The sequence below is a fragment of the Argiope bruennichi genome, chromosome 3 (assembly GCF_947563725.1).
Source record: "Argiope bruennichi chromosome 3, qqArgBrue1.1, whole genome shotgun sequence".
Lineage (NCBI taxonomy): Eukaryota > Metazoa > Arthropoda > Arachnida > Araneae > Araneidae > Argiope > Argiope bruennichi.
The window spans coordinates 27,564,098-27,636,186 of NC_079153.1; the positions used below are offsets into that span (position 1 = coordinate 27,564,098).

At 29.6% G+C, this 72,089-nt stretch overlaps 1 protein-coding gene across 1 annotated transcript; it reads left to right on the plus strand.

Annotated features, from left to right (window-relative positions):
- Positions 1–9,993: 9,993 nt before the first annotated feature.
- Positions 9,994–42,523, plus strand: LOC129962685 (glucose dehydrogenase [FAD, quinone]-like). The gene is made up of 12 exons (XM_056076598.1): positions 9,994–10,153; positions 10,239–10,385; positions 13,859–14,061; positions 16,910–17,099; positions 18,824–18,955; positions 24,589–24,710; positions 26,832–26,999; positions 31,008–31,158; positions 34,072–34,217; positions 36,611–36,788; positions 39,508–39,730; positions 42,241–42,523. The coding sequence occupies exons 1-12, from the start codon at positions 10,114–10,116 to the stop codon at positions 42,395–42,397; spliced, it is 1,857 nt and encodes a 618-aa protein (XP_055932573.1). The 5' UTR covers positions 9,994–10,113; the 3' UTR covers positions 42,398–42,523.
- The last annotated feature ends 29,566 nt before the right edge of the window (positions 42,524–72,089 follow it).

The following is a 72,089-nucleotide window of genomic DNA, read 5'->3' on the forward strand; positions in this document are numbered from 1 at the left end:
TGCCTACCTCAAAAGGTTCAATCTGTCTGAGAGTGACCAGTGCAGTTGTGGTGGGATAGGCACCGCACTTCATTATGCTACAGATTGCATCCTTACAAACTCTTGGCATATGAAAAAACCATCACCAAGCAATGAACAGGAATAGCTGAAAAGAGTCGCCAGCAACTTCCTTTCCAGACAAAAAATCCACAGTATAATCAAATTTATAAGTGAAAATAGAGATCTATTCTTGCCTCCATAGCTCTCAACATCAAGTCTCATACCAAAAAAGACTAAGGGAAAAAACAAGCGCCACAGTCTCCTGTCACACATTTCAATCAAACAAAGATTCTCTTCATTTCTCAAATTATTTTCCGTCTGATTTTTTTAACTGCATCCTGATCTACTATATCACAAAAAATAAGTGAACCCAGATTATATGTATATTTCTACACATTTTATCTCTCAGCATTATATTTCTAAGTTTATTACTACAAATTATATTTCTAAGTTGGAAAAAAAAAATTATGTAAACGGGCTCCTCTTAAAACATCGACATCAGGTTAACGATAACGACATGAGGTTAAGAACTAGTATAAAAATCAACCTATAAATTCTGCATATATATATATATATATATATATATATATATATATATATATATATATATATATATATATATATATATATATATATATATATATATATATATATATATATATATATATATACCTCTTGGTATATTAATATATTTTATAAATTTTTCAAATTGCATTATCACTAGAAAAATTAATTATGTTGAGCATACGTATCAGAATTAGTTGAATGCGATCTTTCATCGAAAACTTCTTCTGTACAATTATCCTTATCACTAAAAATCACTTTCTGCTTCATTTAAAAGTGTCTGGAGCACTGCTTCATAATAGGATCAGTAAATTGGATATTTCGGGGTCCAAGTTTTAGCGCTATCTGCTAAGCCTTGTTTATCAGTGGGATACTAACAGGGAGGGACGGTCTTAGAGACCGCTCTCAAAGAAATAACTGAATTATTTTAAAAAGCATCCGCTGAAATCGGTTGAAAAAGTGCATGTGATGAAGGTCACAAAACAGGAAGCTACAGGGTCAATCCATTCAATTGAGCTAAAAATTGAATAGGGGGTGACCGAAAATCCATCGCTAGCTGTCTCACAGACCGTATGTCCCTAGTTAAGGGTTAACTCTTTACATTTTTTTAATTGTTGAGTTTATCTCTTTTCGAATAGAAAGACAGACATAATTTTTCTGAATCTGAATAGATATCGCTCAAAATTTGACAGAAAAGTGCAATTTTGGTATTAATCAATGTGCAAATTTCAACAGTGGAGTTCAAGACATTTTTTCAATTGTCGTGTTCACATATAAGGAAATATACAGAGGTCTTAAATAAGGAGATTTATCAAACTTTCGGGGTCGAAATTTTTTCCTGTAAAAATTTTTCTACATTTCGTATACGAGAAATTAAAAACGGTTTTCATATCAATTAATTAGTTGAGTGTCGAGTGAATTTTCAAAAGGTGTCCAACGAGATAGCTCCAGCCAACTTTTATGGTTCACTACTATCTTATCTTAAAATTTTATGGGCTTTACTTGCTTATTTTTTAATTTTATTTTTTCATTTTCGAAGCAGTTCCATTGGGCTATCCATCACTGACTTCATTGGTAGTAGAAAGAAAATTAAACGTCTATTTTAAACACCCAATCAGAGAAAAAAATTTGTTTAGTTAGAATAAAATAAATAATTTAAACCTTAACGTATAAAAATATTTTATGAAAAATGATATAATAAAATAAGTAACAATAATATATAAAGTGATATAATAAAATTAAATTCGGTTATTTTTTCGGTTATAAATTTTTACAACCTAATAAAATTGAATAAACATAAATTAATGGTAGAAACATATTTTTAAACCCTTTCTGTTTTATAAATTTCTTAGTGCAAGAATTTATTTTGGTTGATTAATTTTTTTCCCATCTCAGACATCGTCATGATCGTTTAGAGCAGATCATCATCTGCTCTAAAGATCCACCCCAAAATAACCCTAGTACTGCTTTAAAACGGTCTTTAAAATAATTAAGCTAAACTCCAGCTGTTAAGCAATTTACTTTCTGTTCCTTAATTTATGAAGGAATATTGCCGAGGAAACCTCTTTAATAAGTAAGTAAAGGTTCGAATCCAATATTTCGGATTTAAAAATGTTAATTGTTAATAAATTTGCATTTTAAAGTGATTTTTTTTTATTTTACATTAGGAAAGATGGAATTTTTGAAATTTCCATCTATAACTTTCTGGTTGAATAGTCATCTAGTATTAATGAGATGGATATATTTTCTAATAGATATTTCATAGATATAAGGCGTCAAATAGAACTCAACTTCTAAATTTTATATCATGAATTACACAATATGACTTAAAAATAGCACAGTCAATGAACTTGTAAAAAAAAAGAAATTGTTTGAATATGCAAATATATGCCTCTGATTGGTGTTTCCCATAATCTCAACAGACGCGTCATTATATTATGTTATTTGTGCTCTGCCAATCATCAGTAGCATCGCTTACATAACAATAACTAGGTTACGTAACAATACTAGCTTACGAACATAAATATTTCATATTTGTTCTATATTTTGGGAGTGCAAATAGCCTGTACAAACAAAATGTCATAATACAGCAATGAAGAACTTTTTGAAATCCTAATGCTTTACAGTTTATGAAATCGCAATGCTAGTGAAACTGCACGGGAATTTCGGCGTAAGTATCCCAATTCCCGACATCCTTCTGGGAGATTTATTTCCCGATTAGTGCAACGAATGTGTGAAAGAGGAAGTGTATATCCTGTAGGTGGACCAGGTAGGCCCATACTTCACTCAACTGATGAAAAAATTGATATTTTGGCTTACTTTTGCAGTCATCCACATACTAGTGTTCGTAATGCTGCTTCAGATATGAACCAATCACTCGTTGCAGTGTGGAGAATACTGAGACGGAATAGATAACATCCTTTAAGCATTCATGGTGTGCAGGGATAGGAGCCAACTAATTATCATCGCCGTCTAGACTTTTGTAATTGGGCTCTTAATCAGGAAGATGCTAATCCCTCTTTTCTGAAAAACATAATGTGGACAGACGAATGCTGTTTTAAACAAAATGGATGCTTAAATCCTCAAAATGAGCACTTTTGGTCAGACGCAAATCCATTCGTGATGCGTGCTATTCGTCATCAGATGCAATTTTCTGTGAATGCATGGTGTGATAATTTCAAAATCTTCTTGCTTGGACCAATACTGTATGATGGTATGTTGACGGGAAACAGATATGTTAATGAGATTCTGAATGTGGTTATTCCTGATTTTATGGAGGAACTTCCTTTAACAGTACTTCCACATGTTTGGTTCCAACATGATGGATCTCCAGTTCACCATACTACAGTTGTAAAACACGGTAAAATAACGAGTTTCCAGATAAATGGATTGGCTTGCATGTTCTAGTCGAATTTCCCCCTAGATTACCTGATTTAACGCCTATGGATTTTTTTTATCATGTCGTATATGTACAGCAGTTTATTTGTCACCTCTCTTAAATAAAGTAGAATTGCAACAACGCATTTTAGAGGGTTGTCGTGACATCATCGAACAAGAACATTATAGAGTGTTCAGAAGTGTCATTAGACGAATGCAACAGGCTTGGATGGAAAACATTTCTAACAAGTTATGTAATATTTCCTTTAAGTTATTATCTCCAAATTTTTAATACTTTTGAACCAATAAATAACAAAATTATTATTTATTTATTACGTTTACGTTATCATTACGTTCCTTGTTAATTTGTGTGCGACATCTGTCATGATTTTCCCTCTTTTAGAACTCATATCCAGGCATGGAAAAATAGTTTAAGTCAGCATTTCAGACTTTTTGCTATAAAATGCTGAAATTTTGTACATAATATTATTTGTGTAGGAGATACAATTTACCCACTGTCTTTTTTTGTGTGTATGTGTGTGTACGGGGGAAGTAAATATTTAATTTTTTATATTTTTTAAAGTTTAATCCCCAGAAAGTTTCAATCGATTTCATAACAGTTTGCACCTTTTTTTACGCAACTTTTTAATTTACAGCATATGCTATGATCAATATTTAACGAATGAAAGCGCGGTAAAAGTTTTTGAGACACCCTGTATAAAATTGTGCGTTATAAATATCTTGTAAAAGAAATAAAACGAAAATTAATTTAGATTCTAAACTTTTCAATGTTAAGAAAAGAATATTTTAAAGACTATAATATTGTGGAAATTCGGTGATAATTTCTATATTTTATTCTGTGATTTCTATGCTTTGAAGCTGAAAATAGATTAATGATAATTGAATCCTCAATAATATCTTTGATATACAAATTATATTTTAAAGATTATACATGCACCAAATATTATTACATTATAAAGTGAAAAATATTTTACATGTTTAATTTATATAATTAAGTCTATAGAGTTTAAAAGTTGCAGCGCATTTGTAAAAACTTTTAACATGTCTTTACATTTATGGCAGAAATAATATTTTTAATTTTAGGTAAATGGTAAAGTTGACTGTGACCTAAATTGAAAAAAATCTAAATTAAAAAATAGAAATATTTAGTTAGTAAAGCTAAAATTCTCTCCGTTAACATAAATTTATAACAAAAATGAATTCATTAAAATGGCAACAGAATATTGCTTTGACTTTTCGGGATTTCTCCTTCGTAAAGTTATCGCAATGAGAGCTGATACGCCCTAGCACATTTGTGATTTAATTGATGATTTGCTATTTGCGAGTGCATTGTTGAATTCTCTACTATTCTTGTGCATACTTCAGCTTTAGGTTTTTCGCTACTGTTCTCTTGTGGATTAGACGAGACCTCCTGTGGATTGTCGAACTTGTTGGTCTTCGTCCCGTTCACACTTTGAATGGAATTGTCTTACAATATCTAATAAAAATAATATCAAGGGATGCCAAAATGCTATTGCGCAAGTTTGGGCATCACTATTCCCTTATATTTAACTCCATAATTTATATGTTTCCCATCTGGCAGAAAATAAAGTAATAAAATTTATCCTTTTATTTTAAAACCAGAATTTATTAAAGTATAAGATACTAATGATTATACTGAATTTTATCGCTAATTTCGAAAGTTTAGCATTAAATTCAATATCATTTTACAGATTTAAACAGTTGAGATATTTTTATTATGGTCATTTTTCAGTTAGAAATATGTTCATTCAAAATCTGTTATTGAAGTCAGATGGTCCTCTCTTTCTTAATTTATGCTTTAAAATTGCTGATGAAAAATCTTTATGAATCAAAACAAATGCTATATCTACTTTTTTAGATTTGAAGGTATTCATTCAAAAATATTTTTAAATGAATTTTTTTTATTATTTTATCATTTGAAATTTTTTTTTTTTTTTGATATCTTTCTTAATAATATTGAGTTGAGTGCGGCTATATTCAAGCTTTAATGTTCAAAAACTTTTTGGCATTATTTAATATTTCTCAAGTTGTTGAAACATTCTTGGTCTTTATTTGCTAAACAGATGTATATTATTAATATGTTAATGAGATATTTTCTGTTGGAGAAGAGATGTCAAACAGAACACAACTACATAAAAATACGAATAAATTTATCAGAAAATAATAGCATAAAACATTTTACATCACAAATTATAAACTTTCAATTTAATTAAAGCATCACGATCGCTTGTTCTTTTTGAATGATATACTCGAAATAGCTTGGAGAAAAATCATTATTTGAAATTCCATGTGCATTTGTAATATAACGATATTAAATACCCTTTGTCGAATTATAGAGTTTAAATTATTATTCTGACTGCAAAATAAAAATAGAGAATGTAATAAAAACCATCAAAAGGATATCACAAAAATAGCTTTTTTTCGAATATTTTACATACATTTTCAAACTAAAGAAATCAGCATAATTCATTTTATTTTCTGGTAGAAGTCTGGTGCAAATTCAAAACTGCCATATAGACCAATTCATCGATCTAATTGTATGCCAACTGGAAACAATAATATGCATTAATGTAGATATTTCGATAAACATTCTTAATTTCCTTCATTATTTGCTATATCAAACAATTATTACATTCTTTTTATTGATTTAGCAATGAAAGAGTTTCTAACAATTGGTTTATGTTTCTTTTCGGTTTAATGCAAAGCTTAACTGCATTTGAAATATTCAATCCTATGGATATTTATTAAAAATGAAACAATAGATATAATGGCAACTGCGTAATCTTTATAATTTGGAAAAAAATTAAAGTTTCAGAAAATTTGAAAATATTTAGAAGAGAATAGATTGTATTGCAGTTTTAAAAGAAGACTAGATTTCGAAAACAACAAATTGCTGTTAGAAAGTAGATAGTCTATCAAAATAGAAACAGATGGGTGAAAGTTGGACGTGAGTAGTGCGAAAGCAAAAATTCCATTAACAGAAGAAGTGTGAAATAACGTCGATCGGTATTAAAAAATTCAAAAATATTTAACCAAATAAATGCATGAAGAATAACTAAAATTTTATGGTTTTTATTTTAAATATTCTTCGTTTTCTAAAATGCATTGGTTTTTCTAATCATTCTTTTAAATAGTTTATTTATTTATTTCAAAACAGCTGGTATCTCTTTTGTGATATTCCCTTCAGTGATTTTTTTTTGTGTTTATAGTCTTTATTATATTGTTATTTGGTGTTTATAGTCTTTTAGATTCGAGATTATATCGAGATATTAATATATGTTTATAGTTTTTTTAGATTCAAGATTATATCGGGATATTATTATACGTTTATAGTCTTTTAGATTCGACATCCTTTTTAAAAAATTCTTTTATTTCATTTATTTGTGTATAAGCTTTTTCCGTTCTACAAATTCGATTTTATGCCTGGATTAACTTTATAACTGCTTTACGAGACAAGATGCCCAATTTGCAATAGAGGTAGTTAGATTCACCGATCTAATCTCTCACGTTACAAGCATTTGCAGAACTTGACAATTAAGATTTGTTTTATGTATCCCATAGCACAAAACATATTTAGATATAGAAAATAATACAAGATGATAAAGTTAATTAAAGCTAAACTATATTTTACTGGAACAAATTTTAAAACCGCTTATTGAGAAAAACGTTATAAATCTTCAAAAATCAATACATAGATATGAAAACCAAATTACATAGATATATGATGTCTCTTCGAAATGTTAAGTATCAGAATGAAACCAGATTACGACATTTTAAAAGAAAATCTATACCAAAAAGACCTGATCAAAGCGGACTCCGTTGACGTTTTCTATTGGGGTTTTATTACAGGAAATGTTTGCTGATCCATTCTAATAAAAGCCGTAAGAGTAAAATAAGCGTTATTTTACTTTGCATTTTACTTATTTTGGCTCATCTAGACAGCTGGATAAGCATTTACTTCATGCCACAAGTTTACTCAGCCTAAAAAATGTTTTTTATTAGTTGTGTTGTTACTGTTTTAATATTTACTCATGGTACGCCCAAAGAAAAGCAATAAAACAATTGAACTTCGTTGATGGAATCAATGAAAAGACAAATAAATTCCCGCATAAAAACATTCTCCTTGGTATGGATCTATTTTTTCCCTGTTACTTTTGGAATTATTGGAATTATTGGCGCAGTTGTAAATGTGGTTTACAACGAATACTCCTTTGACCTCTATGGATTTGAATTTCAACTAACATAGGAAAAAAATTTCATTTCCTGAGATATACTTTATTATCACGAGTAAACCCCACCTTGTTCAATTTTCTGCATTATTTGTCAACGTTTATGTTGGCAAATAAATACCATTACATCAGCAATTCAAAATAGTTCAATACCAGAATTTACATTACTTAAACAGGCAAATATTTTGTGGAGATATTCAAGGCTCAACGACATTTTGGATGCCATGCAAACGGTGCTCTCTATGCCTTTATTCCTCAATTGCGTTACTTATTTTGATTGGGTGATCATTTTGATTATTAACTTGGCGACCATTTGGCAACATTGTGACGGATTTGGCGACTCTGGTGACCAAATAGAAATTACCGGACAAATTCAATTAATTAATATTTTGAAAAAACTGTATTAACATCAAGTGTAATCCACTAAAAAAATGTATTTGAACTTGAGTGTAGGAATAAAAAGTATTTTATTACCGATTGAAAATTTAAACAAGATATATATATATAGGGAAAGTGTGAACTTATAGTAGGAATTGAAAAAAATATACACTTTTTTTTTATATTTTATAAAAATATACAATTTATGCATTTTTTTCTCAATTAATTTCATAATTTTATAAAATTTCAAAATTAAACTCATAATTTCTTTTTTTTTAAATGAAAAGGTTCATTTTTCCTTTCTGTAATAAATAGCTTTACCATATTCTTCTGAGCAAATTTTAGTACTGTTATTTAATTTTTCGCATATTCGCAGTGAGATATAAAGATTTATACAATCTTGCTTCATTATTAATTTTTATATTATTCTACAACACGTTGATCAATATAAACATGTATTATTATTATAACATTTTATTTAGCAAAATGTTTTTAAATATTTATCCTCAATAAAAAAGTAAGTCTTTCAATGGAAATTATACTTGAGTTGAGTTAAGTAAAATTTTATTAGAAAAAAGTTAGTAGAAAGTATGAAATTTAATATATGCAAGTTGAGAATATGTTATTTACCCTGCATTCCTTTTATTACATTTATATCCTTTCTACTAAAGATATAAATTGTCTAACATTTTCAATATAATTGATTCAAAATTTGTTCTTATATTGTTTTATTAATTTATGAAGTGTAAAATTTTAGTAAGATATATTTTAAATTTAATGTCGATTTATTTCTTTATCTAATGTTAAAGCAAGCATATATATTTGTATTTCAGTAAGAGATTCTTCCAAAGTTAAGTTTTACTGATCCATTTAAGGTGTACTCACACACTTGAAGATTTTTTTAAAATTTTAACTTTAAAAATACAGTTTTTTTTACAGTAGGTTATTAATATATGTTTAAACTCCTTTCAGTGAGAAAAAACCATATTACACTAATTAATAATTAATTAAATACTATTTAATGAGCTAATTAGCCTTTTTTTTGAAACATGATACCTTAAATTCTAATTTGTACAGACACACAATTCTAGTTGGAAATTATACCTAATATTAGTCTTCATGTTGTCTGCCTCAAAAAAGTTATAAAAATGTATAGTTTTTTAAACAATTTTTTCATCAACGATGTATAGAAAAAGCGTGATTTTTTTTCTGTAATTTTAACTTTTAAACAGCTATTAAAAATTTATTTCTATAAATATAACTTTGATTGACGCACAAAACATCCACATCCGCTATTTTATACACATTATTTTGATATATAAATAACTCTATTTGGTTTATTTCTTGTTGAGTTATGATTGTTTGAATGACGCAACATAGTGGAAAAATATCATTCTTCATAAAATGAGTTTTAAAAACACCGTAACTAGAGTTTTAAATGAAAGCACCTCAAGAAAAATAATTATAACTCGAGAAATATTTCGAATATTGACAACATCTTGGTATCGTTTGAAAGCTAAAGGATCAGAAAACATTATTAAGCAATAAAAAAATATTCGATATTTTGAACGATTTTCGAAGTTTCAAGTGTGTACATACACCTTAATATATTAACGTTTGAAAATCATTAAATAATATATAAATAAATTGAATCTATGAAAAAAAAGTTTGAAATTTAAAAATTATTTTTGAAATTCCTTATCCTTTTACAACAGCAAAATACAAGCTGTTCTAACTTACGTGCAAAGATTCATTTATTTACACACAATTTTATTGCACTCTGCTGAAACCACACTCGGAAAATTGGTTTACTCATGTTTTTTTTTGCAATGCCCTCAAGCTTTATGTTTCAGTAATCATAGTTTATGACTTATGAAACATGTGATTTCCAATATGGTTCCAATTCTCCTGAAACATAAGCGATTATAAAGCAAACGGTACTAATCCATTGTAGCAGTTTGGTGTCAGAACTGGAGTAGAAGTCATGGAGTGTGACCTGCATATTTCCAATCCAGGGATACTGGGTAACATTTTCTGTTATTTCCTTACAGTAATATGCAACTTAACAACAATTGTTTCATAAAAATTGACCATGTCATTTCCTTTTAGATACTCTGAATATACCTTATGAGAGGTCTTTTCCTACACCTTATGCAAATTCCCCACTTCTGCCATTACTTATTCTTTCTCTACTGAGGCAGCGTGTCGCCCCAAAATTATCACCAACTATCCGAAGCGAGTATGACTACATTGTTGGTAAGTCCATAGCACTTTCATATTCTTATAAAAAGATATTTACCGAATTAAATACACAAAATTAATAGGATATATAGGGTGATTTAAAAGTCAACAAATAAGCATTAATTATAGGCCAGATTTAGAGAAAACCTGGTATTTTTTTAAAATAGAATATGAGGTGGCAAAGACAAAGATTGAAAAGATCATTTCTGATCTTTGATGTAGAATTTGAAAGAATTTGTCTGATCCAAGTATTCCAGATTATCTGATCGAATTTTAGATCATCTAAATAACAAACTTTTTGCTGGTACAAAATATTGAAATGATTTCATACATAAAAACGTCCAAACTATGTTCCAAGCAATCACTGTACGTTGTACAACAGTACATCAACATCATCGTACGGGACAAACAGAGATTCATTCTATTCAAATATTCTTACAATCGATTTATTGATAATCTCTCTTTGGTAGTGACCTCTCTTTATCTCTCTTCTCTCTGTAATCTCTCTTTGGTTGCCATAAATACTCACAAACATAATATAATCAAACCAAAATAATTACAAATTTATTAATCATTTTTCTCATTTATTTATTTATCCAAGACTTCTTGTATATATTGTGACACTGTATGTATGCAGATTTTATATAATAAAATATAACCATTGTATAGGAAATATGTATTTAATTAGCAATAAAAACAGTTGCAAAGATAATAGATATTATTATATAAAGAAAACATACAGTTTTTGGAAGGGTTTTCTTCTCTACCATTGACTTCTTTACCAAGAAAAAATAAAATAACAAAATTAAATTGAAATATTAAATTGCATTTTTTATTTATATTTAATACAAAATTTATCATTTATATTTAATATTGGATTAAGATCTCTAAATGGCTGTATCATATACATTCTTAAGTAGAAGTTTAATTCCAAACTATGCCTGAAAAATTTGTTTACTTTTTCTTCTTTTTTTTTCTAGTTTATAAGAGAAATTATTCTTTTGAGATAGTAATGTAACTGACTTTTTTTGCTTGTCAAAGACTTGTTGGTATATTCCTGTATCATTTGATCAATAATTACACTTGTCAAAAACAGAAAAAAAATTAAATATTGTAAATTGTTATCCTGAATTTTAAATTGTTATCCTGAGTTTTAAATTATCTTGAGTTTTCTCAGTGCACATCAAACAATTATATTCTAATTAATACGATTATTAAGGCTCTGAACAAATTTATTAGCATTAAGCTGTAGGAAGGAAGAGCACATCTTCTTATTCATTTCCTATTTTAGAATACTCAGTGAATTCAAATAGACTATTTTTAACCAATTATTTTAAATGTATACGTTCACATTTATATTTTAATATGTCTACTCAGAGATATTGCAAGAATTCTTATCATCCCAGTCAAAGAAAAAAAAAATTACGCGGACATTGATAAAGAATTTATAATGTTTCCATTAAGAATACATGTGTAATTTATTCACAAAAGTAACTCATTATAATTATTAAATAAAGCTATAAATTTCTGCATTCACATAATATATTTACTGTTTGTTACACTCCTCTGACGTCAGATTACGCAGACATCTTGGAGGGACTTGTAGAAATATCCTATTCTAAATTTGTCCATCTAGCTCTATGTTATGTTGAGTTGTAGCAAGATAGCTGATAAATCTATTCATTTTCGATTAGTTGTTCGTAATTAAATCCTTTTGAAGGTTGGAATATTTGTGCAAATTTATATTTATGTATTCTTAAATTTACATGAATTTGCACATGTGTAATTTTTTCTAATCAATAAGAGGTATGGATTGATATAATTTTGCTTATATGTTAGGTTTATATTAAGTGCCTAATAAATAAGTAGTTATTTTTTAATCTTTCAAATTCTTCATTTTTATCAACTTAATCATTGTACTTTGCATCATTAAATGCACGATAATATTATCAAAACTAAAAGAAATTGATGTACAGAATTCATTGTTTTTTTTTCAAATTAATGCAGTATTAATTAAACTGCATTAAAAGAAAGAAGAGCATATTATAACTTAATTTTGATGCACACGTTTTTCACTGTTGTAAAACATCTATGCTTTAGGATTAGTTTACACTAAAACTCAAAGCCGGATTTAGACGGATTCTGGTTCTAAGTAGTGAATATAATGATATATTTTAAATTCATAAATTAGTTTCAGGATTCAATAAACGTTTACTTAATCTAATGTTATTTATTTTAGGTTCAATTTTTTTTTAATTTTTTTATCGCCGTAATGTTTAAATTTTCATTTATTATAAGTCTTCTCAGGCGACCAGGTGATTTGCCAGAAATATTGGTTACCTTCGTTTTAAGGTAAATTTTTAGGTATAATACCTTTCAATAGATATCATTGAAAAGATAATAAAATTTTGACAGGATAAATAATTAATTTTTGTTCTATGTTATTTTCGGAAGATCGTAAAAAAACGTCAACATTCAACTTAATTTTTGATTAATTCTAATTCTGATTGAAATTTCGAAAAAAAAAAGGCTCCGAGGTGCACATTCCTACTTTCTAAAGTGTGTATGTGCCAAATTTGGTAGATAAAGATCAAACGGTCTGACCTGCAGACTGCTAACACGCATGCTCACATACGTACATTCTTTATTATTAATATATATTATTGACTGTTCCTTATCCAAATTTGGGTACAAATATATTTAAGAACAGACCCGATATTTATATTTGTTATAATAATTCAGTGTACGTAATGAAACAAAAAAGGTCTGATCAATTATACTTGATAAAGTGTTTTTATCCTAGTATTTTATAATTCATAGAACATAACATGATTTTAATCAACCTAATAATTTCTCCCTTCATTTCAATGCTTCTAGCCTGCCTAGTAGAAAAGATGGTAAAATAGGCTAATAAAATTGTTTTAATCAACCTACCTGTGTTTCCTTTCAACGCAGTTTCTAGGCTGTGTAGTATAAAAGATGATAGAATAATCATAGAACTTTCTCTTAATCAACCCGCTTGTGGCTCGTTTCAGCCAAATGGTCATACGCTGCCTAGTTGAAAAGATTGTATAATAAACTAATAACATTGTCTTAATTAACTTGCTTGTGTTTTCCTTCAACCCTTTGGCTCTTGGCTGTGTAGTAGAAAAGATAATGAAATAAACTAATATCATTGTATTAATCAATGATATTAGCTTATTATTTCAATATTGTGCTCCCTTCTGACTCTTGTGGCCCTCTTATACGAATGGTTTTATGCTGTCTAGTAGAAATGATGGTAGAATAGGCACAAAAATTGTTTTAAGTATTGCTTGTGACTTTCTTCAGGTCAATGATATTACTCTGCATAGAAGAAAAGATGGTAGAACTTACCTTACATTTGCAAATTAAATTGAAGAGCCTTGAAGTGTGACTGATCTGTTATTTTTTTTATTATTATTTCCTTCTTGTATGAATTTCCTTCTGATTCTCTTTTCTTTTGCAAGTGGGGTCCGGTGCTGGAGGTTCAACAGTGGCTGGTCGTCTATCTGAAGTACCAAGCGTGAGCGTTCTGGTGGTGGAGGCTGGGTCAACTCCACCTGTTCTCTTCAATATACCGGGTATCTGTAGAAGTTTCTCTGGCTCTGAATTGGATTGGAAGTATCGGACTGTACCTCAGAAGCATGCAGCCAGAGCTAGTGTTGACAGGGTAGGTTGGACTGTCTTTTCTTTCTTGAATCTTGCATTCATTATAAAATGAGAAATCGGCATAAAATGAGAATCTGAGCTCATGCTTTAAAACAATTCTGAGAAGTTTAATCCCTTAATTGTAGTTTAAAGAAGTGTCTAATTGATGACATTTTCTGTTTTGGAAATATATTGCAATATTGATTCAATTAATAGTCCATAAATTACGTTGAGATATTTCTGGATTCCACGTAATATATTTATCGTATTATGATGCCTGCAAGGTACTTTATTTTAGTTTAATAATTCAAAAAAATGTAGTTATTTACTGCAGAAACCTCGCTAATTCAGGGCAACAAAGACATCATTGACAACACAGGCTGCGCAGAAAAAAAAATGAAGTCCTTAAAAAGAACTATATATGAGTAATAAAATAATGAAAATAAATGAATACTAAAATAAATAAATAATAATTAAAATAAAAAATTAGTAAATAAAATAAATAAACAGACAAAAAATTAAATAAAAATAATTAAATAAATTTAAAAAATTAGGATTAAATAATTTAAAAAATTGGGATTACAAATTAATAAAATTAGGATTCAAAAATGCAATGAAATGTGAATTATTGAATAATTTCACATTCATTAAAACAAAAAATTGTAGGACAAAAATTATTTAATTGATTATTTAATTAATTTAATTTAAGTTTCCACATTTGCAGGGAAGCTTTATAGTATTATATTCTGTACTGTATTCTGTTTTTTTTTTTTTTTTTTTTTTTTTTGTTAAAGTTACAAGTTTACTAAAACTATTTTTTTACTTGCTGATTTTAAAAATATTATTATTATTATTGTATTTCATCAGTGTTTGCCGTAGAGAAATCGATGAAAAGACTATCTATCATAAGGTTCGATTTTGGGCTGGTTATCCTATTATGACAATTTCGGTGATTTATAAAACATTTGATTAAACATGATTTATAAAACAGGTGATTTATAAAACATTTGTTAAAATAGTTAAGTATTAAGGGTAAAATAGTTAAGTATTAAGGATAAAATAGTTAAGTATTAAGGGCAAATTTTTGCCTACCTATTTTTAGCTTGAAAATTCGCCGTGTTAAAAGTTGAAACCATTTTTAGACCCTTTGTTTAATTTGGATGTTTTTTGACTGTTACATTTCAGGTTCAATCTAATAACGAATTTAACATTTTGATTAAACTGTTGCAGCTTTTGATAAACATATGGAGTTTATTAAGATGCCTTTTACTAGTACTGTTTTCCCTAATTAAGTTTGGGAAAATAAGGTTCTCACGATTGATTCAAGTTAAAATCTTGAAAGAAGTAAATTTGAAGTTTAAGCTGGGAAGCCTGTCAATATAACAGTTTGAACTGCCAATAACAACGAAATATTAATATCAAATACCATCTCATTTGAAACCATGCCGTAGAGCAATCGATCAAACGACTATCTATTATAAGGTTCGATTTTGGGCTGGTTATCGTATGACAATTTTGGTGATTTCCACGACCATATGCTTTCACTTAATTTGTTACCTTTCAGCTGTTACTTTTTGTTAGCTGTTAGTTTTTAAAGGAATAAAGAGTATTGTAAAGTCCTCATGTTACAAGAAATCTTAAAGCACCATTCCACTCTAACAAAACCCGAGTAACAACCGAAAACAACACAAAAAGCACAAGAGCTTTTGAATAAATATCTAAAATGTGTTCAAATAATCGACAAAAACGCTAACATATATATATATATATAAAAGTCTAGAAACCTAAGTAATTCTTTAATATTCTTTAATACATATCAAACACTTAACTGAACATTTAGAGTTGAACATTCAACAACTGGTATTGGTGTCCCTAAAACTTTCTCTCTCACTCTTTAATAAACTTGCCATGTCAGAGAATGCCTTATATTGCGTTGGCTTACAATAATTACGAAATATTAACTCTTGGAATGATTTTAGCATTTTTACTAATTCTATCGTGTCAAACTTGTTGATTCATCACTGGCAAGCATTAGTAGTATCTAAAAATCCAGTTTGTGTTTTAGAAACGAGTTTCTTAACCGATCGAAGCCAAGTTCGGTAGCCAAGTTCAAACATAAAATATCGGAATTAAAGGATATTGTAACGATGTAGGAAACACAGAGATAATTTTCCTTACAATTTATGTTAAAAATAAACAATTTTCTTTTATAAATACAGAGCAACAATTTATGGAAAGTATATCAAATATTTCAATACACTCATTGCCATGAATGCAATAGTATTTATTCATTCTCGTTGTAATACAAAAGGACCTGAAAGCTATACTATTCGAATTCGTAATCCATATTATCAAAAGTCAAAATCTATATATCTTAAATCTTTTAAAATTAATATACTCTTTAAAGTAATGGCTAAATAGTTCATTATTTTCGTTCGATCTTTCCAAAAATTCATTTCGTTTCGTATTGAAAAATTATGTTTCATGGCATGTGGTCGAAGTTTGAAATAACAATACTTAGGTAATATTTATGTGCTGTATAAATTGCCTATCTCATATTTTATTGCAGTTAATTAAATTTGCAAACGAATTAAGTAATACAGTTGACGAATAATAATAATAATAAATTAATACTTATTTCCAATTATATAAATTATAATAAAATAATTTTCCCAGGCATCAGTGACCTTTTGATAGGATTTAAGCTCCAAAACCAGAGAGTCATGCATTTGAAACCCGATTCTTCCATAGCTTTGCACTGCGCCCATACCTATTTCACATCAAAAATGCCTTCTCATTCAAATGTGTAAAATTTCTTAATTATTCTTTCTATTACTCAATATGGTTATAAATTGTCTTATTCTATACAGGAAATGTTTTGGCCAAGTGGTAAAACGCTTGGAGGAAGTAGTGTCATCAGTGGCGGAATCTATGAAAGAAGTAATTATAAGATTTACGATGAGTGGGCAGCTCAAGGTGCAACAGGTTGGAGTGCTCGGGAAGTGTTTCCATATCTTCTGAAACTTGAAGATAACCGGGATCCCGATTTCGTTGCAAACGGTAAGATTAGTAAATTTTCTTAAATCTATAGAGCATCGAATAACTCTTCTTTATTCAAAATTAAAACTGAATAAAAAAATTGTCTAGTATCTATTGTTAGATTAAGACTGGTTTTGTTATTTCCTCGGGGCTTTTACCCTTCGTTTAGCTGTGAATGGGTAACAATAAAAATCAGATTTTGGAATATGAAAAATAATACAAGTAATAATTTCCATAAATAATGAAGTAAAGAGTCCGTCAGTTTATAAACAATCAGTTACTTAAATTGGAGGGGAGATGTTTCTATATGATAATTTCAAATCAATACGCAAAGGAAAAATCCGTAGTAGAGTTGCTTGCTTGTAAAGAGGACGAATGAAGAATCGAAAGAACTAGAGAAATAGAAATTTACATAAAAATATGTAAAGAAATATTAGTAGCATTGAGATTGTTCATAGTAGAATTACTAGATTGTAAAGAGGGCAAATAAAAGACAAAAAGAAATAGAGAAATAGAAATGTACAGAAAAATATTCATAGGAAAAAAAACGTAATAGAATTACTAGACTGTAAAGAGGACAAATAAAGAACGGACAGAACTAGAGCAATTGAAATTTCCAGATCAATATGCAAAGAAAAAAAACATAGTAGAACTGCTAGATTGTAAAGAGGACTAATAAAAAAAAAATAGAGCGAAAGAAATTTCCATATCAATATGCAAAGGTAAAACCCTTAACAGAATTTCTAGATTGTAAAGAGGACAAACAAAAATCAAAAAGAACTAGAGCTATAGCAAAATCTGTATCTAAAAATTATATATTCTTACTGTATTATCATTGCTGGGGTATTGATAATATAGTAAGAATTATATTTATTTAATGCTGAATTTCTTTAAATACACAATATACACTTTTCTTTTAATAATATGTGCTCATAATGTACGTAAAGTAACATACGAAAATGTCTATTTACTGTGTACATTAATGTACACAATATACTGCGAATTTTGAATATCCATCCTCTGTGAAATATACAAAATTCACAGAGGATGTTTATCATTTTAATATAATCAATCAGATTTGCTGTTAAAAAATTATTGTCACATAGAACTATAGTATAGAACTCAATGACACACACAAGAGATAGAGCTAAACCAATTTATTAACTGAACTCTGAACTGAGAAAATACAGTAACTGATAAATCTTCTGCTTTTATACAAGCAGAGAAAGTTCCAGAATACTCTTCTGGAGTCAGTAAGAAAAGTCCAGAACACTTGTCTGGTAAACTAAAGAAATGTCCAGTATCTTCAGAACATGAAATAAAAGAAAACATAAAATCAAACAATTAAGTATTTACATATACAATTAATCGCATTGTCTCTAGCGGGATTCGAACCCAGGTCTATTGATCATGAGACCAGTGCCATGACCATTCGGCCATGGAGAGTTGACTGTATTTCTTCAATGCGGCATTATTTTCCTTTACTTTTTGATGAAATGTATTATAATTTTATTATTCAGTTGAATTGAAAAAAATGCTTACGGTGTTTTATTACTTTCATTTTATCCTCTAAAATATCATATGCATATATACGTCAAACCTGATACTTTACTGAAAGAACAGAATTTTTTAGTAACAATTTCTGAATACGTTCAGAAAACGGTATTTACCATATTTCCAATAGACTATGGTTAACGAATTCAATTTCAAATGAAAAGAAAAGCCAACTGTCATATTCTTTTTAGGTTATCATGCTACTGGTGGTCCTGTAACTGCTGAAAGACCAGGATATGTATCAGAATTAAAAGGGCCAATTTTAGAAGCTGCAAGCCAGTTTGGTTTACATCCTATTGATACTAATGCAGCTCAACAAACAGGTGAGTAACTTTCTTTTCTACTGATAATTTTTATTCGACTATCTTTATTCTTTTTCATTTCTGATACGTTCTAAAAAGTGTTATACTACGAAATAAAAGCGAAAGGGAAATTCTTACCTCGGAATTCATATTCAGAAAAAAATATTCTTATATTTGTTTTGTTTTTCAAACTATTAAAAATTAATTATTGCTAGTTATAAAAATAAAAATAAATCTTTATAGTCCATTGAATAGTTAATTCACGAGATTTTTTTTTACGGAAAATTAAAAATATAAAAAAAGTAACTTAAAGTAAAAAGTATCTGCTATTGCTACTGTTTTAGTGAATTGATTCGTAAATCTGAGAAATTGAAAAAAAAGTGTAGAAAAATTAAATAAACTTTATGTACAGAAGTAAAATGCAACATATTATATATGCTTAAAAAATGGCATAAACGTTTTCAGCTTTTAGCAAAAGATAAGTATTTTTTATGCGTCTGCACTGTTATTCTTATCCTGATAATTTTTTGACTGTCCTGATAATTTTTTTTTTAAATCTCAAAATCATTTGAGCTCCAAAACTTTATCTCGTGGCCAGAATTTTTATCCCGCTAAACTCCGGTTTAAACTGATTTGGAATATGACCTGACTATCGTATTGCGCAATCGTCAAATTTTAGGAAAGCGATGTTTTTTTTTCTCCCATCTCAAAATCGTTCGAGCTCCAAAACATTTCTTTGCCAGCTAGAAAAATTGAATATATATATATATATATATATATATATAATACGGTGGTAGCCAAAATTATGGACACTTTTGAAAATGTTTATGTTTTCTAACTCTTTATGCTTATAGAAAATATTACGTTTCACAAAATGCAAACTCTTACATATAGACGAAAAAATTTGGGTGGCAATAATTATCGAGATACCTTAGATGCTAATGACTGCAGTGAGTTATCAGTACTTTTTACGGTAGTCTTTGTTTTTTATTACAACTCCACACTGAGGTTTCATTGAGCAGAAGAGAGTTTTAACTTCTTCCTTTGTTATTGCATGATACCAGGAAACAATTATAGCCTCAATTAATTCTCTTTTATTTGACGAACGCTTCATATGCAGAAAAGTTTTCAAAGGGTGCCATAAGTTCTCAATAATTTTGAGGTCAGGACTGTTTCCTGATCATGATAATAATTCAGTGCTTTTTGTACTAAACCATTCTTTCGATACTTCTGTTAAGTGAGAAGGAGCTGAATCCTGCTGAAAAATAAATGTTGGGAAAGCGATCACAGATGGAAAGTGTAAATTTTGGCTCTTGAATAGTATCAATGTATTTTCTTGCATTTAATGTACCATAGATAGCATAAAAAAGAACAATAGCGTTTGTTTCAAAAGACCAATGTCGTTTGTACCAAGTCCATATTATTGCTTCTTGACTAAATATTAGAAATACATACAAAAAATTCAACTAAATCTTAAAAAGTTTAACAAAATTTCTAACTTGTAATTTGATAACATAAAATACAGTCTTCTATCTACAGAAAAACGCACAATAATAACTTGTTCTAACTTTAATGCTGTCAGCTTCTGCTAGCAGTTATTAATATTTCATTAGTTCCCAGAACAAGAGCAGTGATTAGTCAGGGAAGTTAGAAATTGCAATACACTTTATCCCTGTGTTTTTTTTTCTGTGTTTTTTTTTCTGTATTGCAAATATTTGAATTTTTCTTTTTGTATTGAGATTAGCATTAAATTCTCTTAAATATGATATGTAAGACTTTGCATTTTGTGAAATGTAACATTTTCTATAAGCCTACAAAGTTAGAAAACATAAATATTTTCAAAAGTTTCCACAATTTTGACCTCCAATTTGTGTGTGTATATATATACATGCCTAGTTGTAACTTTTTGTTGGCGATAAGTCGCTAAATGTGACAACCTTCTTTTATCATTTTCTACTAATGCTAAAAGCGAAAAAGTGATGCCTCACAAGCGATAAATCATCAAATTTCTACCCGTGCATTTTGTGGCTTCAAAACCCCAAACCAAAATAACATCATATTCTCACATGATAATAAAGGGAAAAAGCATTATATAGAAATTATAGCCTGGTTGGTAGAGCGTCGGATTCGCGTCCCTTAGGTTGCGAGTTCGAACCCCACCGGCCGAAGATTCCCCGCGTGCTTGGTGGCTGACGCGCGTTAAATCTGTCGTGGTCACAAAGTCCTCCATGTCGAGAGTAATACCACTGGGGGTACTGGATCAGGGGTGATCGTTCTCTGATTCAGGTCTAAATTACGATCTGTGGTTGAGTGAATGAAATGCGTGAATGAAGTCCGCCCCGTAAAAAGGGTTGTGACGTGTGTGTAGCTAAGTCGTTCTCTTGGCCCTAGATGGCGCTACTATAGAAACAAGAGGCGCTCCCCCCCTCAGGCTTAAATCGGCTGTCTTCGAACAGCGGGCTTGTCCATGGCAAATGCCATAAGAAACAACAACAACAAATTTATAAAATATTATTTTAAGTTTCCGGAAATTTCAAAAACTATTTTTGTGAGAAATGTTTAAGAACATATGACCATTCATTTCCATTCATAGTCATAGCAATTTCTCATCGCATTGGATTTAATTTTGTTTCGTGCTTTTTTTTAGTCATTTTTGTCTTCTTTCTTCTTAGTGAATAGAGTTTATGGTAATACCAATTCAGAACATTTCTTATGATATTTTATACCTTTATTAATTAGCGAAGAGTTGAATTAAGCTATATAAACGCTCAATGAATTAAAATGATACGTTCTTAAAGGGATTTGTGTGCATTTGATTATTGCCATTTGACAATAAGTAATAAGAACGATTTCTGTACCATGTATGTTTTCGTTATATGTTAATATAATATAGACATATATATAGATTTCAATAACAGATCAGAAGACAATAAAGTTAATGAAAATATCTAGTTAGAGGAGATTTATTCTAAAATCTGCCTTTTAATAGCAAAGCAGATGTTTTTTGCATAAAATATGCGATATATACAAAATTATATTGAAACTTATACTACATCTATTAATGATGAAAGAGTGTATTCGCATGAGTGCATGTATATGTTAAAAGATAGAGCATTGTACTTTTAACTATTATATTGTGGGAAATAACTCTATTAGAAATGGTCATCTCCCCTAAAGTCCTTCATTGCTGCCTCATCGCGACGGGGGAGTGTTCCTCGGCGGAATGTTCGAAGTACGTCGGGAGTGTATTCTCCTGGTAGAGTCACCCAAGACGTGAAGGCCATTCGATTGTGCTCAGTTAAATACAATGCAGGCATGATGCAAAGTCAGACTTCAGCCTTGGTGCCTCTAGGTCTTTGACCTCTTGAAGCTGCATTTTAAGCCCTTTTATCATGACTCGTCGATTAGGAAACAATGAACACACTGAATCGTCCGTCGCGCAGTAACGTCATGTGACGGGCAACAAAGTTTATCCCCTGTGTCCAAAATGCAATGCGACTCAAACTGCTCCTGCCTACATTTTGACCTTCATCGGTTTCATTTTTTTTTAAAGCCAGCTGTTCTTGAGTCTTGAGGCTGTTCTACATTGTTTGAAGGCGTTCGAGCTCATGGACCTGATTTAATGTTACTGTTGACCAGGTGAGATAAGCCACAACAGAACAACATAAATGGCCATGCAACAAATAAACTGAAAAGGTGTTAAAATAACCGTTGAAATTACACCATTTTAACATCTGTTATAAGTTAATGTTTAAACATAAAAGAAATATGATATGAGAATTAATTGAAATTAAACATTACTAATTTTCTCGGTAAGGCAGCTGGTTCACAAAAGCTGCAGGTAATAAATATTTCACAATCTTAGCAGCTGTACATTCTTAATGTCGCATCCAATTTACCAACAATCCTTATAAAAGGCTTGTTCACCTTTCATGATCCTCGCCCCCTGGTATGAAAATACTGGAATCCTTAATGGCCAGGATTGTAAAGAAACTACTGAAATTAACGTCATAGTACAGAGAAGAGAATCGAGTATATACTCTGGACATATTAGTCAAGTATCAAGGACCTTAGAGCAGGTGATATCATTGATGTTTTAAACTATCAAACAAATGAAATTTGAGATGAAATATTTACAATGAATGGGCAGTTCAAAGTGCAGTAAGCTAGAATTTCAAAGAGCCAATTTTCTAAAACTCAAAGCTAACCAGAATTACGAATTTTCGAAGATTCTTGAAAAATATTCCGATAATCATCCAGCTCTAAACAACGATATTTCGTTCAAATGTAAAGCTGGCATAATGTTCAGGTAGACGAAATTAAAATTTTTTGAGAGTCAGCTGAAATCAAAGTGTTTTAAAATGTAGGGATTCTTCAGAATCTTATGATCTAATTCTCCCGTGATATAATATGTTTGATTATTTACTCAACAAGAGTCCATGTACAAAAAATAATGAAAATGGATCATAACTATTAATGTACAAATAACTGATCAGTTACAGTTACAGTTACAGTTATGATCAGTTACAGTCAAAGCCACTGATCGATATCAGTGGCTTTGAATAAAAGATAACTCTGACTAATTATAAATATCTAAATGAGCTACATTTTTTTATTATTTTTTGATGTATTAAATTTTATTAAAAATCTTTAAGAAATTGTAATTTGCATTCATGAGAGCTTTTTTATATTCTGTAACTGCAGTACCTTACGAACGTTTCATTTAATATGTCATGCTCTTCTAGATATCTGAAATTTACTGCATTCGTTATTAACTCAGTATTCAATATTGTTGAAATAATTTTAGTGTTTTTGTCATCAAGAATATCAGAAATATTTTTAGTAATATGAAGAATTTTGCTTTGGTTTATTAATGAAAAAACAAAACAGACTCCCAACCTTTTGCATTTAGATAATTTCTCGTAAAATATTAGTTATGGTTTAATATTTAATTGCGCAAAAAATTGATAGTCATGTCTCCCACAATAACATATTTTTAAGTATCAAATAACAAGTATTAATTATTACTATCAATAATAATAGTAATAATCAAATAATAAGTATCATATTTTTAAGTATCAATAAATAATCAAATAATATCATGAATTAAGTATAAATAATTGTGCTGTATTAATAGCCCCGGCATGTTCTGTTAATTGTGTATATAAATCATACATATTTAGGCATGTCCTATGATATCACATAGTTATTAAAAATGCAATTATCCGATACATTTATCATCTGCCTTTTGATGTGCTATTGCTTCAATTTCTAATTTTTCATAGATATTAAAAAAAAAAAAAATCTTACTTTGATTTTAACCATGGAAAAAAAATCACACAATTAAATATTTAATAAAAGAAAAAAATGCCAAAAATTACCAAATTTAGGAAAAATTCACATAGAAACTTATATGATATATCTAAAAAGACTTCTTAAAAAAAATATTTTTAAATGGTGACAAAATTCAGTTTTCTCCAAGGAGTTATTGCGGGAAAAAATCTTACTTAATTTTTAATTAGTTAAAATTCCGATTGAAATTTCAAAATAATTTCACCAAAATACATCCTTTCCAATTTAGTTGAATTATCATAACATTTGGTATTCTAAATATCTGTCTGTTTTGTTAACATTTCATGATTTTTGTTTTTTAGGTCTTAGTGATTACCAAGGCAACTTCAAAGATGGTCAGAAATGTAATACTGCAGAGGTTTATCTGGTTCCAGCAGAAAACCGCACAAACTTGGATATTTTGGCTAATGCTCACGTTACTAAGGTAATTGTGATATAACGCCACTGGGAAGTGAGATTATTGTTTCTATACATGGATAACAATTATATTTATGTTTAAAAATTTAATTAATAATAAGAAATGTCTTTTTTAATTCTGATTTTAGAACATGAGGATTTTATTTTATCTTTTTTCGTTGACTAATTTAATTATGTTTAAATTGGTGGGTGAAATTTAATGTATAATTTTTAATGTCATTTTGTTTACTTGACTTTTACTAATTGTAATTCACTTGTTAATTTAATATTAATGCAATTTCACTCATTTATTTAATTCTAAACATGTGTGTTCATATATTCTTGTACTGAAATTCTATAAATGCTATAGTTATCTGCTGTTGTTGTTGTTGTCTTGTCCAGTAGTGCAATAGGATTAGATCTGTCCAAAAGTGTCTAAAAAGGCTTTGGCCACATCAATAACCTCAGTAGAGTAGAGGAATTGATGCGGTGAATCGAGGTGGATTTGAAGATCTTCGCCAAAATGGCTGGACAATCAAAGATAGGGTCGGGGGAGAGTTCAGTATCAATGCAGTGAGGACAACCTCTGTAGATTCGATGGCCATCGGAAGATATTTTCATTTCTCTGAAGTGTTTAGTCTTCAATCTAGCAATGTTTCTGGACATAGTACGATCATAATTTAGGGCAGGGATGGAGTGCTTCTGAAAAGAAGCAGGAAGTAGTCTGCGGCTGGCTATTGCATCACCATCAGTCAGGGTCAGGCTGTGAGAAAATTGAGTGTTTTCTCGGGCCTCCTTGGCCATAATATCAGCCTTCTCATTTCCCTCGATATCGACGTGTGCCGGAAACCCTTTGGAGAATGCAGGTTCTTTGGGCCTTAGTTGTTTCGTTTAAGAGCAGGATGATATCGTGGGTGAGCTTGGAGTTTCCTCTTAATATGGCCTGAAGGGCAGAGCGAGAGTCCGAGAATAACTCATGAGTAGTGAGTAGTAGTTATCTGTTGTGCAGAAGAATAGAGTTTTTCCAGATACAAAAAGCATACGTTCTTTCGATAGAGAGCTAATATCTGAAATAAAAGTTTTATGTGGGGAATAAGAACGTCGTTCATTAATTTCCCTAAATAAATAATTTTACAAAAATTAATAAAAATACTTTTACAAAAATTATTTCTTACGTATGATTTGGTAAAGATTTTGAGCTCGAATCACAACTGATATACAAACATTCAAGAACTTACCAGGGTCCACTAAATATCGATTGATGATTCTGCAATGGATCGGGATCCATAATATGGAAATCGTTGCTTTAATTTGTATAAAAATTAAAATATTGTTAAGAATTATTTCATAATACATTATTTCACATGATAAATCACCCTAAATTTTATTTTAAAGCCCAGGAATTCAATGTGAAAATATATCCACATATTAGAAAATTTATGCTTTCGATATGATACTGCAGATGAAAGCTATAAGTAAAAACAAAATTTTATTAAAAAGTTTAATAAGAAGTCGCTTTTTCATTCGAAATATTATCACAGAAAGACAATTCGTAGATAATTTCGATAAGAAGTATTAATGTCATGTTTAAAATTTCTATTTACTAATTTTTCTACAAGGCTAATACATTTTTTTATTGTTTTATCTTAATAATTTTCTTTAATTTAATGTTATCTCTAGTGTTTAAGCAGTCATTTGAAGAAAATAGAAATTGTAATCCCTTTCAAGGCATGGAATCAGATTAAGAATGCATTAATCTATGCATTATATAGGGAGAAGGAAAACACTTTTACGATTTTTTTCTAGGACTAAAAAATGCAAAAAGATATAATTCTCTATTTTATTCTAATGACTATTCTCTATTTTATTCTTTATTTTTATGACGAACATTCATATATCATTTTCAATACTCTTAAAAAAAGCCAACTTTAACAGGCAAATGGTCTGAGAGTTTTGAGAACAACTTTATTCTCGAAAACGTACAAAACTCTGTCAGATTCTATAAATTGTTCGTGTTTTTAAAATATAATAAAGGAATATCAATCATATACGGATTGTATAATAATTGTGCAAACTCAATAGGTGTTTGGACAATAATATGTAGATTTTGATTTTGACAAATATAAATATTTTCATTTTCTCCTCTAAGATTCTAATGAATGGTCCCCAAGCTGTTGGAATACAGGTTGACTATGGTGGCTCTTCGTACACGATCAGGGCTAAGCGTGAAGTCATCGTGTCTGCTGGTACTGTCAACACTCCGAAACTCTTGATGCTCTCTGGAATTGGGCCTAAGGAACATCTGCAGAGCTTAAAGGTATATTACACTTTCTAATTTTTAAATTTTGAATCCAAATATAATAATACAGACTTCGAAACTTAAAGGATTTGGAATTGATATACGTGATGCTTCACCGAAGTGCTTGAAAGTTATCTACAGAATAATTTTTCACAAGAAACAGAAATGATAGTTTAATTTAGCTTGATGAATTCAAAGGCAATTCATTAAAAGTAAAGTGAAAAGAAAACAGACGATATCGGGGTTTTTTTTTTTTTGCCTTTACATTTACTGTAGAAAATTTTTACGTCAGCATTTTGAAGATACATAAAAAAATGTACATGGTTTATAACAAATGAAAGAAAGTGGAGATGACATTAAAGGCAAGCTCTTTAAATTCTTTTTTTATCATGTACGAACATGATGTTATTTTGGGCATGGGGTTCCTGTTGTCGAAAAACATTTGCCAGATATAAATATAAAGACCATTTGTCATCGAAAATTATCAACAGTGCGACTAGGATTTAAACTGAGGAAGAATAAAATATCAAAAAAAAATATTTCAAGTTTAAATTGTTGACGGAATTACTACTATCTACTTTTAACACTAATCACATTATTTAAAATATTTCTGCAAAAAGGTAATAACTGGAAGAGTTAAATGTAACTGAACATTTTGTATGGTTCAATTCCTCAATAAATTTCGTGTAACTGTTCATTGTTCAAAATTTCCAGTATTCAGCTATTTATATAGCAAAATAAAAATGTTCTATCTTAATAATTTGAAATTTATAATTTCCATTTTTTTTTCTGCTGCATACAATTTTTTTTAACTCGAAACAATTTGGAAACATTTAAAAGCAATACACAATTATTGATAAATGAATTACTAATCAAAAATATTATATAATTTAATTTTGCTCTTAAAAAATACGAAACTAACTTATCTATAAGAATATTTATTTTATTATAACAGTTCCATAAGTTTCTATTGTTCAATAGCATTTAAGTAAATATTTATGAAGGAAAGTAATGCATGCATGGGAAATTACGTAAATTACTTTTTAAGTCCAATTTTCATGAAATCCACTAATGAAACGCCTAGTTTAATTTCACCTAAATAGAAAATACACAAGCTCTGATTTATATTGAACACATAGCTTTAAAACTTGATAAATTTCTTCATTCCTACTATATCAGCGAGGTTAAAGAAAAGGGAATAAACAACATTAGCAGAGCCATTATTCAAAACTATTATTAAAATAAGTAAATTTATTTTTATCATAATAATTTTCTGGATGAATTATTTACAATTTTTTATTCAAATTAATTAGAAATTAATGATTGCTGAATCTCAATCTATTTGTTAATTTTGCCTGCCTTAAATTAAAAATCAAATTTTGATTTCCGAATTGCCTGATTATAAATTTATTCAAAATAAATCACAAAAAGTGAACATGGATATTATAGCATAGAATATAGCAAATGAAGCACTATATTGCGCGAACTGCAATCGGGTAATACAAAACTGAGATTTCAAACAAGAATCTATTCAAATTCATTGCATCTCTATTTAAAGTTATAGGTCGCGAAATTTGGTAGTCTTGCAGCTGCTTACAATTAAAACCTCAGTATAATCGCTATATATTAACAAAAGCTAGTGGTCACAGTGTCTTGGAGGTAGAGTCTTGTTATCGTGATAGCGTAATCATGAAATGAAGGCACAGTTTCATCGAAGTTTTGTCATACATGTGAGACAAATGCATGTTAAATCAACCCTCATAGATCTACATTTTGGAATGCCCTCGTAGTTTATTAAAATAAAATATCAGCTCAAGTGGGAATCTCGCCACCTGATCGGAGTTTAAAAAATTAAGGTATCTACCTCAGAATATCCCTCAGGTAGCTTTAAAAAGAATATTGATATATCTATGGTCAATTTTGCCTTCTACTAATTCAATTTAGTGTTACATTCTTTATAAATTGCTTAAGTAAGTACTTATAAATTAAAATAGAACTAAATGGCAATTAAGAATATAAGGATTAATTTTTCATTCATTTATCATCAAGGCTTCTAAATTTATTCTTGGATAATTTTCATTTTTAAATGTGTTTTTTTTTTGTATGTATTTTAAAGTGTGTATTGATTATTCTTTATACATAAGACGAGAGTGATAAAAATAATGTAAATGCTTGGTTTTATTCAAGAGTAATGTCAATATTAATTTCCAGAATCATCAGTTGTTTGCTTTGATTTTAATTTATTAAAAGAATTAATCATTATGATTAATTTGGTTTTATTTATATTTACCTCCTGTTTTGAAGGAACTAAAAGCATGATTTGGGATGGATCTCTTAGCATTGAACCATAATCAGATGAAATCTGAACTGACATAGCAATCTTTCCAAACTAATTTCTCTGCATTGGCGAAAATCAATTATTAAGATTTAAATATGACAAAATCTGGCAAAAATTATATTCTTTTGACTGAATGTTGTATAAGTTTACGTCAGTTTAAATTTCATTTATTTCAGTCGTCTTTAGTTTTTTACAGACATTTTTTCTTAAATATCTATTCTTTACCCATCAAATTCTATTAAATTCCAACTCTCTATTTTATGTACTACCTTCAACTGGCTCGCCAAATTATTCTTCAAAATTGTTTTGATACTTCAAATCGAAGTCTTTCCAAAGTAGATGTTCACTGAACAGTCCAAAAGGTTGAATAACAAATGAACTCTCTTTACTCTGCACAAACGCACAAACACACAAACAACAAAGTATCACTTATGCACACAAAAAATGGCATTTGTAATAAAAAAGCAGAACATAAGCAACAAAGCATGAGTCAGGGAGAACTCCACAAGAGAGAGACTCCGTTCGAATATTCACCCATATCAATCATCTGCCTATTCTTTACCCATCAAATTCTATTAAATTCCAACTCTCTATTTTATGTACTACCTTCAACTGGCTCACCAAATTATTCTTCAAAATTGTATTGATACTTCAAATCGAAGTCTTTCCAAAGTAGATGTTCACTGAACAGTCCAAAAGGTTGAATAACAAATGAACTCTCTTTACTCTGCACAAAAGCACAAACACACAAACAACAAAGCATCACTTATGCACACAAAAAATGGCATTTGTAATAAAAACGCAGAACATAAGCAACAAAGCATGAGTCAGGGAGAACTCCACAAGAGAGAGACTCCGTTCGAATATTCACCCATATCAATCATCTCCTATTCTGTCCTGATTGCTCGCTTCAACTGAACTCAGTTGACGACACATGACTTAATAAAGACTAGTTACTTGTCACATCTTACGGTTTTTTATAGTTTTTGTGACAGAAAAAAGAAGATTCTAGAAAGATCGCTATAATTGGAATCCTATTCGAACTGCCGCTAAGGTTCTTGCTGTTTCTAGCATCTTTGAATTTGTCGTTAAACATAAGCAACAAAGCATGAGTCAGGGAGAACTCCACAAGAGAGAGACTCCGTTCGAATATTCACCCATACCCAAAAGCTCCGAATGATCTCCAAATTTATTTCCAAGGCTGGAAGTTATTTATTCAACATTTATTCAGCATGTTTCAAAGCTGTCTGTAAACAATCTTTCTTACTGTAGAACGAATTGCACTGGGAGGCAACATTACAAATTCGTGGCATTATCTATCTAACTCCGAATAATATTATTCATAACATTATTCTTTGTATCGAATTCCTTCGCATTATTGATGAAGAGAAATGGTTGGCATCAGTGTTGATATTTTTCTTGCGATTTCCATTTTTTTAACATAATTTTAACGCAACACAAAATTTACTTTAAATAGCCACCCCCTAAATATGAAGAAAATCTATTGCACTAAATATCTTACAACAACTAGGTACTGATTTAATATATAGTAAATAGAAGCAATAGAGAATACATTATTTTCTTTAAAAAATACAGTTTAAAAAATGACGTTTCACTGCATTTTTGCATTTCGAAATGACATCAATTACCTTTTCGAAACCCATTCATAAATTTTGAAATTTTTGCAGATTCCCGTCGTTGCAGACTTACCTGTGGGAAACAATTTTCAGGATCACAGTGCTACAATACATCCTTACCTGCTGGATCCTTCTTACCAAACGGCTGAGCAAAAACTCACTAATCTCGTATATATTGAGGAATACTTAACTAACAGAACAGGTATTTCTTTTTATTTTATTCTTGTACCCTAAAATTACCTAGCTTAGACTCTAGAATTCTTATGCTAGTTGAGATAATAATTGACAGCATCCAGAGGAGCATGTAAGTAACAGAATATGTATTTATTTTAATAATTTTATAATTATAATTACTTAAGCATCTTGTCAACACCTCACTGATCGCCAATATCTTGAGGAATGCTTAACTAACAGAACAGATATATATACATATATATTATTTTAGCCTTGTAACCTAAAACTACCTACCTTGGGCCCTAAAATTCTTATGACAGTTGAATACTAATTTCCAGAATCCTAAAGAATGTATAAGTAACAGAACATGTACTTATTTTATTGGTTTTATAAACATAACTAATATTAACTACTTACATAACTTATCAAGAACTCACTGATGTCCGATATCGTGAGGAATACTTAACTAACAGAACAGGGATGTTTTAACTTTATACTCTAAAATTACCTATCTTGGACCCCAAAATTCTTATTCTAGTCGAAGAAGAAAATATAAGCAACAGAAAAGGTATTTTTTGAATGATTTTATCGTTTTACTAGACTCGTAACTACTTACGCCATTTATCAAAACTCATTGGCTCCTGTTATCTTGAGGAATACATATGTAATAAAGCATGAATTTGCTTTTTAAAACTTATATCCTTACATTCATGTCAAATATTCACACCAGTTTTGAAATTTTTTAAAAAACCTTGCAATATTTTACTGTTTTTTAAAAGGTGCGTTTGAAAAAGTAGAATAGAATTTTACACACATTTATTGAATTTGTTTTGTTACATATTGGTAAAAATAGAAATTTAAGCTTGTCATCATGTGTTAGAATTTTCCAATTTTGTACTCTATTTTTTTTTTAATATGTTAAGTATTTTACTAATTTCAGAACTAAATTATGAGTTAATTCGAAAGTTGTCTTAAATTTTGCTTCAATGCAAAATTCTTGTAAATTCATATCATTGAATTTGATAATAAAATATTTTAAAACTGAAATATTTTTATAATAAAGAATTGTTTATCAAAAATAGATGTAAAAATTCAGAAAAGGGATAGAAAGATAACATGAAAATATAAAAAATAAACTGATTTCAATTTATAAATAAAAGAGTATTTTAAAACTCTACTTACTTATTTTAAACTTCTACTGTCATAAATTCGCAATTTGTTCACGGTTCCATATAAGAAAGCTTTTCGAGATCGTATGCGCTGTTCAAGCATAATTTTTTTCCTCTTATAAGGGATTCAAATATATCTTATTTGTGTCCATCAATATTTTTAACTCCTTATAAACATTTTCTCCCCATCTCCAATCCCTCCATTCTAGATCTTGGGCATAACTGTAAACTCGATAAATAGTTATATTTTGTGTGTGTTTCAAACATGAGAGCTATATGTTCGTTGTATAATAAAGAAAACCGTGTTATTTATTAGCCTCAACAGTAGTTAACGAAAGATCCTTGTAGTGTCAATTTTCAGCATTAATCTTTAGGATATGATTAATACACATGTACCGGATAACTAAAAATGAATTTATAAGATTTTTTTGATCGATGACACAGAATTTCTATTGTAATTATTGAATCACGCACCAAATCTCATATATTTAAGGCATTAAGTTTTTGAACTCCCGCCCTCATATGTATATGAAAGTACAAACGGACAGACAGTTAACCCCTTATAGAATTTTGCTAGAATATTACACTTTAGGTACAAAATTTGTGTTCCAAATGTTATCCATCTAGTTCCTTAAGTATGTAGTTATCTTGCTCACCAGTATTTTGAACATATTTTCAGGGGATGGATGCCGTTAAAAGTTTGATAAAAATCTGAACATTTTTGTAAAGACCTTAAACCAAATTTCATCCGCCTAGAGCCTGGCGTTTTTGGGTTATATATTCACAAATAGGTAGATAGATAAAGCCATCAAAACATAGAGAAATAATTATAATATCAAAATTGTTTAGTAAAAAATGTGATAATAAATGCCGAAATTCATCAAAATCTCAAAATTGTATGTAATGGCTTAATTTATATGTCCTTTAGTTTAGGTTTAAAATCACCTTTTAAATTATGCAGCAATTATATGATGCGCGCGTATTTAATATCAACCCAACGTGTTGTCGATTTTGATGAGTATAAATGTTGAAATAAAATAACAGATATTTAATATTTTTTAAAATATAAAATAATAATTTTTATAAACATGTTTTTAAGAATTCTTTGAAATTAGAGAAAAAATTATATCTAGCTAGCGGATCTCTAGTTGGATTTTCTAATGATTATAATGCTTTGTCTTTCCACACTTCGTATTTGATAAAGTAACCATTTGGTAGTCCTAAAAAAATTTTTTTTATTTTGAAATAAAATAAAAAAAATTTAGGTACCTTATTATGCTAAATAATTAATGAGAGAAAATGTTATTATTTTGATCAATTTATAATCAAGTATTCTTAGAAAATTTTGAAAAATATTCCTTAGTAGGCATATTATTTTAAATTTTGAAATAGAATAAAAATGTTTTAGATACACTAATCTGCTAGATAATTGATGAGGGAAAATGCTACAATCTTGGTGAATTTTTAATTAAATACTCATTGAAAATTTTGAAAAATCTTCCATGATTAGCACCTACTATGTCAGAAAAAACAATGTGCTAAATTTAGTAACTTGATGCCAAAGTCTTGCACCGCAAAGCGATCCGAATAACTTTCCATAATATATGTTGCAATTTGAGTATAATATATTATAAATATTGTTACACTAAATCGCCAAGCTTCATACTTTAAAAAATAAAAGACACCCGATTCTTTTATAAAATTTTTATAAATGATTTGTACACAGATAAATTTTTAATAGATATGATTTCAAATGACCGAATTTTCTCTAGGTCCCTTGTCTTCTATCCAGTTTTATTCAAGTATAGCGTTCTTACCCACAGTCAATGATGATCCATCCGAGGATTTGCCAAGTCAGCAGCTTATAATATCGGAATTCTCTTTCTCTAACAAGGGGCAGTTAAACCTAGATCCAGAAGTAAATAGTTAATTACCCGTTCACAAAAATAATGGATATTTTAAATGAATATAAAAAAACTAAAAAAATGAAGCATTTTTTATTAAATATATATATTTTATTAAGTATAAAATATTATGTATTTCATTATATATATATATATATATATATATATATATATATATATATATATATATATATATATATATATATATATATATATATATATATCTGACATCTGATATATCTTATAAAATGAAGTCTCCTGAAAGCGTCTGTAGGTTAGAAAAAAAAAACCTTGTGAAATACTTATTGGAGATATACAACTTATATTGGAGATATTTGCACCATTTAATAGAACATTAACTGGGGAAGGTTTTCGTTTACTGAAGTCATATCAAAACAAAAAAGTTTTATAATTGCGAATTCAATTATTTTACTTGCGCAATTATTCTATTTTACTTTATTCAATTATTAAGACTTACGCATACGTAAAACAGCAGTATCTGTGCTTTGCACTTACCTGCGCATGCGCGAAAACCTCAAACTGCGCATGTTCAAATAGTAAAAGCTGTGGAATGCATATGCTATGCATTTCTTTCTTTACGTCTCATTTTAAACAGCGATTCAAAATTCATTATACCCAAAAAAAGAAATTTCAAACTTGGCAGGAGCACATCAAATGCCAAAACGCCTCGTTTGTTGAGCAATAATGAAAATGTAAAGGAAATAAACATTCAGTTAGTTAATATCAGAGAAAGAATGTTCACACTTAGTCTTCTGTTGAGAGAAGTAACCGACTCGCTATAAATTGCACTGCAATTGGATTACAGAGAATAATGAATCTCATGAGGAGCAACGTGATGACCCTCCAGTACAGTTTACAAAGAAATATTACGAAGGAAGGTGAATTTTATTTTCATATGAGATTATACAGAGTTGATAAACCGGTGTGGAACAGTAGGTACAGTGATTTATTTGTATATTTTTAATTTTAAAACAGTTTAAATATTGTATATTTGTAGTGAATTGTTTTGTCTATGAATATATCATATTTTTACCTTTTTAAAGGTCTAAATATCTCTTAATGTGTGCTATAAAGATTGTTTTGTTGTATGTTTGATAATTTCTAAATATATTTTTATGTTTGCTTGATGTTGTGTGACATGCCCATGTTATATCGGCTGGAGGGTGGACTTAAGCTTAAAGCTAATTTTTCCTCTTAGATGTTATGCCACTGGTAACGCTGTGAGGATACTGCTAGTATGAAATAAAATTATTCTAGTCATTTAAAGCATTTTTTTTCTAATTCAATTATACGTCTATCACTAACAGTTCAGAAATTAGCTATTGGGTAACTGTATCAATGGATCTGTATATGTTATCATAAAAGAACGGAATAAGAATATGTCAATATTCTTCTGTGAATGTCGACAAATTCGACTCCAAACAGATAATATAAATTCGGACTTACACCTTAGAATGTCGATATTTCTCAGATACCGGTCTTTTAAATAGCATATACAGAATGTTGCCGAATTCGACCGACAAATTCAGAGGTATGATAGAAGGTGTCATTTAGAGATAAAGAAAAATTTATGAAGAGTATGACATTGTGTAGAACAAAAAGAACCAATAATGAGTAAAAAACATTTGTTTTATATAAAGCAGGATTACAATACAGAAAAACCATCACAGTTCAATGTCGCAAAGAAAACGAGAAATTTTAAAAGTAAATTGCTGCCAAGTTAAGAAGAGTATTGCTTAGTTTACACGTTATTGCTTAGTCAAATCAAAGATCAAAGACCACAAGTGTCCCTTCTCCGCGCATTCGTCTGATTACTGTGTCTTTGCTATTTTATACCAACTAAATATGTCTTGCTACTCATTGTTCTATGGTATTTTTTCATTCTCTTAATACCTATTATCACGTCTTTGATTCTATCTGTAGAATGCGGTAATACCTTATGAATGTCATCATATACGTTTGCTTATGCATCATATACGTTCCATTATCTGAGCGATTATTCAAAAAAAACATGGAAGAACATGGAAACCCGTTCAAACGTATAAGAATAGCCAGTCAATCATCATACCCGTTCATCCCAAGTAACAATGAATTTCTTTTCATCAGAGCATTAAAGTTCTTTTAATAATTAAAAAACAGGCACCCGATTTTTTGATTATTTTATGTGAACAAATATTTGTGCTACGTAACCGTCCTTAGAGGTCTGTGGGTTCTAAAATTGCACAACAATGCATTCCCGGAACAGAAAAGTGATTGGAACAGAAAATCAGCAAAGTAGTAATGATAAATAATTAATTTTATAATTACAGATTTAATAACAAACTCAGATGTATGTGTAATTTTTTTTTCAAATTCGGAACATTTTCCTTATTGATTTCATCCATAGGTTTATGAGAAATACTTTACGCCATACGAGGGTCAACCAACATTCATATGTATCTCCACTGCTATCCGACCTAGAAGTCGTGGTACTGTTCGATTGAATTCAACTAACCCTTATGACATGCCTCTCATTGACCCCAACTATCTCGCAGATCCCAAAGATGTCGAAGATATTGCTGACGGTAAGAAACAACTTTTCTTTAATCGGATCGACTTAAAACGATTGTTTAATGATATAAGAGAAAATGAAACGCATTTCGTAGAAATCAAATCCTCACATGTGTATATTGTTGATGTATATCAAAAAATTTATAAAAGGCGAAGAAATTTTCTTTATCAATATTTGGATATTTATTTAGTTACTCTGTTTGTTTTTAATTATTTTTAAATGATAAAGAAAAAAATTGCTACTTTTTTCTATGGAGTTCATTAATAAATTATTAAAAAAAGTCCTTCACATTCTGTTTGTTAATTTTATTTTATTTATTTGTTTCCTTCGTCTTTAAAATCATTTATCAAATAGTAGCCATTTTTGGTTGCCAACTGGTTCTCCGAAATTACTGCGTAGTGATATTTCAATCAAAATGATTATTCGTATCTTGGTCTTGTTGGTTCCTGCAGCAAAGTATTTGTATTTTGTATTTGAAATTTAAGTATTTTTGAATATTTTGCATTTTATATTTCAAATTTAAGTATTTTTGTATATTTTAGTATTTTGCATTTGAAATTTAATATTTTTGTTTTTCATATTAGAAATTTAAATATTTTTGAATATTTTTGTATTTTGTATTTCAATTTTGGTATTTTTGAATATATTTGTATTTTATATTTGGAATATTTCCGTTTTTATATCATAAATTTAAGTATTTTTAAATATTGTTTTTTTTTATTTGAAATTTAAGTATTTTTGAATATTTTTGTTTCTTATATTAGAAATGTAAGTATTTTTGAATATTTTAGTTTCTTATATTAGAAATGTAAGTATTTTTGAATATTTTAGTATTATCTGAAACTTAAGTATATTTAAAATTTTTTGTATTTTGCATTTGAAATTTAATATTTATTTTTTGTAGGGTTATAAAATAATATCACCTCGTAATATTTTATATTTTATAGCTGTTGTGTTCAATGTGGAAAGCAACTCACTATGCAATTTTCTCTGTCTGTCATTTCACATGCAATTTCACCTTTATCATGAATAAGAAAAAAATATATAAGCTTCAATTAACCTAATTATTTTTGTTAATGGATCTATATATTCGCATAAAAAATTAAAAAAACAAGTAATATAAAATAATTTAAGTCAATTCCTATTTTCGCAAGAATTGAACTAACATTCTTCACCTTCAGGTAAAAAATACTGAAATCCTTGCATTTTACCGATTGAGCTACTACCTGTTGATTTCAATTTTCATTACAAACTGCAAAAACTCTATTTAAAGTATTAAAAATTAATTAAATTTAATAATTAATGAATTAATATTTGAAAAAACTGTATTAACATCAAAAGTCATCCACTACAAATTTTTAAAAAAAATGTATTTGAACTTGAAGAAATTATTAACGGTTGAAAATTTGAACAAAATATATAACTATACATAGGGCGAGTGTAAATTAATATTAGGCATAGAATAAACTTATAATTGCTTAATTTTGAAGTTAATTCTTATAGGTAATTACTATAAAATTTTAAAAGAATAAAAAAAAAAATTATAAATCTTCCTGTAAAATGAAGGTTATTCAATATGCTAAGAAGACCATATCTCCGTTATCCAAGAATGAAGGTGATAACATTGTACATACTTTGAATTTTTATTACAATTATAAACTATTTTTGGCTACAAATATTATCTAAAATACTTTTTTTTAAATTAGAGATAAAATTAAATTGGCAATAAAATATTGTCACCGAAAAGATTTTTTCTTAAATTTTCAAATGATATAAAAATCCATTTTTGCTCTTTTTTATATTCTAAAGTTATCAAAAATAAAAGCTAATATTCAATTTAATCTTTATTAAATCAAATTTTTTATTAAAATAAAAAAAATAGTTCCAATATACACATTCTCACCTTTTAAAGTATGCTTCTAACAAATTTTGAAGCTCCTGATACAGTATTCTTCCTTTCTTATTTCTTACACTGCATGCTCATATTCTATTATGCTATTATAACAGATAATGTGATCGATTCGTAAATGCTTTAAAAAGGAAACAAGAAAATTTTAATTCATGTTTATTTCATAAATAAATATGCTGCACCTCAAATAGGCTTTCAGAAAAGAAATGCAGTTCTCAATTAATTAATCATTATTAAAGTTGAAAACTAAAATCTTATAAATATGAAGGTATGAAAAAAATATAAAAGAATCAAGAAAATGGCAATTATTAGCATTTCTTTATTTTTTATTTTATTTTTTTTTTTTTGCTATTTTCTTTAAACTTAAAAAATAGCATCTCTAGGCCTCAGATAATAGTTAAAAGATAAAGCACTTAATAATAGAGTTTCATAAAATTTGTTGATAGTTTAGTTAGTTTGAATGAATCCCGCTTTAAAGTAACATGAGGTAACATTTAAAGTAAGAATTTTGGCACTGATCTCAAAATTTTGAACCACGTGAGATAACGAGGAGGGGACGCCTTATTAGGAATTCACTCCGCATCACATTAAAGTGGTAATGCTTAAAGACTTAGGGAGAAAAACACCACATGAGGACTTAACGTGAACACATTAAGGACCTGATGTGACTAACCCGAAAGACTATATGCTCTAGACCCACTTGCACACGATTTCTAGTCCTGAAGTTCCAGACCTTACCGAAGTCACCACAGCTTCAAAATTTCTCCATAAGATATTGTTGTGTTTTAAGTAGAAGGTAAAGAAGTATTTAATTTCACAATAGGTTTGAAGGATTGCCACATAATAGCGACTAGCGAACCTATGAAAAGACTAGGAGCCAAGCCATTCGACACCAAATTTCCTGGATGTGAACAATTTCCACAGAATGAGTACAGCTACTTTAAATGCTTAGCGAAGTCTTTAAATTTTGCATTCCCCCACGGTGTCGGAACCTCTAAAATGGGAGATCCAAATGATCCCACAACAGTTGTGGATCCTCAGTTAAGGTGAGTTATCTTTTTTTTTTTTTTTTTTTTTACTCTATCGGGATTCTATTCTGAGAATTAAGTGAACATTATCATTATCATTTCTTTACATTATCTTTCTAACATATTATGCAACCAGTTTTGCCTCTGAAATCTGATCTAAAATTATATAAAAAAATAATGATTTTTTTCTTATTAAATAATGCAATATAAAACTAAGCCCATTGCTTGTCAGAAAGAAAGTTGCTTGGTGTTAATCTCTATAAAAATATAAGTGCTAACAGAAATTGCGCTTATTACTTATTTATGACTGCCAACAATCGGATGTAAATAATTGCTATACGAACATTGCAGACTACATCATTGTATAGTTGAACTTATTCAAAGCCTTACTAATTAATGAAGCTCCAAAATATAAATGGAAATGCTCTGGAGGGAGCTTGCCCTGTCACCAAAAGCCCAATTTGATCAGAAGAAAGAAAATGTTAAAAAAATATTAAGAGTAAAAAAAAAGTTTAATCCAGCACAAAAATTAACTTAACCGCCATCAGATAGGTAATCGCTGTGACTCGCTTAGGAAACAGTTGAGTGTATCTACTAAAATTATTTCCTAAAAATGATCTTTGCGTAATCTTAAATCACAAATATTACGTTTTTAAAGTTATCAATTTCATCTAAGTATAATATTTTTCTCTATACTTAACCTTTTCGCATACAATGTCGAATCTGATTCGAGCATCGAATACTGAATGTTAAATCTACCATAATGTGAAGTTTTAAGTAATTTTAAGAGCAAAATAGAACTTTAAAACGCTTATATCTCATGTCTTTACATTATTATAGGAAATAAAATAATAATAAATGTCCCAAATAGGATGTATCTAATTAGAAAGTCAAATATATTCGTAGATCAAGGAGTTCATACAATTTTAAATGTAATGCATGATATGTAACTATGATAAATTGATAAATTACATTTAAATTTTATTAGCTTTTGCAATGCAATCGAGTGATTTTGCCGATGTTAAATTAAGATTTGAAAAATTACTTTCTTTGAGCATTAACTCCGAAATAGAATTTGCGCTTTTATTTCGTAGTATAGGTACTGACTTTTAAATTTGCACCCACAGTAATTAGCAACACATTGATTGAATAAAATTCATTTTTTTTCTCTCGTATCAAATAACAAAGTGATTTTTAATGCATTCCATATTTATGATTTAATACCCTAAAAAGTTAATAATCCGAACAAGAGCACATGCAAGTAAAGAGAAAAGAACACAACAGTAGGTAATAACAGGAGAAAGAGCTGATTTAACAAACAACAAGTTATCAGGTCATGACCTTCAGACAAACTGATTCAGTTCAGATTAGAAATAGAAACATATTTATTGATACGCTGGGAAATACAAAAGTTGTTCAAAAATCTGCGAAAGAATTATCCGTCAGAACAAACAATGAGAAGGAACTCACGGTGGAAATTGCAAGGGGGAAAAATGGAAAATGGTGAAGTTTAGCCCAGTTATATGTTAGGCGCATCTCTTCACTTCTTTTCCTATCGGAAAATATTCCCTTTCGCAGCCCCAACATACACAATCAAGACCTTGTCGCCATCAATTATAATTGATTTGAGTCATGAATCTCCATTTCGTTCATTCTATCCTTCTTTTGAAGATATCCAAAAGAGGGATCTCTCTGTCCTTCTGTTGAAGATATCTAAAAGAAGGATAGAGTAGCCCTATCCATTTTATAAAGGAGATACAAAATAAAATGGAAAGGAGTTTCTAAATAACAAATCTGGCCAAACCCTGGGATAAACGAATGAAACATTATACTTCCAATTGGGAAAATTCTTTAAATGAAGTAAGGTATTATGTTTTGCGCTGCTGGTCAATATAAATGAACTGCCGAAACAATTATGAAATATGAATTTTTAATACATTCCCCAGTTTCATTAGCCGCACTTAATTAAAAATTCAGACGCACTAGTATTTTCAATAACAAAAAAAATAGCTCCACTCGTTTGCGACTAAACCTGACCGAAACATGAAGAAAAGATGGATTCCTGGTTTGAACTTTATTACATTAAAAATTCTATAGTATAAGTTAATCCATTTCCAGTGACATCGAAGTTAAACCGTTCTCCTATTGGTGTGATGGTGAGGTTCGGAAATTTAAAAGCTGAGTATATATCATTCAGCTTTTATGATTTTTGTTTTTATGATAATTATGAGATTTGTTTTTATGATAATTATGAGATTTGTTTTTAAGATTACTTTCGATGTAACTATCGTTTTAAATTATCTTAATAATAAATCCTTAATCTTAAAATAAATGTTTGTAACTCATTTTCTTGAAATGGACTTCTAAAAAGACAGGATTCTCTTTTCGAATCTTCCTACTAAGAAACAAAATCTCCCTCACTAGACCACTATGACCAAGCTGATAATTCAAACTGATTTTTAAACCACGTTTGCAAAAAATCATTCTTTTCTACATTTTAATACATATAAACATTCTTTTTCTTTTAGGGTTAAAGGAGTTAAAGGATTGAGAGTGGTGGATGCGTCCGTCATGCCCATCGTACCAAACGCAAATCCTTACGTTACAGTTGTTATGATTGCTGAAAAGGCTGCAGATATGATCAAAGAAACAATAGATTGTCCAACCTGCTCAGTGGATTTTTAAATCTCGTAATTTTGAATGACTTGATGTCTTTCAGGCAGACAATCAATGACAATGAATTTACAACTCTTTTTAAATATGTTAATTTATTCAATGTTATTTAAATAAAGGATTGTAGTTTATTTTCTTTGATAAGTGTTTGTGTTAACTAAATTGTTTCAATTTCTCTAACTACGAAGCAAATAATTGTGTATTTTGTCATTTTTATACAACTGCATTTCTTTTATTACCTCTTCTGTATATTCCTAACAGAGTCATTTGTGCTGCCATCTATGTCTAAGTTATTGAACTATAAGGTGATAGTTTCATTTAGGGAAAATAGAGGGCAGCATGATATTTTATCTGATGTATTTTAAAATTTTTGGCAGTTTGTTAACTAATTAACAGGCTAACAACGCCGGGAAATATTAACACAGTAGGGCACATTTTTCATGTTTCAATTAAGAATTATTTTACTATTTGATTTTAATTATTTATACCCAAGATAATCTAACCACCGCTTCTGACGGAATCCTGCAGTTATGCATTTTATTACTTTGGGTTGTGATAATTTTACTTATTTAAACTATATTTGCATACAAATAAAATTTAAAACTGCAAAAAATATCCGGTTCTCTTCAGGTAATAAATGGCGACAAAATTAGCATTATTTAATGACCTGTACAGTGGTTATTCAATTCTAAGTACTAGAAAATGTTTTTAAAATAATATCTCGATAAAAATTGCGCTATTTTTTCGTAATGTTTTTTTAGCTATTTTCAAAATTCAGCTTCCATTTTCGATTAAATATCCCACCGCTCAGTAAACGGAAACCAAAATTTAAACTATAAAGAAAAAGAAATTAAATTAATCCTTGTAATTCCAGTACTTTTTAAGTGGATATTTTTTTTTAAGAATATAAATATTTATATTCATGTTAATGCTTAGAGAACATTATATTAAAGTTTACTGATTGCATGTATTAACAACAATCTTTTCGTATTTTTACTTTCTCAAATATCAGATACAGAGAAAATATTGTTTTCGTCAGCTCGAATGTTTGACGAACTTTTGATTCATATCTTCCGGAATCAAAAAGCCCATTTTTTTCGTTATGTTGATGAGCCCGTTTTATTCGTTATGTCGATGAGCACGTTAGCTCAAAAAGACTTTGAGATAGTCGGATCAAATTGGGAAAATAACAAATTTGCAGATTTTGTCAAATTTTGATGTACATCCCTAACATCTAAGTTAAATATTTTCAAATTCCTCTTAATCCTAGGGGTAAAAGCATTGAAATATTTTATATGTTGAAGAGACCGATATAATGAATTTATTGATATTGCATGATTCAGCTTTTATTGCAAAATCAGTATTTAATATTATCTGCAATGCTACTTTTAAATAAATAATGAATTATATATAAATTCAAAGAAATAAAGTACGCGCATTTCCTGAAATTTTCTAAAGCTGATCTTTTTTACATAATATTGCTAGTAAATACTTTTCTTATTTATTTTAAGGGAGGATTAAAATTCAATCAAAATTACTCTAGTTATCGTGTTAAGAAGATAGCATGGATAAAGTTTCAAATACATATATGTAAGCATATAATTTTTGAAGCAGAAGCAGAGTCGTGGCCGAAGACAGAAAAGACACTTTGAATTTCTAAATTCGTTTTATTCTCTCCCTGGAAGTATGACTTTTTGGACAAGAAACGCAGAGAAAGCACGCCCGCTCGCAACATATTACAAGAGCAGATTAGCGTAAAGGAGAGAGAAATTAATTATCCTTGGTCTTATATTTTTTACACACGCCAGCTGACCAAAGAATTTTTACAAAGCTTCAGATGAATTAATTTAGAAAAGGTGAAATGGATCAGGAAATAATAGAATATTTTAGAATGAAGTTGATATCGGCTAAATTAAACTGAAAGTTAAGAAATTAATTAATTTTAAATTAGATTTTAAAGCCTCATTATATATATATATATATTTATATTAGGCTTTAAAAGCTGATATATACATAAACTTTTAAAAATGAACCTGTTTTTGTGTTTAGGGACCATAATTGGTGAAGAAATGTTTTTTTTAAGTCGCGTCATGCGAAACATTGCAATAAGGCAATTCTTTCCGTAAGGAATATGCCTATAAGTGCTCTAAGAAAATAAACCGCAATTTTTAAACTAAAATGGTCAGAAAGAATTTATTTATTTTAAAAAGTTCCATAAATAATGTTTAATTGATATAAAACAATTAACAATTTTTAAAATATATGAGTAATAAAAATGATTATAGTAATGTTAAAAATAAGGATTTCTATTAATAATCATATAGTCTTAGATACGGTTAAATCATTTTAAATTTAGGAATTGTACAAAAAAACTTCAAAATAAACATAACAGTTTTTATTATTTGCTTCAAATTACCCCGAATAAGCTCCATTTATAGACAATATTTTAATACATGTTCCAGGCATCTGAGTAAATTGTGTATTATTAACAAATTCAAATAGAAGACGATCAAAATAATCAAATTCCACTGCATCCGATTATCCCTAGCTATTGGATTAACTAAGCTAAGTGGAATGCAGTTTTTGAAATAGTTTGTTGTGAAACTCAACGAAGATATACCAAATTTTGATTTGATTATTAATTAAAGTTTTAAAAACATTATAAAACGGCTCTATCAGATCACACCCTCGTTCAGAAGGAGGAAAAAATGAACAACAATAGATAAGAGGATTTCGTCTCCTGCTTAATAGAGGAGTTTCTACCTCGAAGTCCAACTCGCACGAAAACCCAGTCTGAACTAAGAGACTTCCTTGATCGCCACCCCAGTGTGATTGACGCTGCAAGTGAGCATAAATACCGTTAGTTAGCCACCCTCTCCCCCTCCTTTACACTTTATGCGAAATAATCCAATAAACTAGTAATATAAAACTTTTTTTTTAAACTGACAGATGCATTTTCGTTAAAGAAGAGTTTGTTTACTTAAACTACACTAATGTTTTATCCTTTAAATAATAACCATATCACAGTTGGCTTTTATATTAAGTGCCTAGATAATACACTCATGTCCATAAATTAAGGCTAATTTAGAATCACACGGAAATCGAACACTAAAATACATATATCACACGTAAAATGACTACAAACATCTTCAAAAATTATATGCAAATTGCAGGAAGCCACCAGATGACACCGATAGTACGTCACAATAACGAGAGTGTAAGAGAATTATGTATAAGGAATACAGGCAAAGAAGTAAAATTGTTTACAAGCACCTTATAAGCCTTTCAGTGCAATAACAGCATTGTTATGACACAACGACGCATTTGGATGTTTCTTTACGTCTTAGAATTATCGGCCGTCTAAAATGTGGGCGTACCCAGCTGGAAGTATCCTAGGAACTTGGAATTGCCCAGAGTGTCATCTCCAGGCTTTTTCAACTATTCCAAGATGATGGTAATGTGAGTATACGTTACAGCATATGTAGCCCCCGAGTTACAACGTCGAATGAGGACCGGTATTTGGCAGTTACTGCCAAAAGAAACAGACGAAGCACAACATCAAACATGTCTCTTCAGCTCTCTTCTTCAGTCCCTGGTACGACAATTTCAAAGCGGAACTTGTACAGACTCTTAGGGAAGATTGGTCTATATGCTCGTAGGCCTGTCAGATGTGTTTCACTTACTGCAACTCACTGTCGCCTGGGATAGAGAGCATGCATTGTGGACACCAAAACAGTGGGTTTGTGGGATGTTTACCAACGAGACAAGGTTTAGCTTGCAGTCTAATTCTCGCCGGACTTTCATATGGAGAGCACCAGGTACCAGTTACCACCAAAAGTATGTCATTGAAAGACACCGTTACGATGGTGCATGATTGCTCGTTTGTGGAGGAATTATTCTGGGTTCCAGAACTAACCTACATGTACATATTGGACCCATTACAGTCCAAATCTATCGGGACGTTATTCTGGAGCAACATGTAAGTTTGGTTCCGGACACCATGGGTACAGAATTTGTGTTTATGGATGACAATGCCCGTCCTCACCACCGTGCAAACATCGTAAACGAATGCCTTTGATCTGAGGATATCACCCGTATGGTCTGGCCAACATTCTCACTGGACTTGAATCCAGTAAAGTATGTGTGGGACATGCTTGGCCTACTAGGTGCCCCCCTTCAACCACCTCCTATATGTCTACCGGAACTTCGGAGGACATTGCTTGATGAGTGGGGTAATATTCCCCAAGATCAGATCGATAATGATACTCAGCATGCCTAGGCGCTGTATGGCCTGTATTGCATCGTCTGGAAGACACACTATGTATTTACTATCATACTAACCATGTAATAATGGTTTTTGTAATTTGCTCCAGGGAGCAAAAAATCGCAATTTTTATTAATGATATCAAACATATAGCATCTTTTTTGCTCTTTAATTTTTGTTTAGTAAATAAACTTTACAAATAAGTCGTATTTGTTTTGCTTCTGACTTTTTGTTTTCCTGAACTTGCATTATCCTTAATTTATGAACATGAGTGTAGAATGTTTCTGTTAAAAGACACCAAAAGTTACGTAACTAGATAATATGGAACATGTCTTAGATGTTTCGGGCGTCACTTACATTATACAAGCACACAGACTTATGCTAGAGTGTAGCACCAGTAACTGTGTCTATGTGCTTGTATAATTTTAAATCGGTTACCTCTTGAACTGTGAGCTCTGGCATCTTGCCAGTTCCACCACATTCTAATTATGCACCACTTTCTATTACTATAAGATTCTTAGAAGATTCATTGCAATACTCCATATCCATTACCGTTCGCGTCATTCTGAGCAAAGATTTTAGGAAGTTGTTATTGCAACTAATTCTAAAGAAAATTGAAATAAGAATTAGGATTGACCTTGCATTGGTTGGATGTTTAAAAAGATTCATACTTTCATTCCTTTATAAACTTCATAATGCACGAAAAAAAACAACACAATAGCAGTCTTCCATTGTTCAAACATGAAACATATTGAAAAGAGAATTCAACGAAATAGTCTGGCCAACTAACAAAAGAATACCATTTTTCAAGATGCAGTTTCGATATCTTTAAATCTTGTGCACATTTTTTTCTGTTTTTATACATTGTACAATGCATAGAAAAAAAATTAGAGTATTTTGTATTCACATTTTTGAAATACTTTATATTTCATAAATAAAATCTTATATTAAGATGACAATCTCAATGTTTTCTTCATTTGTCACATTGCTTATTCTTTTAAAGAAGGTTGTGCATTGTTGTTACTCGATGAGTAAGATGAAAATCTTTTCAGTTAAGTTATGCAGTTTCTTTTAATTTTAAAAGCATAAAAATGCACTTGGCTGCGAAAATAATTTAATGTATTTTTTGCAAAAAGCGTAGATTGCAAATGGAAGTCCGCATTTTACACACTAAGTTTTTTTTTCCTCTTATAAGATTAATTAAATATTTTAAAATTCACTTTACAATTGCTTTATGACGAAAGTACCCAATCTCATTACAATAAAGGTAGTTAGATTCAGTATCTCTCAATTTGTAAGCATTTGCACACACTTGCAATTAAGAATTATTTTGTACTATCCATTGCACAAAAGAGGAAAGACAAAATCACCACAAGGTGTCAAAATCAATTTAAGATAAACTAAATTTTAAATGATTTTTAATGAAGCAAATTTTTAAACCTATTATTCAGAGGCAAAGCTATAAATACTCAAAGTAATTAAAAATCAAAACATAGTTATGAAAGAAAGATTACATATAATTATGGGGTCTTATCTTCAAAATGAAGAAGAATATCAGATATAAAACAGATTATGGCATTTTAAGAGCGAGACAGTACCAAAGAAGACTTACTCGTCTCTTCAGATGATGATCGAAAAAGTAAAAAAAGCGTCATTTTGTTTTTCATTTTACTCACTTTCGCACATTTGGACAGTTGGATGAGCTTCTACTTTCCAGACCCAAGTTGATTCAATGTAAAAGTTGTATTGTTTTGTTCCAATAGTTAGTTACACATGGTACAGATAAGGAAATTTTTAAAAAATCAATACCAAAAAGGCCTGATCTAAGCGGACTCCGTAAAAGTTTTCTATTGGGTTTTTATTACTGGGTAGGCTTGCTGGTCCATTCAGAAAAAAGCCGTAAAAGTAAAATAAGCGTTATTTTACTTTGCATTTTACTTACTTTGGTACATTTATACAGCGTGTTGAGCATTTACTTTCATACCACAAAATATTCACTTTAAAAGTCGGTATTTATCTATAGTTTTGTTACTGTTTCAGTATTTACACACGCTACGCCCTAAGAAAAGCAAGAAAAAAAACTGAATTTCTTCTTTGCAGCAATTACAAAGACAAATGATTTCCTCCTCACCAAAAAGGAAGCATTTTCCATGGTATACTTCTATCTTTTTCCTGTTGCGTTTGGATTTATTGGTACTTTTATAAATGCGGTTTATAATGAACACTCCATTGACCTTTAGGGATTTGAAAATTCAACAGATATAGGAATACATTTTCATTTTATTCAGTATACTTTGTTGTTATTAGTAAATCACACCTTGCTCAATTTTCTGGTTTTACTTTTCTGCATTATATGCCAACGATTAAGTTTGCAATTAAAAATCATTACATCTATAATTCAGCATTGTCCAATAAAAGGCTTCACATTAATTAAGCAGACAGATATTTTGAGGAAAAATTCAAGGCTCAAAGACATTGCGGATGTCATGGAAATGATGCTCGCTGTGCTTTTATTCTTAATTTCGGTATCTCATTTTTGTTTTTCTATCATTATGCTTGGTGGAATTATCTTAAATGGTTACATGTTTGCTGGCAACTATCTAATGTTGATCAGGAAGATCATGATGTTTGTTAGTACTTTTGATGGTCTTCTTGTTTTTTGTGGATTGCAGGTGGTCTGCCAGAGGAAGAGGAAAGAATGAAAGATGGCTTTCAAAGACAAATACAAAAAAGACGAATTTTTCAGCCAAATGCGGATGAAATATCTTTGGATATTTGTATGTCCGAAAAGAGGAATTATCTTTTTTCTGGTTCTGACATAATCCACTTTCGCAGAAGTTCTATTGCTGCTTTAGCGTGTACAATTCTGACTTACACCATTCTTTTTATCATCAAAGATTGAATATTAGGTATCAGAGGTTGCATATCTATACATAGTTGTAAAGATATAAATAAGTTGCCAATCTAAGTGAAAAGCAGTAGAACTTCAATTCGTTTTTGCATTTTTAATTATTTAAAACGCGTATTTTTTCCTTACTTTTTGAATATGCTAAATATGATCCTGAATTTTATACAAAAAACATTATATGCTTTTTTTTCTCCACATTTTACAGTAGTTTGGCTTTTACCGGCAATTGAACCATAAAAATATTAATCAATCCGTATATGTTTGGCTGAGAAATATTATTACTTAGATCGTAGCTTCGAATAAAATTTTTTTGAATTAGCAAATTATTTTGAGATTGAGAATTCAAATTTATAAATTCAAACTGAAAAATGAAAAAAAAAAAAAAAAAACGATTAAATTCTAAGGTCCAATTAAGATTATTAAGATAAGAGATTAAAAGGTGCAAAATGTTATGAAATCGATTAAAATTTTCAGGGGATTAAACTTAAATAAATACAAAATTTAAATTTGTTTACCGACCCCGTACAAAGAAATTGCCCAATTAGTAAGATGTGCCCCATCGTCTAATAAAGTCATGTACAGAATTTCAGAATTTTATCATGAAAACTCTCAAACATATGTTAAAACAAAGTTGATGAAGGGTCAATCACAAATTAAAATGCAAATGCTTACAGCTTCAGTGCAGATGACGCGACGCAAGAATGTATCATAAGGAAATAAAATATGCTTTATATCTTTAGTTTTAAATATTAATTTTAAATTTGTGCTTAATCAAAAATATTTTAAAATTTTATATCATGAATTACAGAATATAACTTAAAAATAGCACAGTCAATGAACTTTAAATAAATTAGAAATGTTTGCATATGCAACATTGCAAAACTTAGAAATGTTTGCGTATGCAATATTGCAAAACTTAGAAATGTTTGCATATGCAACAATGCAAAACTGAGAAATGTTTGCAACTATTTTGTAGAGATGTAAATATTTAATTTTACAAGCATATTGATCAAATTATTTCTCTTTATAATTGATGTTATATTCTTATTATTGTTATATTCTTATTATTGTTATATTCTTATTATTGTTATATTCTGATAATAATTAAGAATTTATTATATAAAGAATATAAAAAACTCCATATATTTTAATAAAGCCAATCATATTTATTTAAATTTCTTAAAGTTTGTTTATATTCTTAATATTTCTTACGAGAGTCTCAAATTTCATAAGATTAATCTGCAGCAATAGCAATTATTATAATATCATATTTAATCATAAATGAAATAAACAAATTTCAGGCATACAAACATTATTATATAATGCTTTTTGCATTAAGAATTTTGGATGAAATATATATATATTACATTTAATATTCTAGATATAAGAAAACATAGAATTCCGAATAATGTTCATGTTTCACGAAATATTAGTTAATATTACAGTTTATTACTTTTTTTTTCAGCATATATTTAAAGAATTTTATTGAATATTTTGATGAAAGGCTGAAGGCTCAAATGAAATTTTAAAGCAACAAGTTTCAATTTAGTTGAAAGTCGAGGTGAATAAACTTTTTGAAAATTAACATTATCTTAGAATTTCTGTTTATAAGCAAAAATATTTTATAGCAAAAAAAGGAACAAAGTTTCGAATAAAATTCATATTTAAATTATTACTCTTTAATGGGTTTGATATTTACCAAGGAGACAAACGATTGTTGGTAATTTTTTTATAAAGTATTTGTAGGGATTTTTTTATTGTTTATGAACAATCTTGAATTATCAAATAGTTCTGTTTAAGAACTGCTTTTATATCCTTTTTCAAAATTTAAACTTTTAAGGACGAGCAAAAAAAATTAAGCATATACCTATTATCCGACTTTTAATTATAATATATTGTTTTTGATAAGTTAAATTTAAATGAATTATTACGATTATTAAAATTTTTATGAATTTAATATTTTAATTTAATATATTTAGTTGATATATGTCAATTTAATTGAATTCATTTTGTCACATTTGATCATAAAGTTAATGATATAAGTTTTCGATTCTTAACCAGATACATTTTAAAGATATCCTTTCGAATAATTATTCCCATAATTATACATATGATAATTATCATTAATAATTATCATTAAAATTATCATTACAATAATCATCCTTATATACTTGCTTTTAAATTTCTGTTCATATCAGAATCGGAAATGAATAATAGATTTAAAAATTTGTAACAATAATGGAAATGAATGAAATTTAGGAAAGTTAAATAAATATTTAGAATGATGTTATGAGATTTGTGTTCCACCTCTGCAATAAGCTTGTATCTTGTATACTTGTATTCATATACTGAACTCTTTCTCAATCAAAAAGCATTTGAATGGAATACAAAATTAACGTTAAAGTTTGGAAGAAAATTCATTTATATTCATTAGTAAATGAAATGCACAACTTTTTTATATACTTCTGAAATAAAGTGGTGTATCATTTCATGTCCGTTTATGAGTAGTTATGATAGAATCAGTATAAATTGATTAAACATTTTAAGAATAAAATTCGATTATTTTTTTATTTCTCTGTAGGTGAGATGTTCCTTTTAATATTAAATTAATATTTATTTTAAACTATAATAAATTGAATTGTTTTTCTTTCTGTGATAGAATAAAATTTTCCATTTTGATGCTGTCATTGTAATTGAGATTCTAGTTTAAATGCAATTTGAACAAGACTTTCAATGCTTTGGAATACCTATTTGAGGAAAAGAATCATATTTCTTTCAAAACGTTTCACTGTGAATATTTTGTCATACAAGGAGTAGCAATCAGTTTTAAAATGTGGATTGAAACTTTATAGATGCTTTTAAAGTCTTACAAAAATAAAAAAATATATATATTATAACGACCCCCAGACAATATCTCAATATAAAAATAACTTCTTAAAATAAAATGTCAAATATTTCCCATGTACCATAGTATATTAATAAATGTTTTTATTTTGAGTAACGAATATCATGGGGAATCTATTTGTGATATTTAAATCGGGTATTTTCATGTTGCCAAAAGAAAGTTCAGAGTTTGTACCATTTTAAATATAAATATAATACTCTACCAAAATTTTAGATATAGTATACATTATTAGCTTCAAAATGTTATTTTTAGTTTTCATATACGATAAACGACGGCAGAATAATTTTTGGTTGCTTTTTTTATTAACTTAGATTAATTAAAATGATATGTGTTCTTGTAACTAAAATTATAGTTCTGTGTGAAATTTAGTATCACTTGCTCGAAGAAGCAATGTTCAAAAAACATATTCAACTACCTTTCCCATTATGCATTGTACTGTCCTCATATGTGAAGTTCTTAAAATGAAAATGCAATCAATCGTGATAATCACAATTTTCAAACGGCAAAATTTGCTATTTTTATACGAAGGAAAGGGTTGAGGGACAACACATTCATCAAGGATTGTGTGAAAGCACTTTCGCTAGTTCATAAAAAGTTCTCTCACTATGCGAATTCGAGAACTAAAGCACATGCATGAAATTTGGCATGCCATCTTTGCACCTGATTTGCAGATATCTGTCGATGTTTAGACGAAATCCGCTGATTGAGAGGTTGTTAACGGCTCTCTCTCTCTCTCTCTCTTTATATATATATAATGTTACAAACGTTTACTTTTGCTTCCCTGCACGGACAGTGTCATCATGAAAAAGATCGTTTTGCAGTCATCCGTATTGGATGTCAAGCCAATAATCCCAGAGCTTGGCAACGAACTTGGCGACCTTTTGGCGATTTGGCGACTAATTTGGTGACAAAATGTATAATAATAGAAACTTCCAGAATGTTGTCGATCCGTTCATTAGGAACCGAGATACGCCTAATTGGTCTAGAAAATTCTGGCTATGCTTCCCGGAACTGTAAAAGACCGGCACTCTCTAGTTGCTGTGTGGGTCGTTAAGAATCGTCGTCGTGTGTTGAGTAGTCGGAATCGCAGACAAGTAACGAGTCTTCGAGAGAATAGCGAAGCAACGGCGGATTGCACCTGATTTGCAGATATCTGTCGATGTTTAGACGAAATCCGCTGATTGAGAGTTTGTTAATCGGCTCTCTCTTATATATATATATATATATATATATATATATATATATATATATATATAACGTTACAAACGTGTAGTTTTGCTTCCCTGCACGGACAGTGTCATCATGAGAAAGATCGTTTTACAGTCATCCGTATTGGATGTCAAGCCAATAATCCCAGAGCTTGGCAACGAACTTGGCGACCTTTTGGCGATTTGGCGACTAATTTGGTGACAAAATGTATAACAATAGAAACTTCCAGAATGTTGTCGATCCGTTCATTAGGAACCGAGATACGCCTAATTGGTCTAGAAAATTCTGGCTATGCTTCCCGGAACTGTAAAAGACCGGCACTCTAGTTGTTGTATGGGTCGTTAAGAATCGTCGTCGTGTGTTGAGTAGTCGGAATCGCAGACAAGTAACGAGTCTTCGAGAGAATAGCGAAGCAACGGCGGATTGCCAGCGTTGTGTGGAGATATTGTTGTGTGCCGAGTCATGTTGTCTATTGTGGAAACAGCGTCGTAGATGTTGTTTAATAGTCAGTTGTGAGAAGTAGTGAGTCGGCAGCTAAAGCGTGAAAAGACAGTGAGAATTTGAGCCGCTGGATAGACAGAAGATCGAAGCTCCGAGGATTGCCTCTCCTGCTGGATTTTGTCTAGCCGCTTAGAAAAAAAAATAGCTAACATACCAAAAATTCATAATGAAATATGCCTAAAAATTAAAGAAAAATTGAAAAAATTAGTACTACATTAAAATTAGTGCTACAAAAAAGTAAGTTGTTTTTTATTATTCATTTTCTAGTGGTGTGAATTAGCTTTTGTGCAATTATATACTTCTAAATGATTTCTGAAAGTAATAAAATTTTGAAAAGCCCCTTTGTAAGCGAGTTTAGAGTCCAAGAAGTAAATTCCTTCCAAATTGGGCGGCTTTATGTGCATAACAGCCAGCCATATACAGCGTTTTGAAAGATATTGTCATCAATCCCATCACATGACATACTTAAAAGATAAGATGCCAGTTTTGAAACATTAATTTGAAGGGTTTCTTCTGTTATTAAACAAATTAAAATCTTTTTCCAAAAACTGTTTGTATTAATTTGTTCCTTCTATTAGATAAACAATTTATTTAAAAACTCTTTTTAAGGGGAAACATAAAAGACGTAAAAAAATTATGCTCTATTATCAGGGACTCCATCAATTTTAAAATAATTTCAGCATCTTTTACAGGCGAGGAATAACAGGGATATGAAAAATCTATGGGCAGACGAAAATGTTTTAATGTTCTCTTCCGGGAGATGAAAGAGAAATCTCCATAATGGATCATTACTCTCGCCCTCATTAATTCTAATGGACTCCAATTAGGAGGTATTTAGATCATTTTTTTAAGTGACAGGATATGTCAGCGTATTTTTAAGTGACAGGATATGGCATTTTTTTAATAAAATTCAAAGCAAGAAATGCATTAGCGTCTACTTGATGCCTATTTGAAAACGTTCATTCTTTACCCCATTTTTTTAAAAAAATTAAGGTCTACACAATTAGGAAATTAAATTATGTGAAAGTAAAATATTTTGTTTCGCTATTAAGTGACAGTTTTAAATTATTCACTTAAAATGCTGAATTTTAAACGCGAGTTGTCTCGTTTATTAAATGTCAGTAGAAAGATGGTGATTGTAATTTAAACAATTCAGGTAACGACCTTATTTTATTTTAAGTCATTTTTTGTTTGTTTGAATCAATAATAAAAGCTATTGTAAAAATGATAATGCTACAAATTTATTTAAATAAAACAATAAAATAAAATTATTTTTTATTAGTTCAAAAAAACTTCTAATTAATCATTTCCATCATTTTCTACTTTTTCTTTTTTTTTCTTTCATTTATTACTAATTTTCAGAAGTTCCATGAAACTTTAAAATTTTTCTCTTTACTAACTCAATAAAGATACCCCTAGTTTAGAATTAGACTTATTTTTAATTAATTAATTAACTAATAATTATTATCAAAAAGTCTAAAACAGTGTATTTTTTTAAGAATGTATAAGTGTAAAAATATAAATAATTACATCAGGAAAAGAAAGAAAAAAAGCTTAGAAATACAAAGAAATTGAAATTGGATAAGAGTGAATAAAAAAAAAGGCTCTCATAGATTTGAAGACATTTTGAAACAGTGATAAGATTTGCTTCAATATAATTTTGAAAAATAGTTTCTATTTAAACATAGATATCTTATTACTTATTGAAACTGTTTATAAAATTCTGTAATAGAAACTACAAGTTGAACAAGAAAATTTTTTGAAAGTTCCTGCAGCTGAATTTTGAAAAATCTTGCTGTTTTAGTTAAAATAACACAAATGTAAGATTTTAAATAAAATTAGATAAATGTAATATGTTTTTCGTTATTTTTATAAAAATAGGCTGCCATCCACCAGAAAAAAACTTAAAGCTCTAACGCAAGAAATAATTCCATTAGAAGCACTATCTCACTTCATTTCGAAATATATATTTGTATCTAAAACAACAGATTAAATCAACAAACCCAAAAAAATTCCTTTTCCTTTGTATTAAATAAAACGTGATGAATAAATAAGTAATGACTTTTTTTTAATATGCTCTATATTATAGAGTCTGCATAATTCTTTGAGAAGATCAATGGCTTTTGCATTGATCAACAGATATTTTCGAAGTCAACTTTTAGTAGAAAAAAAAATGTTCCTGAACTGATATGTTTTTATATCTATTCGTAGAAGCACTTGGGAACTATAAGATAATGGTAGATTTTCATCTGCATATCTGAAAAAAGGACTTATGAAAGCAATTCTTATATAGTTATGTTAAAAATCAGGATAATATCTATAAATTTTGACATACATGAAAAAGCGATAATTTAAAGTGCAAATCAATTAGACTTTGAACTACACTGGTGGACAAAATTAAGAAATGGAAGACATTTTCCCAAATATCTCAAAAAATACTGAATATAAATAAATGAAATTTGGTATGGATATAGCTTATACCATGATAATAAAGTATGCAAAACAAAAATGAAAGTGCCATTCACTGGCAAGACCTATTGCCAATAAATCCAATGTAGTCTGAACTTAAGGATAAAAGATGACATTAAAAGTGAGGCTTGTACAGTGTGTGTTGCCTCTAGTATGGTGTATGGTCACCCCTGACAGACAGACAGCATGCACAACGAGTATGCATGCTGTTAATAAGGTAGTTAAGGAAGGGTTGTGGAAGACCCTCCCATTCTTCCACGAGAGCAATTTTTAACTCTAGAATGGTTCTGGGGGGAGGTTGGCGCATCGCAATAGCTTTCCCAAGAGCATCCCAAGCATGTTCAATAGGATTCAGATCAGGGGATTTGGCTAGCCAATCCATTCGTTGAATGCCCTCGCTTTCCAGATATTCATCAACCATGAGAGCCCTATGTGGTCGCGCATTGTCGTCCATAAAAATGAACTCAGAGCCAACATTGTCCCTTAAAAGACGCACATAGGGCTCTAGGACCTCCTGCCTGTACCTCTGGGCATTCATGGAACCATTGCCAAACACATGGAGCAGTGTGCGGGTATCTTGCATGATCCCTGCCCAAACCATGAGTCCTCCACCAGCATAATGGTCCCTTTCGATCATGTTGCTGGGATGGTATCGGGTTCCAGGTTCCCTCCATATCAATAACCGTCCAGAATCAGGTTGTAGACTGAATGTGGACTCATCGGTGAAGAGAACATTAGCCCATTGAAGCTGTGTCCAATTCTGATGTTGTCTGCACCATTCTGCACGCGCTCTTTTGTGGGAAGGAGTGAGTGGGATGCAAATAGCGGGCTTCCTGGCATATAGCCCTCTTTCATGGAGTCTTCTGGAAACTGTCTTACTCGAAATTGATGTTCCTGTAGCAATCGCAAGGTCCCTAGACAATTGAGTGGCTGTAGCCGTCCTCTGGCGCTTAGCTGAAATGAACAAATACCGGTCTTCATTGGCCATTGTAGCCCTCAGGCGACCTTGTCCTGGTCGTCTGTATACTGTCCCACTAGTTTTAAATTGACTCCACAAATTGGAAATGACGCTTGGTGTTATATCCAATTCCTTAACAACCTGAACTTGGGACTGGCCTGCCTCAAGTATACCCACAATTCTCCACCTCATACCGTCGTCTAAACGATGATGTTCACTCATTTCACCTAAAAACCAGCAAGAAACAACACGATTACTCGAAAAAGGCACTAAAATCTGCAACTGTGTTGAAGAGTGGAATGAGATGAACAGCTCGATGCGGACTTTTATACCTCCTGCTAGCTTAGCAAAGCCCACAAGAATACATAAACTTATCTCAGGGCCAATAGCGCTACAGTGACCATATATGGCAATCAACTGTCCAGGTTTTGTGCGGAAATTTTAGAGAAATGTGCGAAAATGTTTTCCCTCTCTTAATTTTGTCCACCAGTGTATTAAATTCTGCTTGTAATTAAGTAAGTAACATGTTTTATATAATAGCGTGCTTTGGAAAGTTCAAGTAGATTTGTTTTTAACAATTAATTGGAAGTTTTAATAATTTCTTCGACCACTTCAAAGCATTCTATTGGACAAAACAACTTTTGAATGACACTAAAATTTAAAATAAAAATATTTCAATTTTCTTTTTTTACATTTTTTTCTCTACTTTTAATAATTTTTTCATAATATTTTTCAGTATATTTACATCAGTAATTGGCACTATTCTAGTAAAAACAAGCGTTACATTGATTATAAATATATTTTTGTAATACAATAAAATTAAAAATATTTTATTATTCTATAATTTTTATCGGCACTCAACGTATGATATATTATTTAGTACAGTTTTTTACTTTTCATTTTCTGGTATATATTGCAACAATGTAGTCGTAATTTTTTTATTATATTTGAGTTCTTTAATATCCGTTTATAGTAGTTTTTCTTTCGTTGCTTTGACAAGTAATATTTATAAAGTCCAATCGGAACCATCCCTAGTCGGTGGGTGGCAATAAGGCTAACAAACTTAACTTTATCGGATTTAGTGTATAATCAAAACTATCAAGGTGCGGGCACGATGTTGAAAATAGAGTTAAGGGTGATATTTAGTATAAAGGTAGTATGCGTTTAGAATGTATACAGAAGTTTGGATTCTTACGAAATATTTGCACAGTCAAGATTCTTTTTTCGTCGCTTCGTGCAACTGCTTGTGTCGGGATTGTGTCAGTTATAAAATGAATATTTTTCCATCTAGCCGTACACAGCGGATTTAAAATAAATGGTGTAACATCTATCATTAAACTAATTTAATAATTTATTACACTAAATAAGATTTTACCTTGAGGATAAAATAATTATTACGAAGCTATAATATTGGTACAATGTGCATTTATTCTCATCTTAATGAAATGAAATTATATATATATTTATAATGAATATTCAAAGAAACCAGGGTTTTTTGACCATTTGGCTACTTGTCAACGGATTTTGTATAAAAATTCAAGAGCATGCGGGAAGTTTGGTCATTTTTCTATTAGGAACAGGAATTTGCAATTCTTTTCGATATTTCTATATAATTCCATGGATACTATATAAGCATTGATGCCCACAGGTGTATGAATATACTTCTTCTAATGCTGATCACAAAGCAAGCTCGCTTCTTATTAGCAATAAACTGCTTGAATATCTTTTGTTTGTATCTACGTTGTTGTTTTCTGCAAGAATTATTTTCCTGCATGTTTTGCTATTTGGGTTTTCGTGTTTGTGGAATTCAGCGTCGGTATTCTTTTTCGAACTTGTCAGACATCTCACCTTACACGGAAACAACGATTTCCGTAAAAGTACTTCTTCCGCTTCTTACTTTGTGTTAAAGTAAGAAGCTTAGTAGAAGTAAGAATTCTTAATTTGTGTTAAATTATTATTCATCTGTTAAAGCATTTGCTTAATGAATTTAATTGTGAATAGATATTCTTTGACTGTAGCCATGAAAATCGTTTTCTGAAAAGTATTTCATGCAATTGAACAAATATATAATAGAATAAAGGATTAAACTTCCGATTCAATCTAGGCGAATGCCCCCATTCGAACAACATTTCCCAACTTTCCGTGACGAGAATTTAGTTAACAAACTTTGCACTAAACCTTTAACCATGAGCTAATATTTTGAACTATTTATTTTGTTCATTCACAACTATAGATTTAATTATGAGAAATTACGCCATGCAATGCTTATGTAATCGAATTGATATCATTCATGGAACCTCATTATCATAATGATCTTATAAAATTAAACCCTATTAAATGACATCATTTCAGTTAAGAGTGAAAACTTTAAAGAGATTATTAAATTATAGCAATACTTCAGAAGTTGCGGGATTGGAGGGAACGGATGAAAAGCATATAAATCGGATTCAGAAGTATTTGCGAAATTATGTAAAATGTTATGTACCTAAAAATTTTTTATCTTCTAAAACATCCTACAAAGCTTACTCGGTATAGCATCCATCATTTTCTTATATTGCATTACTGCATCTTCAATACTAATTTTTAAAATATCAGGGGTAACTTAAAGAGAATGTCGATGTATTTCATTTTTCAAGTTATTTGCTTATGTCGTCTTTCACTTATAGTGGATTTAAGATACCCATAAGTCACAATGGGTGAGATCTGGTAATTGGGGTGGTGTATAATATGGCCATCTATGATATTTTGCCAAAATAAATGCTTGTCACATGAGCCAATATAAGGACACCATTCTGATAAAAATCGAAGTGACTAAAATGTCATAGTGTTGAAGTTCAGGTATCACGAAATGCATATAGCATCCACCATTTTCTTATATTGCATTACTGCATCTTCAATACTAATTTTTAAAATAACAGGGGTAACGTGACGAGCATGTCGATGTATTTCATTTTTCAAGTTATTTGCTTATGTCGTCTTTCACTTATAGTGGATTTAAGATTACTCTTTTACCATAAGTCACAATGGGTGAGATCTGGTAATTGGGACGGTGTATAATATGGCCATCTATGAGATTTTGCCAAAATAAATGTTTGTCACATGAGCCAATATGAGGACACCATTCTGATAAAAATCGAAGTGACTAAAATGTCATAGTGTTGAAGTTCAGGAATCACGAAATGCATATAGCATCCACCATTTTCTTATATTGCATTACTGCATCTTCAATACTAATTTTTAAAATATTAGGGGTAAAGTGAGGAGCATGACGATTTATTTCATTTTTCAAGTTATTTGCTAATGTCGTCTTTCACTTATAGTGGATTTAAGATTACTCTTTTACCATAAGTCACAATAGGTGAGATCTGGTAATTGGGGTGGTGTATAATATGGCCATCTATGAGATTTTGCCAAAATAAATGTTTGTCACATGAACCAATATGAGGACACCATTCTGATAAAAATCGAAGTGACTAAAATGTCATAGTGTTGAAGTTCAGGAATCACGAAATGTATATAGCATCCACCATTTTCTTATATTGCATTACTGCATCTTCAATACTAATTTTTAAAATATTAGGGGTAACGTGACGAGCATGACGATGTATTTCATTTTTCAAGTTATTTGCTTATGTCGTCTTTCACTTATAGTGGATTTAAGATTACTCTTTTACCATAAGTCACAATGGGTGAGATCTGGTAATTGGGGTGGTGTATAATATGGCCATCTATGAGATTTTGCCAAAATAAATGTTTGTCACATGAGCCAATATGAGGACACCATTCTGATAAAAATCGAAGTGACTAAAATGTCATAGTGTTGAAGTTCAGGTATCACGAAATGTAGACAATGATAGAAACCGTTACAGTGCTAATCGCATATCTGGCTGTCGATTGTAAGATAATATATAGCATTCCACATCAAATGATGAATTTAGAGGAATGCATTAGAAACGGGTAGACAATATTTGGGCAGAAATTTTAGATACTGGTATCCCCATTAGCTAAAAATAGACCTTATCCGTCCAGAAAAAGTTATATGACCAATGTTTTAATGCCTTATTGTATACAACGCTTTTAACATTATTGATGACTTTTTTTTCGTAGAAAATGAAATTTTTTATTTTCCTGCAAACTATTATCATGTCTGATAACATTTCGTTCAAATGTCTCTTTTTGATCATTTCAAAGAGATACTTTTATTATAAAGACCTTGTTTATATTTTTACTACTGTGCAGGAAATTTGTTAGAGGTTTTTTATTAGACTTATTTTGTATATTATTATTATGACATATGTTAGATTATTATTGTGCCATACCTTGTATTACTATTATGGCATGGTAATTTATGAAATTCTAAAATTGTCATTTTATGAGATAACTTTGAAATGCATTGGAACTGTGATGTCCCTGTGGAGTGATTTAATCATTTTAAAGGATGTATCAATGTTTCTTTCTTTCTTTTTTAGCACTTGCTCTTTTTTTTATCAGTTTCAGACCTCATTGCATAAGAGCGTCGAACGAGCCTCATTGCTTTCTCAACCATGAGCTAATTTGCACATCAATTTTTCCCGAACTGTTCGCTTATTCAAGTACTAACTCGTCAGTTTTACTTATGTGCTTACTTACGATAGTAATAAAGACCTAATTCCACTGGCGCATCTCATCACACCAATGGAACACTTGTGTTTCCCTTTTCACGATCCGCACTTTCGATAATGCAGCATGCAGTGTTTGAATATTTTAGATAAATTCAGCATAAAAAATTGCATATTATCCACAATACTGTCTACAAAATTACTCTGCTTATTCTTACTCTTTGTCTATGGCCCCTGAAACTCAAACCCAATCTTCATTCAAATATCTCTATTATAATGATCTGAGTGTGTATGTCTTAGCGTTCTAAAGTCGGGACTGTATGGCCGAGACCAGTACCTACCACATATATACTAAGGTGGATTTAAATGTACACATCGAAAAGATTTTTTAAATTTTAATTATAATTGTAGTTAATTAAAACGTAAGTAAAACGTTGGCATTATTTTTCCTCTAATACTACAGCATAAAAATTATTTTTACAACATTCTAAAATGTGAGAGCATTCATTTTTAAATAATAAAATTTTTCTCTATCTCTATTAAAAATAAAAGTTGTGCGGGGTAGGGGGATCTTTACAGGCCAGACTGTTTAATCAACAGGGAACAAATTTTGTACATATACGTACCTTGGAAGGTGGGAATGTAGACTTAAATTTTCATTAATTACATATTAATATGAATTTTATCGTTTCTACATAATTTCCAAAAATATTATTCCACAAAAGTAGGTTTTACATCGTTTCAAATTTTAAAGAAATTTATATTTCATTATTTTTTATAGCTATTCAAATTTTTTTTGAATTTTGGAAAATGTGTCAAGTAATTTTTCCAAAATTTCCAACAACAGATTACATTGTTGACTTAAAAATTGAACCTTTTCATTGTTTCATCAAATGTGGAATCACATGATTTTCTACCATTATTGAGAACTAAAGAAGAGAGATTCTGTGAAATATCTAAATAGTTTTGGTACGAATAACGATAGCGCTATAATGTTATGAGACTCGCCAAAATTTTCTTGCGTGCTCTTTAATAAACATGTAATGCCAGAGAACGTCTTGCATGCTATAGGAGTACAATAGTTTTAGCCTGAATTTACTATTTTTAATTAATCTATAATGCCCTCATTGGCGAGATAGATACATTTTTCTCCACCAAATGAAACAAAGATTTGAAACAAAACTGCATTTGTAATCACAATTTCCTATACCAAATTTGATACATTTAAATCATTGTGCTTTTGAATTATCGCGTTTACATGTTTGTGAAAGTATAGAGTAAAAGAAGGTCAACCCTTTGTTATTTCGTCAATATATGACAGATATTTACACTATAGATGTTAAGTTTGTTATTTCGTCAATATGTGACAGATCTTTACACTCTAGATGTTAAGTTTGTTATTTCGCCAATATATGACAGATCTTTACACTATAGATGTTAAGTTTGTTATTTCGTCAATATATGACATATCTTTACACTATAGATGTTAAGTTTGTTATTTCGTCAACATGTGACAGATCTTTACACTATAGAGGTTAAGTTTGTAATTTCGTCAATATATGACAGATCTTTACACTATAGATGTTAAGTTTGTAATTTCGTCAATATATGACAGATCTTTATACTATAGATGTTAAGTTTGTGTGCTGAATCTGTATTAATAAATTATCATATTAACTAATACAGGAACAATCAAACAAGCGTACTTCCTCTGAAGAGATTTTATTCAAAATTTAATAGAATAAAAATTTCATTTATTATTTCAAAAATTAGAATAAAAAACCGAATTCCAACTCTCTAGCTCAAGACGTTTTTCAGTTATCTTTGCCACTGACAGACATACAGGTGAACATTTTCAAATAGAAAGCTTTTTTTTTTTCAAATTTAGAGACTTCTATACCGTGAAGATTCGCCAAAATCTCGAGTTCAAATTTTTTGACGATTACTATATTTTTTCTATACTATGTATACGAGAAAGTAGAAAATAAAGTAACAATTCCACGAAAGTAAAAAAAAGTAGATGAATCGCACATTGGCGTTTGCGATAGCACTTTGATGTCATGGGGCTGTTTCCCATTAGAATATTTCACCTGCATAATTGGTTGAACTTATGTAAGACAATATAAATATTATATCATTAATGTCTGACTATTTTATCGAATAATGGTATATCTAAAAGATTTTATTGAAAATAAATCTAACCTATATCCACGGTGAACCAGCTGGTCGCACGGTGAACCAGTACGGTGAACCAGCTGGATAAAAATAAATATTTTAATTCCGCTCCTTCTTTTTGATTAATCCTGAACACTACATACAATCGAAATCAATAACAAACTCTTGAAATCTCATGGCTTTTCATATCCTTATCGCTGTGATCCAAGCTAAAATCGATATATATATTCGCTGCATAGAGACAAAAATTTTGCTCGTCGACTGAAACAAAGAAGGGTAATCAGTCGAATCTCTTTCATCGATGTCATTAATCTTCTTTGAAGCGCAAAATGGAATCTTCGTTGTGAGAGAACCGCGTTTCATCACCATAAATGGCCTGTCAAAAGATGAACAGGTGCGAGAGAGAAGGTTTGGCAGAACTTTTAAATACACCACCGCTTCACTTCGTTAGTGGAAAGTAGCTAGACGGTGGCACAATAAGATGATTTCGTACAGATTTTCATTTAAGTTCTGTCTTCTTTCAATTTTCTGCCAGAATTTGTAGCTGCTGATATCTTTACATTTAAAGTTTTTATGGTGAAAATTATTATGAATGATTAAAGATGTAACCGAATTTCTTCTAAATGAAAGTGAAAACGAGAAAAAGATTATGATTTTTAATACTTTTATTTAACTTGATTTATTTCGTGTTTTCTAAAGATGTAATTTTGTAATCTATTTTTCTCAGTCTTATAATGTTTTAGATTTCAGATTTTGTACGTTTGCTGCGTAATATGATTTTTATAATTTATTTTTCTATCTCATTCGAATAAGCTAAAATTTTCAGATTTACTATATGAGTGTGAATATTTTCAGTGGCAGAGTATAAAATTTTCAATGAGTCGATATTTTTTAAATCCTGATTCCATTTTTAATAATACCTCGTAGTGAATCTAAGAAAAAAAATACTCTGAATGTTTTGTAATAGTTATTACAATAATTTAAGCATGAAAAGAAATGTTAACCAGCATACTTGAGTGAATTTATATGCGCCTTAGATAGTTACATACTTAAACTGATTAATAAGTTATTTGCTGTGAATTTCTATAAAAGTATAAATTTTATTTCTTTATTTACATAAAAGGTACAGTATATGAAACAGTATTGAAATATTATTGAGATTTTATACCGAATTTTAAAATGATTCATAGAGAAAATAATATGTATATAAAATGTGATTAAAATAAGTGTGTAAAATGTGATTTCATGCAACTGTTTCCTTAACTATGTTTTCTTCATAATTTTAAAGAAATAGTGAAATTTTTATATATTAACACGATTCTTTGTCCGCAAAATGTAGCTCAACAAACATAAAGAAAGAAAGCAGGAAGGAGATAGCTTGAGAATGCATTTGGAAATTATATATTTTTCAGAAAGAAATTTACAGGTATAATATTTTGATTCCCTGAGAAAAAAGATTTAAACCCACGCAATTCAAAAATTACAGTAAAACCAGAGTCCAAGAAATGAGGAAGTAATTTTTGATATGTATAATCACTAGGAAATGTTACATATATTTTATGAAAATGCATGTATAAGATGAAAAAATCAAAGCATTTACACCGTAGACACATACGAGTTTATTGTTACGAATCTGTAATGCTGCTTCCCAGCATAGTTGGTTTTATCATCAGAAAGACCGTTTTACAGTCATCTGTATTGGATGGAGTCCGGGTGTCGCTTCGGAGGTCCCAGAGCTTGGCGACAAACTTGGCGACAATTTGGCGACTTGGCGACTTGGGCGCCAAAATAGATTATACCCGAAACATCGAGAATTTTCCCGAACCGTCCATTAGGAACCGAGATACACCTCGAACGTTCTTGATTGGTTGAGAGGCTTCTAGCCCCGCCTCCTGAGACCTATAAAAGGAGAAGTTAGCAGAGTAGTAGGAATCGAAGGTAAAGAACTGGCCTTATAGAGATTAGCGGAGCAGGGACGGAGTCATGTTAGTGCTGAATTAAGCTGTGCGCTACTGTCTGCAGTAGAGTCTTGTTGTGTGCTGTTGTCTGCCCGTCTCGGCTGAAGATAATTGTCTTCTCTATGCTGTATATAGTTGTCGTCTTTGTGCTGTCCTGTCCTGTCTTCGTGTAAATAAACGTCGTTGTTTTTTTTTCTACAGCCGCCTGCTGATTGAGTGTTCTATACACCATATAAATTCCACTATCTAAACGAACCCAGAAATTTCGTAGCAATATAAATAAAAATGAAATTAAAAAATCAAGTTAAAATAACAAAAACTTTTTCTAAAGGTTTGCATGAATCTCATAAATTCCTTCATATCTTAAAAAAGTTTTTTATGCTATTCATTTTTAATATTTTATAAATGTTTCTTAATATTACTGGACCTCGTCAGTTCAAGGAAACATTGAATTATTATAAGTCTAGGTCTCGTCCCATTAAGATTAATATTTGGAAATAAATTTAAAAAGACGCAGTTAAATGTAAATTCAACTAAATAAGGATTAAATCTGACATACGAGCTTACTGTTAGACATATAAAATAATATTATTTTCAATTTTTACGAATAACATGATTAATAAATGTAGGACTCAGGAATCACTACTATTTTAGAATCACGCACATTTAATTACATTTAGGACGGACAATTACATTAATATAAAGGAAATGTGCATTAAATAGAATTCGTCGCAGGATTATTTCACATGTTAATATCGCAGTCATTGCATGGAAATATTCGTCGTTTCGTGAGCTGCATTCATCGTCTCACAGCTCTCATCCAGACCTACGTCGAGTCTTTCGTTCAGAGACCCGTCTGATCTGTACTCCGTCTAACAAGCATAAACACCTGTTGGCCAGCAGATGGCGCTCGTCATCAGGCGTTCGTCACTACATAAATAACCTGTTTTCTATAACAAAAACAAATGCCTGACAATTCAAATTATTTTATGGAATATCTTTAAGAGCCAAACAGGTGCTCGCTGTATTTTTTTATTGAAATAAAGATATTAAACATTATTTTTGTTAATTCTATTCTATAAATCTTAAGAATGTTTTGTATGTCCCAATAATTTGAATTTTCATCTCTTTTTTTAGTCATCGTACATTTCAAATCTATCGTCTGTATACAGCTATTAAAAAGGGAAATGCAAAAAAAAGGGGGGGATGCTATAATGTATTATTTTGTAAATGTCATATCTGTGACAGAAAAAATATCGCTCAGATAAATATCATCAGCATAGAACATATACTGCACATTAGAATATTTTTTTTATGTTACAGAAATTTCATTTTAAAACAAGAACAGACATATGCCATATCTGTGATAGAAAAAAAATAGCATGGATAAGTACCCTGCACATATGAATAATTTCTTGTGTCACAGAAATCACACTTTAAAACTACAAGAGCAGATAAATATGATATTCCTTTTTCTTTTGATTAGATAACTTTTAGATTTCCCGACGATTTATTCAAAATCATATTTCTTTATTTTTTGAAAAATATGAAATTTATAGAAAATGAATGCATATATTCTATTGTATTTAATTAAAGTTATTACAATGTTATTTTTTATATAGAGAGAGTGGATTTAAAATTATTAATTTTTACATCCAAGGAGCTCTCTGGAAATTAAAGAATTGATTGATTTTGATATTTTATTTTCAGTCTTGATTCAAAATTGCTACATTTTGATACCCGAGAATTATATTTACGAGTTCAGAAGCATTTCATTACAACGCAACAATATACTTAGAAATTTATTTATAATAATGCTAAGTTCTAATTTCTCTACACAATTATGATAACTGTTCAGTGAATTATAACTTATAATCGTTTCTCAATATACAATCTAAAATTCTGTAAACTAACTGAATAAGAATTGCACATATATCGAAGGTAAAATGCATTGAAATTCCCAAGCGAGAATATGGCATAGTTTCAGTTCTGTCATATATACCATATATTTAGTATATTTTGAAATCAATCATTTTACTATATATAATAGGAACAAGAGTACTTACTATTTGGTCTTAATGAAAGCTTTGAAGCAAGGAAAACAACATTATCAAACATCAACATTATCTATTTATAACTTATAATCGTTTCTCAATATACAATCTAAAATTCTGTAAACTAACTGAATAAGAATTGCACATATATCGAAGGTAAAATGCATTGAAATTCTCAAGCGAGAATATGGCATAGTTTCAGTTCTGTCATATATACCATATATTTAGTATATTTAGAGTTCAATCATTTTACTAAATATAAAAGGAACAAGAGTACTTACTATTTGGTCTTAATGAAAGCTTTGAAACAAGGAAAACAACATTATCTTTCGCTTAAATTAAAAAGCTAAAAAATTCTGTATATTCAAATTAAAATGTGGTAGTTATAACTTTGATCCAAATTAATAAACTGACTGTTGTTAAACAATTCACTGATATTGGAACTCAATGGTGCAACAACAAGCATGGCATACAGAAAGTAAATTCTTTCTGATACTTGCTATTGTTTATATTAAACAATAAACTAAAAAAATTGTTGAATTACCAGATAATTACATTTTTATTATCGCTGGAAATAATAAGAGGAATGCACATGAGTGCCAGTGTCTGTGCTTGTGTAAGAACAGATCGTTAAAGCTAGAGCTATCAAATTTGGCACACATATACACTGGAGAGTGCAAGCTTCATTTCGGAGCGAATTTCTTCAAATTTTAGTTGAAATAATTAAAAATTAAGCCAGATTTTATCGCTTATCTGCAATAAGTTCCAAAAAATATTATTCTAAACCTTTACCTCTTACATTTAAAATTTTAAAAAATGATTTCTAATTACCTTTATATATTCCAATTTTGCATGATTTTTAACAACAAATTTAATTGTTGAATTGAAGTTAAAAATGTTTCAGTTTGTCTACCTTTGCTGTAAAATATGAAAGAATCATTTTGTTTAATATTGTTTAATTTTTCTGTAGCTTAAATGAGAAACAGGAAAAATTACAATACCACGAGAGTTAGATGATAAACTATCTGAAAGTTATGTTTAAAAAAAAATATTATGGTGCCATTGAACTTGACTCTATTAATATGGTTTTTATGCACATTGAATAAAATAAAGTTTGGAAATAGCTTAATAAAGAAATAACACAATGTTGATGTATGTTATATTGCTTAATTTTTGTGTAGCGTAAATGAGAAACATTAAAAGTTACAATACCACGAGAGTTAGATAATAAACTATCTGAAAGTTAAGTTTTAAAAAATATCATGGTTGTTATACACAGTCAATAAAATGGAATAGTTTTGAAACGGCTTCAAAAATAAATAACACGATGTTAATGTATGCCATAATTTGATTCTTAAAAATATTTTTATAGAGGAGTCATTAACATTATGCTATGAATAGCATATTTAATTGAAAATAGCGCAACAAAATTTCTGGCAAAACAAAGTCTAGTAAACTTGTCAACAAAGATGGCCAGTATGAGAAAACACGTGTATGTTAGTTCCACTCTAAATTTTTTTTGAATTTATAAAAAAATATAAGATGTATAGTTAATTTTTTAAAAAATAAAAACCAATTTCTATAAATGCTTGCTTGATGTATAAAATTTTTTGATGAAATATTGAAAATATTTCGATGTGCGTTATTTGTAGAGTTTTGATTCAAACTTTACGAATTTTTATTTATTATTATTTACAGAATTTGATATAAAATATTATTAAAAAAATTAAGTCAAATCTGAAAATATTTTTGTAAATATTCGTGGTAATAAGAGTATTTTTAGTAAATTAATTTTAACAGAGTATAAGCGAAATGTAGCATATTTCTCCTTGCATAATATATATATATATATGCTTTAAAACTTGAATTTTCTATTTATTAATTAAAAATTGATTAATGAATTAAAAATATTAATTATCATCAAATTTAAAATGCTTTAAAATGTTTTAGAATTTTTTTACTTAAATTATATTTATTCCATTATCATTATTATTTTGTTCTCATATATAGATTTAAATTTATATATTTTCTAGCCTATTTTTTTTGCTTATATTTTCCTACATGGAATACATACTGACAGAAAGCTTCTTCATTTAGAAGTTGCTTTGGTCTTTAGTACCTGTTACAACCATTAAGTTTTTTACACATGCACATTTTGTGTGACATCTCAATTCCTTACTTTCAGATGAATGTATAAAAATGAAATGTTTTTATCTCCACTACAGAATATAGCATATTTGAGGAGAAATACTAATGTTGCATTCGTGCTGTCATCTGTTGCCTACTGAAAGAGATATTAAAGTATTAAACACAATAAGACAATTCTGGTAAATTAAAATTTTACCATGAAATTCCTAATTAAAATGAAAAGTTCTGTGCACTTTGATTTTTTTAAAATTATATCTTACTATATTCCAAAATTGGGGAGTAAAATGTTACTTACCTTTCATAGAAACTCTAGCCTATGCGGTTAAAGATAATCAATATAAAGTGAAGTTTTATGGTAATTGGGGCACTTAGTTGAGAAATAGCAAAAATTAATTAATAAAATGGAATACATTCTTAAAACACTTATTTATATTACACAGCTATATAATATATATTTCCTACTTGATTTATATGGTGAGCGTAATTTATTCTTGCTTTATTTATTTTTGGCATCATTATTTTATCAATTAATTTCAACAAAATATAGGAAAACATAGAGGATCATGAATTGAAATAAATGATATAGTAATTAAATGTTTATCAATGCTGTGATCACATTATCAGGATCTCAGATGTAGCTATGAAAAATGTTATTATTTCCGACTTTCAATCTCAGGTCGCTTGCCAAGTTTATTTATAAAAATAGGAATACTTATTATACATTCAAAAGTTGATCTCTCAAGCTGTGGGGTAAATGATTAAATGCAGTTAAATAAATAATGCAATCAAAGTCGTTCTGTCTTGTGCTTTTCCCACCTACCTTGTGTTTTTCTGAGTTAGTTTTCAGAGGATAAAAATATTTCGATGTGCGTTATTTAATATACTTGCAGCCGAAATTTTTCGGACCTAACCAATAATAAGAGCAACTTAACTCCAACAACTAATCCAAAAACTTACTGGCAATTCAAAAGTATCGATTTCCATCAACATTCTAAAGGATTAAATGTTAATCAATAAATCAAAAGAAAATAAAGTAAATGTTAAATCGCGATAGAAAGCCATGAACCAAATATTCAATAAGTTTTGATTTTTATATAATTTTTCAAGTAGGAACTTCTCCATAACGATATAAAACCCAGTGGGAATATCTTCCCGAAACTACTTCTCTAAATACGAATGAAATTTCAATCTCCTTCGCCTTTCACTTAAAACTGGGGAACTTCAGGCACGGCTATCAACACCATGGGAGCACAGATTTTTATTTTCAGAGTCTCGCACAAGATCATTTCGGGCTTCGTAGTACAGAGATTGAAACTAAGATTGTACTATGGATGCCTTTTTTCTGTTGATTAAATCTAATATTTGACTCTATAACCTTAATTTAAAAGATAAGCAATAAGTTTTATTTATTTATTTTTGCATTTTTGATTATCACGATTATTTGCATGGTATTTACAGATTAATAGAATATCAACCCTTTCAAGGTTTTTTTTTTTTTTTTTGAAAATTTGTCTTATATCTGCACTATAGATACTGAAACTCTGTTTGAATTTTTTT

Bases quoted from the DNA above. Each gene is read 5' to 3' on its own strand.
- LOC129962685 (XM_056076598.1), top strand. From the start codon at position 10,114: ATGGAGTGTGACCTGCATATTTCCAATCCAGGGATACTGG. The intron at 10,386-13,858 runs GTAAGTCCATAG...TTCTTTTGCAAG, and splicing joins CGAGTATGACTACATTGTTG to TGGGGTCCGGTGCTGGAGGT. The intron at 18,956-24,588 runs GTGAGTAACTTT...TTTGTTTTTTAG, and splicing joins TAATGCAGCTCAACAAACAG to GTCTTAGTGATTACCAAGGC.